The sequence below is a fragment of the Furipterus horrens genome, unplaced genomic scaffold (genome assembly GCF_987537825.1).
Source record: "Furipterus horrens unplaced genomic scaffold, mFurHor1.1.pri manual_scaffold_9, whole genome shotgun sequence".
NCBI lineage: Eukaryota > Metazoa > Chordata > Mammalia > Chiroptera > Furipteridae > Furipterus > Furipterus horrens.
The window spans coordinates 6,926,293-6,994,397 of record NW_028327179.1 but is presented as its reverse complement, the minus strand read 5'-3'; the positions used below and the strand labels follow the sequence as shown (position 1 = coordinate 6,994,397).

The following is a 68,105-nucleotide window of genomic DNA, read 5'->3' as shown; positions in this document are numbered from 1 at the left end:
GAAGCACGGCGAAAGGGAGCCCGGGAGGACTGGGAACATCCCGGCGGGTCCCAGGGACCCCCGCCTCCGTCAGCCTCCGCATTTTTTGCGCAAAGCCTTGCAGCCTCTTGGCTAACAACTGAAGAGTTCCAGCCGTTCCTCTGTCAGATGGGCTTGTTCCAACAAGTTGTCCCTGAGTCCCAGTTTTGTCATTCAAGCCACATCGTGCTGATTTGATTATCCTCATTGTACTTCCAGGGTCTCCATGGGCCCGTGGGTCCTCATTCTTAAGTTTCTGTGCCCACAGATGTCTTTCTTAAGGCAGCTAATGAGTGGCGTTCACTGTTAACGCCCTTTTACGGGCCAATGAATTATTTTGTAAAGGGAATTTATTTTGCCATGCTAACGAATAGCCCCTCACACTCTACATATTGTGAATTTGGATTTTCAGATGTCTTCACTGGAGCAGGGAACAACTATTTTTAGACACTTAAAAAAAAGATTGAAAGTGATATTGCAGAATGCTTGGATTCTAAAACAATGTGTCAGATGGATCCAGTGTTACCCTCTTGGGTTAATTTTTAATTTGTTACCCTTTAGAATGAAAGAAACATTTCAATGCCTGTTGAAGGTAATACAAATAATTTGTTGACTGATTTTCTTTACATGATTAGAAAAAACACTTGAAAAGAGATTTAATATTTGATGTATTGGATCACTTGTCTGTCTCGTATACATGGTAGCCATGGGTTCAGGAACTGCCTCCCTTCCACTGGTACTATTGTACCAGAGCAAATACTGGGTGGATGAATGAATGAATGAATGAAAACAGGTGATAACACAATCAAATGATGATTCATAAGGCTGTGTTTTGTAGAGCACTTAAAAGTCCTGAGTTTTTAGAAGACAAAGAAGCTTCTTGACTCCGTTTCATGTTGTCCCTCGGGGCCTAACCCAGAGCCTGGCTCTGGCGGCTTGTTGAATCAAATTGAAAGAGGAACACCTATGTGAAGACACGCCCAGCAGGTTTTTCTTAGTTCCACCTGGGCTGACGAGTCCCCTTCTTTGCTTGGCTTTCAAGTAGAGAATCCCTGAGAAGGGTGGTGTCACATATTGGTTAAAAAACATGGTAACTTGAGGCCCAGGTGCCAGTCTTGGTGCTGACATGTAACAGCCTTGTGACCTTGGCCAAGTTACTAGATTGTTTTGAGTCTCGGTTTCCTCATCCCTAAAATGAAAGTAACAAAAACATCCACACAGCAGGCCTGTAAAAATTAAATAAGACAATGAGGGTAAAGTATCTAGCAATTGAATTGCTTCCATGGAAGTAATTTTTCAATAAATGTTCAAAGCAGTGGATGATGAAGGAAGATGGCAGGTCCTTGGTCCTCCCAGAGCCTGAGGTTGACAGTCCAGGACAGTCCGGGGCTGTGGGAGGCAGGGGAATGGATCACAGATAGCTGTGTCGTCTTTGGACAGTGTCCCGCTGGGCTTCACACTTGTCCACTATCTGAGCTGCTGACCCTCCCCTGAAGGTCCTGCTTCCCACACGTGCTTGACGAATGATGCCCATTAAGGGTCATTAAGCCTGGATAAAATACCAGGCAACTCCTCTTGCCCTCCTTCCCTCACCCCAGCCCCTAAAAGGAGGATGTTTCACACTCAGGGAGGGGGGTGGGGCAGAAACTAGAGCACTCCTGGAAGGTTACATGTCAGGTTTCATTCTGTCTTAATAATTATGGGATCCAGAGCAGCAAAGCAATTTGTTCGTCTCCGTATCCTTAGGCCAGTGCCTGCCACATAGTGGTGGATGCTAGGAAAAAGAAAAGGGAAAAGAAACTGAAAGCTGATTTTAAACACTGTGCACAGATGATCCGATGAATTGACTCAAGGTTATAATGACTATAGATTAAGCATTGTAGTTACTGACTGCCTTCAATGTGGTTTTCTTCCCAGCAGTTCCAGGGACCGCAGGAAGGTATTTCCTTATGTGACACTGTAGCATTACTGGGCCAAGGCAGACAGATTTCAAGGACAGGAACCCACCAGAGCCACCACTCATGAAGAAGCCCTGGTTGGGTCCCCCGTGTGCAAACTCAATCCTTTTCTCACTAAAAGCTCCACTTGGGGCATTTGAATTTTTTTTAATTTTTAATTAAAAAATAATTTTTTAAAAAGTTGGGGGATAGAGAGAGATTAGAAGGAGGAAATGAGCATAAAATAAAGAGGAAGCGCGTAACGTAATAGACGTGAACAAATAAATACCCCCAATAGGCCTCACAGTATTAAGCTAAAGGGACCAAGGAGGCAGCGTTAAATGGGCAAACCAGGCCGAGAGAAGACTACGCTGGGAACTAACTTCCTTCTTCTGTACGTTGGCACTGTAGAGGCCCCATTTAAAACTCTCTTTTCTCTTGCTCTGCTACCCCCAGGGGGACAGCCAAGGCAGAGCTGAGGCTGGGGCATCACTTTTTCATTTCCTTGGACTCGGTCACTTGATCACTTTAATGGAGAAGTGTCTCAGGGTCAGGTTCTAGATTCTGGCAGCTGATTCCTTCAGCCCGTCTCTCATATTAAAAGAGGAACCTGCACAATCCCGGCATAGTGCACAGTCACCAGAAACGGGTGCAACATAGTATCTCTGTGTGACACCTCCGCAGAACGCAGCATTACCTTGTCACAGTGTTGCAATATATCTATCCCTTTGGTCTCTGGGGAGGACAGATGTAAATTGCTACTTTATGGCTTTTCAAATGTTATCTACTGTCTTCCTGCTAGCTGACCTTGTAATTTAAACTCTTCATGCTCCAGTGAGTGTTCCTGAGAAACTCAGAGTTTATTATCAGGCCTGGTTACAGTCCTTCCTCAAGAACCACTTGGTTGCTGAGGGATCTGTCTCTCTAAAAAGCAATTCCTGTTATTGAGGGCTTACTATATCCTTAGGACGTTAGTAGGTATTAAAAATTCATATGCTGAGTCCGCATCCCCAGAGGGCTGACAGTTTAGCTGGAGTGACGGGGTATGCTGGAACAAAATATAGTTACATAGGGAAATAACGTGATTCAGAGCACAATTACAGAAAGTGATCCAATGAGGAGAGACTGCAGCTCGGTCTTGGCCTTGTTAGAACAAAAGATTTTGTTTGAACAAAATAATAATAAACAAAAACAAAAACATGAAAAATGCACTCAGACAGAAACAGCGTATTTCAGAAACCCCGTGTGCCTGGCACGTTGTAGGGCTAGTTTGACTCTCTGAAACCCCTTTGGGAGTCAGGAAGGGAAGAAACAGTGAAGGTAAGTTTGAGTAATAAACAGATGGGTTAAATGTGAAGACATGAACGAAGCAATAATTGGATCAGGAAATATCCAGAGTGCCCCAGCATGGATCCTGGCTCATAAAGCCCCACATAGTTATCTAGATCCGAGCAGACTCTCCCCCGAAAGGATGCCGGGCTCCCCCTCCACCCAGGGGGCCTTGGGAATGAATACTGGGAGCCCGTGAACTCCACCTCCAGCCTCTGATCTCAGCCAGGACTTGCTTGCACCCAGCGGGCCTTTGCTGACACGTAGCCAGAAATGCAGCTTCTCTCTCACCTGCCCCCAGACACAGATAAGGAGGGGACTGATTCATGTAGACACCTCTGGTCCGGGTCCCATCCCCATTCTCCGGGGTAAACACATGAACGTCCCACTCAATATATCCTCCCATCCCCCATCTCATCACATGCTCCCACCAGATGTTAAAAAAAAAATCAGTTCGGCACTTGGCAACCTTACATGTTCTATGTTTCTTTTATGACCAGTTGGGCAAATGCATGTATTTCAGTGAGATGAAGACCGAGGGCCTTAACAGGTCAGCCCTTAGGATGGAGAGAGAACAGGAAGGGGACACGTTAGAGGGTGGCTCGTGCAGGGGAAGTGCAGGGGCAGGGAGCACACTGATGTTGGGCCCCTTGGGCCGCTGGGTATGGATTGTAGGAAAGCCTCTGGCCACCTGCTGGACCCAGACCTGCCTGATCACGGCTTCGTTTAACTGGAGGAGCCTCCTGGACAATTTTCTTTACTGGGATCCCATGGACAGTTTTATTTTAAAGATGCTGCTGCTGCTTTAAAAAATGAAAGTCGAGCAAAATACATGAAGCTTCTTAAAGTGCCGATGGTTGGCTGCTGCCCCCAGAGTGAGGAGTTTGGAGTTAGTTCAAAGGTTGCCTGGATTCCTAGCCAGGGGGCTCCCGAGCGCACCTTGCAAAGCTTGGCCTGAATGCGGTTCCAGCCTCCCTTCAAATGAAGCAGCTCTTAGTGGCTGGGGATCACACGCCACAGCACATTAAGATTCTTTCTTTTGCTTCCATTTTGCATTTCTGAAGACAAATATTTTCCAAATTCCTCCATTATGAATATTTAATACTCTATACATGTGTGAAGGAGACACAAGCACATTTTGTCCGTAGGACAAATGGGAAGAGCAATAGAGATACATTTTCACCAAGATTACGCTCCATCCTTCTTTTTGCAGTCATATTTTGGAGGAATAGCTGTTGAATGTCTGTAATAATTCTTTTTTAGTAGTTTCAGATGGATCTTGGAAACAGGTCTTGAAAATACTGCCAAGAAAATGAGGCAGGTGACAACCGGCCACGTACTATTCATAAAACTTTTGTTAAGAGGTTACACAGATATATATTCTATTGCATCTTTGGTGTCACCTGACCTTATTCTTTTTTTTAAGATTTTATTGATTTATTTTTAGAGAGAAGGGAAGGAAGGGAGCAAGAAAGAGAGGGAGAGAAACATCAATCAGCTGCCTCTCGAATGCACCCCAGCTGGGGACCAAACCCTCAGGCCAGGCATGTGCCCTGACCAACTTTCACTTTGCAGGCCGACACCCAGCCAGCTGAGCCACACCACTGAGGGCTGACCTTGTTCTTGGAACCTGCCCTTGGGGGGAAAAAGGGGTGGGGAACACCCACAGCTGCTCAGCACTGACCCACGGCCCTTCCAGGTCTCACCCTGGAGCTCTGGCAACATTAACATTACCTGGAAGCCTTTCAGAAACACAGAAGCCTAGAACTCACCCTGACCAATGACATCAGCCAGGAAGGGCAGCTGCACCTTTTAGAAACTCCCCAGGTGACTGCCAGATGGTCAGGCAGAGACCCACAACTTCAGGGAAAGGAAAAGAAGAAAACCCTCTCTATTCTTATTCTTATTCCTTGGTAGAATGATAGATTTTAAAGTGTACTAATTTCCTTTTCCACGGGATCTGCCCAGTAAAAAGAAACTCAGTGAGGAACGCGGGGTGTCAGGGTGATCAAAGGCAGGATTGGCTTTCACCCATCCCAGGCACCCCTCGGTCCTGGCACCCGCCTCTGTTTGAGTCCCTCCTTTGTAGTCTCGCCAACACTTAAATCAGGTCACAGATGCTAATTCTACCCCAGTGCACAGCAGGACACAGCGTTGGCTGGAAATAGTGGGGAACTTCAAGCTGGAATGCCAGCATTTGCTACCTACACTCCTGCTCCTCCCCTCGACCCACCCCAGCTTTGCTACAGCCTGGAAAGCCAGGGTGAATGTCATCCCCTGCCCCCCCCCCCTTCTCCATGGCCTGGCCAAGAGCTCCAAAGTGATGGATATAGGAAGAAAGAAAAATTGAATCAAGGTGGAGAAGCAAGTGTGAGGAGCCAGCAAAGACAGTCATGAAATACTTCGGAGAAAAGATCCTCACGCCAAATCCCATTTTTCTGGAGCTACCCAAGCCTGAGACGCATTTCTGGAGCCAGCCGGGGAAGAGGCCCATAGAATTATAAGTATCTTGAGAACAAAAGATATTCAGGCAGAGGCACCCTATGTGGTAATGTGCAGGCATGATTCAACACAGGAATGATAGATGCATGTATGTGTTCTTTATCCCCAAAGACAGAATGATGAAAGGTAAAACATCAGAGAAAAGAAAAGGCCTCCCGATAACAAACAGCTACCATAAGACCAGCCTTCCCCAGGTCCCAGGCACTGTGCTGACTTTCATCCATCCACATTATTTAACCCTCACAACCTACAAGGCGCAGGGTGGAAAACACACAGAGGCCGAGCGATTTGCTCAAGGTCAGACAGCGCATTAGAGGGGATGCTGGGATATGAGCCCCACTCTGCCTCACCCTTGACTCTGCGCTGTCTTGTGAGCTGGAACATTTAGAAAAGACAGACATCGCGACTTGTGGTTTCCCTTAAGTGCTAACAACTGCCTCATTGAAAGCAAAGCCTTATGAAAACCCATCCAACAATGACAGACTTTCACGAGAAAGTACGCCCAGAGCATGGGAATTAACTTGGGTTCTCGTTAATTTCTGTATTAAAAAGTAAGTCGTTTGCAGACATCGGAACTCTGTGGTTAGGAGCAAATGACTTGTACGACCACTGACAGCCTGTCGCCACCCCACGGGGTGGTGCGAAGGAATTTGTGAGAAGATATTTGTGCGCTGCTGTTGGAGGAGGGAGCTGGAAGGGGAATGGAATGGGACACTGGCCGGCCGTTTCTGTCAGGCCTCCCAGATGAGCGTCTTTCTGGAAAGTAGGTGGCAGAAGAGGGACCACGTCACAGCGTTGCGGTCGTGCCTGGCGGGATGAGCTTCAGGGCACCCTGGTGCCGGCCGAGACTCCTGGCCAGCAGTCACAGGGCCACCACACCTATTGCATAAGATCTGATCACTCCTGGCGGAGGACGCTCCCCGTTGAAACAGCAAGTGACAGGCGTGGTGGGGGAGGGGGGGACCTGCCACTTCCCTCAGGACATCTGGGTACTTTGTGGTTCCTTGACACTCCAGGTCAGCTAGGAGATTTCGGTCCAGTCACCAAATGATACTATGAGGAAGTGAAATATATAATTCCCCAAGTCCCTTCTAGTTAAATAATAACAATAATTTTGTTTTAAGCTGTGATGTTCTGATTAAAATGAGTCTGGTGCATAATTCTGGTCCCCTTTGAGAAGGGCCAGGTTGATCGCTCCATTTCACTGCATGTCTTCACCCTCTCTTCAATCTTCTTGCAATAATGCACCGCAATTCCTTTTCTTTTCATTTTGCATGAGCAGGTTGTGTAAAACCCTAGTGTGCCTCTGGCCCAGAGGCTCTAAAACAGACATCGATCCTTGTTAGCATTTATTTCGATTACTAGCCTAAAATATAGCTCTGGATCCAAATGCTAAGTCCTCAGACACCCCTTGATCATTACACACCTTTCTGCCACTCTTTACAAACAGTAAGCATCCCACCTAAAATGCATTTGTGACATTTCATGAAAGAAAAGAAGTCATGTTGGAAAAGTTGGTTTTCAACCATCAACACGTGCCTTTTGGTTATGCTTCAAATTATCAAGATGGACTTGCAAGTGACAGCCCCATTTGGTGGCTAGTGATCACGAGGTTCTCAACGTCCGTGCCCATGACCAGAGCTCTGGGTGGTTTTGTCCGTTAAGAAATGGGGTAGTAAAAACTTCCATTCATAAATCCAGCACGCATTGAGCACTTACTATGGCTGGGCAGTGTGCGTGATATTAACGGAACAAACAAAGAAAACACAGTTCTGCCTTTAAGTCTAGTAAAACAGGAAAAAGCATGAATAAATAATTGTGAGTAAGTTGTAGTAGTCACCCTCTGGAGCATCCCTGCCCTTCAAAAGGAATTCCTGAGGTCAAGGGCAAATTCAGGAAAAAGTAAAAATGCCTACAGGCGGTATTTCTGTTTCACTAAAAATGGCTTTATTATTGATCCCACGGGGAAACCGTGTTCTTACAGCTCAGGTGATCTATTTATTAAAGAGAAGAATGTCAATGAGAAACTATATTTGCTTTTCAGCCTCTGAAATAATATGCTGTGACCCCATTTGAGAAGCGGTCGCAGGAGACAGCTTTTCCTATTTGTCCATTTCTGATGTTTAGACAGCGCCTTCATTGCCACCACACGAGCTCACCTGGATTAGCCCGGTGTCTCCTCCCTCACCACCCCCTTAAGATCTAGCCAAAGAGACATTTTTATGCCCCTTTAACATATGCAGAAACGGAGGTTCCAGTTTCAAAACATCTCTGTGAACTCTCTGACACTCCGCCCATGAAGAAGAGGGGCCTCTGTTCCCCCCCCCGGAACACGGGCAGGCCTCTGTCCAAACAACGCGCGCGGTGCGAGCGATGCTCTGTGAGTGGGAGGCTGGGTCACAAAAGCAACTGACTTCCACTTGCCGCTCTCCTGGGACAGGTACCCTGGGAGCTGAGCCTTCTTGTTAGAAGTCCCGCTGCCCCAAAGCCACTGGGCTGGAAGGGGTACATGATGGGACCCTACTGTAATCGGGGAAGGGCCCACCACTCCTGGTTTCTAGAAGGAACTGGCTCCCGGGCACCCTGGCTAGTCCTCCGCTCCCTGCTGCGCCGCAGGTGGCTTCCAGCGCGGACAGGCAGCGTTGGCTCCCCCCAACCCCCACCCCAGTCCTCCTCTGATGAGTTCCTTGGCTGTGTTTGCCACTGAAGGCAGGTGTGTTGCAAAGGCAGGTGGGTGCCACGCCACACCCCTGCCGAGCGTTGCTGGGCTTTACGAATTACGTCTGCTCCCTGGGCTCACATTTGACTGGCTCGACAGCAAAAAATATGTGTCTTCTGAGCTCCAGCTGATTGCTTGATTTAGCTTCGGTTTTAAGGTAATAGTTCTCTGTTGACATTGTAAATTTTCGTCTTCTTCCAAATAGATTGGTAAAAAGGCGTAAATATATAAAAGTCATTTTTACTTATAATGAACTCCAGGCTGCAGGGAGGCCGGGACTCATTCAGCACCTGGGGTTGTCCCAAGGCCGAAGCGGATGGTGACAGAGAGCCACGGGAAAGGCGCCCTGGGGCCACCCTGCGTCGTACTGGGAGCTGTGCAAAAATACGTCTTCTTGCTCCTTCCTGGGAATTATGTAACATGTTTTTCTTTAACACCCACATGTCTCCTGAACTAAGTCAACAAATATTTACCAAGTATTGATTTTATTACATATGTGTTTTAGTCCTGGCTGGTTTGGCTCAGTGGATTGAGCGTCGGCCTGCGAGCTAAGTGTCGCTGGTTCGATCTTCCAGTCAGGGCACATCAGAGAAGGGAAACTCTGACTCCAAAAAACCTCCGCTGCCTTGCGGCATACCTCTTCAGGGGAAAGGCTAAGGGAGTAAACCCCAACAGAAAATCCGGAGCCGGAGTCCCTAAGGCGGTTTGACGTTGTAGCCAACACCGGCAACTCCTGCGGCGCACCTGAAGCCAAGCTGTATTGACTCCATCTTTCCCTTGGACCCTTCAGCTGCGAAGAGAGGGGGGGTCTGCTGCATGGGCAACAGCAGACCCTCCATATCACCCTGCCCAGGCTCTGTAGCTTCAGCTTCACTGGAGAGGACACTCCAGCGTCATCGCAAGATGTCGATTCAACACGGGAGGAGACAGATACCGTGTCACTCCCGAGTCGGACTGCACAGCCATTCTCGGCGGTGCAGATAGACTCTTAAGAAGCTACACCATCGTCTCTCGAGACGGACGGCTGCCGACGACGACCGACGACATATGTGTTTTTTAAAAAGAGAGTCAGCTTGTTCTTGCCTGCCATGAAATCAAAACCCAATTAAAAGATTCATTGCCAAATTTGTATTTCTGCTCTCTAGGTTTCTTTTAATCAAGGTATTCCTACTCAGCAAAGGAGGAGGAGGAAGGAGGAGAGGGAGGGTTCAGGATCGTGATAAGGAGTAAATCATCGTCATCGGCAGCCGTCCGTCTCGAGAGACGATGGCGTAGCTTCCCGAGAGTTTATCTGCACCGCCGAGAATGGCTGTGCAGTCCGACTCGGGAGTGACAATCCCTGCCGCACTTGGTACAGGTGAAGGCAGATGGCCGTTGTTGCTGCTGTTGACGCTGCTTCCGCCTCGATCTTTTCTGGGCCGCCTCCTCGTTGCGCGCAGCCTCTGCGCGTGATGTACCTTGCCTGACCGCGAGCCTCCAGGCTAGGCGGTCGTCTGCTTGAACTTCCCATGTGTTGAGATTGATGGAGCATTGTGTCATGTCCTTTTTGCAGATGTCTTTGAACCGCAGTTTTGGGCGCCCTGTCATCCTCTGGCCTTCTGCTAGCTCGCCGTAGAGGAGGTCTTTGGGAATACGGCCTGCATCCATTCTTTTGACATGGCCAAGCCACCTGAGGCGTCTCTCACTAAGAACTGCATGCAAACTGCTCATGTTGGCTCACTTCAGCACCTCGGTGTTGGGGACCTTATCCTGCCAGGTGACATGCAGGACGCGTCACAGGCACCTCATGTGGAAGCTGTTGAGCTTCCTTTCGTGCCTTTCGTAGGTGGTCCACGTCTCGCTGCCATAGAGGAGAGTGCTGAGCACGCAGGCTTGGTAGATGCGCAGTCTGGTTTTCTCAGTGAGGCTGGAATTGTTCCACACTTGCCGGTTCAGTTTGGCCATAACAGGCTGCCCTGGCGATTCTCCGGTTGACCTCCAAGTCGACTGACAGAGAGCTCGAGATGGTGGACCCGAGGTAAGTGAAGTCGTTGACAACCTCCAGGGTGTATCCGTCGATGGTGATGCATGGGGGAGTCCCCATGCCTTGAGCCATAACGTTCGTCTTCGTCAGGCTGATGGCTAGTCCGAACTCCTTGCATGCGTGTGAAAGGCAAGTGACTAGCTGCTGGAGTCCCTCTTCGGAGTGTGATGTCAAGGCTGCGTCGTCGGCGAAGAGCATCTCACAGATGAGCACCTCTTTGACTTTGGTCTTGGCTCGTAAACGGGCCAGGTTGTAGAGCTTGCCATCGGATCTGGTGTGAATGAAGACACCCTCGCTGCAGTCCTTAAAGGCGTAAAGGAGTAAATAATACGTCGAGAATATTAAGTATATTGCCCGACCTGTGGTAGGTGCTCAATACATGCTAATTACTGGCCATTACTATTCTTTTCTGATCTTTCCAGTGTTTCTCCACCAGGTGGACACAAACGAGGTCAGGCTGGCTTCTGTGTTCTCTGAGACAGGTGCCCGGAGCTTGCCAGGGGAGTGGTCTGTGTGTCCACCTGCAGCTCATTTGCATATCAGTAGCTTCACTGCCCAGGAATCATAATGACCCGGCGTCCCACTTTTACGTTCACATTCGGGAAACATACCTCACTTGCCACTGCCACCGTTACCTGTAGTACTGAGTGTAATTGCTGACTTGTATGTCTGCTTCCTCCTTGAAGGCGGAGAATGTATCTCTTCCCTCTCAGCCCCTTCTGCTCTCCGGCACATAGCGACAATGTAACCACTTTTTTAAAAAATTACCTGACTTTGCCTTAAAATTGACTTTCAGAGTCTTGGCACGAGCGACAGCGTTGTGTTATCTGTTGTTGTTTGCTTGCTTGTTTGTCCTGTTAAACACGTCTGATAATAACAACCCACCACGCACCTCTGGGAGCGGGCCTCCCTCACAGGTCTCGGGTCCCGAGACAGGGGCAGCCCCTTGCAAACGTCAGGGGTGGTCTCACCCAACCTTCTCCGCTTTCCAGACAAACTAAAGCCCTGGGAGGCCAGACGTCTTTCTATTCAACCTAAAGCTATTCACCACCACGAAGAAATGGAAACGGGGAGTCTGAGCCCCCAGACTCAGACGGGCAGTTCTGACCTCAGCCTCCCTCCGCTGCAGAGCAGACAGCCCAGTGCACACTGACAAGTCACCCGGCTTTACTCGCGCATAAAGACGTCATTTAAGAACAGGGTGTCTGGCCCTGGCTGCTGCGGCTCAGTGCGCTGAGCCCTGGTCTGCCCACCGAAAGGGTCCTGGTTGGGGCACTGCCTGGGCTGCAGGCCAGGTCCCCAGTGGGGGGCCTGCGGAAGGCAGCCCACCCATGTTTCTCTCCCTGTCCCTCCCTCCCTTCCCCTCTCTCTAAAAGTAAACAAATAAAAATCCTTTAAAAAAAAAGTAGGCTTTCTGATTTCCTGTGTCTCTGACTGAATTAACAACCACATGAGGCGCGTGCCACACTTCATGACGTCATTGGGCTCCCACAAGAGTCTTAAAATGTTTATTAGTTTAAAAAAAAAAAAAAGCACAGTCTACTAGTGTATGAGGGCAGTCAACACCATTTCACGGTATTTTCCAGGGTTTCACCTATTTCGGAACTTTGCCGCCCTGAGGTTTCAGCAAGACGTCACCTCTGTCTCTCACCTACCTGTCCCCAATCCACTGCCCCCCTGTCTGGCTGAAGGGGCAGCGCCGCGCCCTCGGGGCTCCACCGAATTACACACACACACACACACACACACACACACACACACACACACACACACAGCCTGTCCCAGAGTGGCCTGAGCTGGGAAGCTGGGCTTCTGCAGAGAATTTTTAATCCCAGCAAACAGGTGCTGGTAGACAGGTAAACGGGCAGTGTGCAAAGGCCTGCGCCCTCAACTTCTGCTTGGTGCACGTCCTGGGCGACAGCAGAGGCCGCAGGAAAGCTCGGGGCTGTGCCCGCAGAAACGCGACCTCACCCCACGAGGAAGGCACACCTTCTCGGGGTTGCCAGGGAGACTGGCGCTCGTGTCTGGAGCTACCACAAGGGAGCTTCTGATTGCGGGCACAGAGAGAACAAGGTGCCGCCCTGGGCGGGAGCTCCTGGGTGTCCGCGGAGCCCTGTTTGCCGGCTTCCCTGTCCCTCTGAACCGGGACACCGATGGGGACCGCTTCCCCGCCCCCCAGTTCAGCCCTGCCTTGCACCCCGGGCCTACGCCAAGCAGGGGAGCTCTGGGAGGAGGAGATGGGGGTAATCTGCTTGGCCAGTTATATTCGCGACAATTCTTGGGAGGACCTTTGGAAGCCAAGGTCGTTAGCGGCGGGGCATGCGTGTCCCTTTTCCCCCGCGCAGAAGTGCCGGGGTCTCCCCTCTCAGCCAGCCCTTCCTGGTTTTTCGTTTCCTTTATCACCTGGATCCAAATATAAAATCACCACTCCTGGGTCCCTTACTTTTTAGACCGCCAGTCCTAGCCCCTTGTATTAACAGCAGTTTGGCGTGATAAGGAGTTGTTTTATTCTTTTCCATTTGCTTTTTGTTCACTGGCGAGATGTTGGTCAGAAGCCGGACTCTGGAGGTCGGGGGTGGTTGAGTTTCTTATTTTACAGCTGGAGGGAAAGACCACCTGAAAAAATTCAAAGTTATTTTTACCACTTAACGCCACGGGATGCCACCACGCTATAGCACCCCGCCATTCTGCGGGGCGCGCTGCAGCCGGAGATTCGGGCTGCGCGCATTTTCTGTCTCCGGCATAATGGCTTCTTCAAATGAAGGGTGTAAGTTAGGCCACATCAGAGAAAGGGCACGACAGTAAAGCTTCCGACATTGGCAGAGCAAACTATCGGTCATAGACTCTAGAGGGGACAGTCCCTAAAGAAAAAACGAACTCCTGGGTGGAGACCAGAAACCCCGTCTCCTTAGCTCAGTGCTCATCTGACTTGAGCAAGAAAAATAGCAGAAAGGACAAAGAGCAGCCTCTGGGGCCCTTCTTCCCCGTTGTATGCATTACACGTACCACCTTCTTTTTCTCTCGAAGAGCCCATTTTCAGGTGTTAAAGGACAAAATCCAAACGAGTAAATGTAAAGGTCTCATTGGCTTTATTAAGCAATTCATGACGCAAGCCAGCATCGCATGCAGCACCTGGAAGGACGCTCGGCGGGGCTGTCCAAAATAAAGGGACTTTATAGGCAGAAGGGTGGGGCACGGGAGAGACCAGCTAAGGAAGAGGAAAGACTATTTTTAGACTACAGCATCTTCTTGTGGGTTTATCAGCTTACCTTATTGGTGTTGATCATGAAATTCCAGACTGGTTAAGATTATTTGGGGTGGGGGGGGCGCAAAACAGTTAGGTGAGGTATTAAATCTAGGTGTGGTATGATGCAGGTTAGCACACGTGCCATTTGGGACCTGTGTTTTTCTCTTTAACACAGGAATACAGAGCTGAGCAGAAGTAGGTTTACAGTAGTGGGTACACAAGTCCTTATTCTTGCATTAATAATTAATTATTGTTATTACTTGTATTACTACTGTAAGCCTACTTTTGCCTACCCTTGTATACTTTCCATGGCTCCATTTTGCATATGAGAAAAAATGTTTTTAATGTGAAATTGCCCCGCTGGTACGTGGTTGAGCAGGGATTCCAACCCAGATTGACCGTACACACTAATGTTTTGTATTTGAGCACCCCAGACAGTGTTGGAGACTAAAAGATATGTGGATCCATGCGGGGGATAAATTAGATGTGTAGTAGGAGCCGCAAACAGTAAAAATGAACCAACAGGATCACTAACCACCCTGTCTTTAATTTGTCCGTTTCAACCAGTTATTTTTTACGTTGTTCCTTCAGGCAACATTGGCTGCGTACTACTGTGTGCCAGGCGCTGTGCTGAGTGCAATAAGTAGCTCACGGCCCAATGAGAGACTCCCAAAGGCAAAGAGGCAATTTTTGAATGACCAAACCACTTGGCAAGTGGAGTGGCATTAGCAGAGCACAAAAGAGATGGTCAGGGTGGGCTTCCTAGAGGAGGGGGACATCTGAGCCCAGAGCAGGAAGAGGAAGTGGGAGGAGGACAGGTGAGAGTTTAGCAGACTGAAGGGACAGGGAAAAGAGAGAAGAGGAGATGCTGAAAACTTCAGGCAGTTTCTTGTCGCTGATGTGGAAGTTGGGAATGTCAATCATCCTACAGGGAGGCGGGAACCATAGTGGAAGAACCTCTCAGCACCAGAGGAGGGAGAGGAGGAAGAAACAGAGATGCGGTGTTAAGGGAAAGAAGACCCAGAAATTGCTGTTCCATCACTACTTGCAGAGATAGTCACAACTAAAAACAAGTGTAGCTCACGTCCGTGAGCTCTGTTCCTCCCTGGGTTTCTCCCACCTTCTCTTAAAACATGCAAACTAGCTCCTGAACTTTTCTGTAACGATTTCATGACAAACGTTATAGTATTTTATAGCCAGCAGATGGCGCTAAGTCTATGTATAATAAATATTCAGGCTAACGGTTTTTAGTGGGTATTTCCTCCTATTCATTATAAATTTTTTTTTTATAATACAGTACATCATTTGACTAAGTATGGAGGGATGAACAAAAACTATATTTCAGATTAAGAGAGTTTTTCTTTTTACAACATTGTAAAGAGAGTCTAATACAGCCTGTTCACTTAAAACAACTACACTTGGCTCGAGTAATTCTATGACATTTCGCATCTGTCATTTCACAGACGTGTGCAGTGTGTGCACGCTGTGCCCTCGGGACTCTATGTCCTCACAGGACTCTTCTGGGAACTCTGGAACTTGACAGGGCTATGGAATGGTGGGGAAAGGCCAGCCCCTCATAGTCAGACGGCTGCTCGCCTGACGCTGGCTGCTGTTGTGACCTTTTAAAAAATAAAAAGGAATTTAATTTGTATTTTTCCTGTATATTATGGGACATGGGTGTTTGATATACAAAAACGAGCAAATATAGAGATGTGCTGGGTTGCAAAAACAGACTTCTCATCGTCTGGGGGCTACGGACCAGTGTTCCCATTTATTGACACAAAATAAAGGCAGGACTACTTGGAATTCTGAGAGGAGATGACCTACCAGGGAACCTGACAGTACTGAGCTTGTCAGGGAGCGCGGGAGAGGGAGCAAACGGAGTTGCCATTTGTTGGGTCCTACACGGGCCAAGCACTTTCACACATTCTTACTAAGCCTCACAATGACCTTCCAAAGTGGGTCCTGTGACTTCTGATTTACAGGTAAAGAAACTGAATCTCAGAAGCCCTAGCCGCATAGCTCAGTGGGTTTGAACACCATCCCACTGTGCCAAGGTTATATAGGTTTGATCCCTAGTCAGGGCACATACATATGAATGGTTAAGTGGGATAAATCTGTGTGTCTCTCTCTCACTCATATTCTCTCTCTCTCTCTCTCTTTCTCTCTCCACTTTCCTCTCTAAAATCAATCAAGCAATAAAATTTTAAACAAAAGAAACTAAAGCTCAGAGAGTCAAGAAACATAACCAAGTTTCTCACCGTTCCTGGCATAAAGTAAGCGCTCAATAAATACCTTTGAATGGCTGGTAACACACCCAGTAAATGGAGTGCCAGGATGCAAACTCAGATCCATCTGGTTACAAAGCCCATACTATCTATCACAGTGCACTGTCTTCTGTGTGAGACTATGCAGAGTTGTTTTTAAATGGCTAGGAAATATCACCACCATCATAAACATGGTTAATAAATCCAGGACTCTGTGTTTCTACCTTCCTATCACAACAATTTCAATTTTAAAATGTACACTTGGTAAAGGGTGAGGAAAGACAGAAAAGGTGCACAGACTCCTCAAGGGCTCTTTTAATTTTAAAACATATATAGCACATGAAAACACAAATCCATATTAATACATTATATTTACATGGAACATTTTATTAGTTAATACAGCTTGTCCTATTTTTTGTTATTGTTGAATTCTGCCAACTTTAAAAAATGTTTCCTTTGAAAACACCATCCAATACATATTACATTAATTTTATTAATGTAAGGTGTTAAGTTTCTTTTCCTTCTTTGCCCCCCCACACCAAAATGAATTATTTGAAAATGCTAAAATGAGTAAAATGTGGCATGCTTTATTAGCCACTTTGTATCCTGTAGTAAAGTATTTTGCAACTATAAAAGTTGAAAAGGACTTAAAATATGTTATTACTAAGATGGTGACCAGAAAAAAGCTAAGTCCAATGAACTGCATGGCTGATACGAGGAAATGCATTTGCTTCATTCAAGACCTGGAATCTTAAAATCTTATTTGATAAATTTAACTGGACTTCCTTTTCTGATTACGTTTTACCACAAATTATGTCATGTACAACAGCAATCTTTATTTTACCTGGATATTAAAAAAAAAACAAGACACTGGATTCTAAAGACAGATTAATAACCTGCTGAATTTAGGCAGAGAACTAATCAATGGGAAAAAGTACTTATTCGGTTGGGTACATAACTCGAGAGGTTCAAAACATTACAAAATAAGCTGTTTTTAAAAATACTTAACTTGTAATGATAAAAAATTACTAAAATCTATTAAAGACCTTTCTTGATGACTAGAAAAAGCGGAAACCACCTTAATACGTAGCGGCATGGTTACAAACGAATTTCCTCACAGAGGTAAGAGGTTGTGGTCAGGATCAGGACCTGATGTATCAGAATCGGCACTAGTCTTATCCAAGTGGTTTAGAGAGTTTGAACCAGTATCCCCTGGACCTAGAGAAAATCTGAAGCAATTCACCTAGTTGGATTAAAAAGACTTACATATCCTTGATTTAATCAATTTCATTGTTCTTTTACATACGATTTTTTAAAACTTGAAGATGAACATTTGCTTATGTGGTACGAAACGATTTACTTAAATGACAAGCTTAATAAGGCTGACATTCAATGGAAAACAAAGAAATAATTGATCCTTTAGTAATCAGAAAAACTGACTAATGTTATGCTCTTCTTCTTAAGGGTCCCTTATTAAAGCTTGCGATTTTCATTAGTGAACTAAGCCAAAGAGAGTGTTTCCCGTGCACTTCCCGGCCCCGCAGCGCGAGGAGCAGCCGCGCGCTCAGAGGACCCTCAGCACCCTGTACACGCTGTTCTGAAACACCGTCCTGAAGTGCGGCCGCGGGTCCTTGAGCAAAACGCTGCATAAGGGCGGGTTGGCCGCATTGGAAGGGTCTTCCAGGTCCCAGATTTCGAGCATACTGCACCCAGGTCTGGAAAAGAAAAGGCGCAGCAAACCGCATTACCAATGCATTCACGCCCAGAGGAAACATATCAATTACAGAGCAGCTCCTGGATTTTAAGAGACTAATTTATTCAATAAATTAAAAAATTTAAGGCACCATTTCAAAAAGCATAAGTTCAATATTTAGAGATAAAAATGTTGCATTTGCATGTTCCATGTAATCAAATAACCTATGTATTTTGAATCTCACAAAGGACCAGTCTACCATAAGAACTATACATTTAAAAATTCTTTTAAAAATAAATATAGATCAATCTATTTCCTAATAGTATCAGTAGTGGAATGAGACAGATTTTTTTAAAAGTTCATGTAATTCCTGATGAAATTCATATTTTTGAGCTTAAATTGATGTGGACTGGCATGAAAACATAAGCCCGAGGCAGGAAAAGGAAACTCTTCTGCCAAGCTTCTTCTCCCCACCGCTCCCATCTGTCTGGCTCTCGGAGTGGACTAGATGAAGTAATACTCATCACTAAAGAATATTTCCCTTAATTATTTCAATGTGTTCATAAGCGCTCCTTTGCAGATTTTGACTGCTAAGTCCAACATCTCAGCCTACTTAAATCAGTTTCTACCAACATTTTTCCTTGGTATTGGTCAAACTGTCCGCTTTTTTTGCAGGTCTGGTAATTTCTGGTTGGAAACTGGACACTGGAGATTATCAATTGCTGTGATTCTGGAATCCGTTTTGTTCTTGGGATAATTGTCAATATGTAGTCAGTGAACTTGCATGGACCTCCTGTCTTGTGCGGCAGCCGCCTCTGCTCCGTGTTGTTCAGATCCCAGCTATTATTAATTTGTACAATTTCTTTATATAAACTACATGTAAGTCCTTCATCAGATATATGCTTTGCGATTGTTTTCTCCCAGTTTGTGGCTTGCCTTCTCATTTTCTTAAGACATTTTGAGAAAAAGATATCTATTTTGATGTATATCACTTATTTTTTATGGCTAGTGCTCTGTGTTCTAAGAAATATAATTTTGGCTTTTACATTTAGCTCTGTAACCCATGTCAGGTTAATTTTTGTGCGTGGCATAGTATGGGTCATGGTTCAGTTTTCCTTCTATACAGATCTCCGGTTAGATCAGTAACATTGCTGAAAAGACTCCTTTTCCATTCACATAAAAAAAATATCGTTTTTTATATTTCCTTTGTTTTTTATTTTGACCTGTAAGTTTACTGCCTAATTTCCAAATACGCATGGATTTACTAGGTATCTACTCACTATTGATTTCTAATGTAATTCTGTGCGATTTCAAACCATTTGAACATATTGGGGCTACTGTACAGCCCAGCATGTCTTCTCTTTGCAAGAACATTCCACGTGCCCTTTAAAAGGACATGAGCACTCCAGCGATTCTGGGCCGTGTTCTGTACCTGCCGATTAGATCAGGGTACTCGATACTGTTTGTTTTTTATATCTTTTATATCCTTACTGGCTTTCCACCTATTTTTCTCAGTAGAAAAAGCAATGTTAACATTTCCAACGATGACTGAAGGTTTGTTTATTTGTTCCTTTAGTTCTGCATATTTTTACTTTGAGTATTCTAAAGTGTTGTTTAGATGTATATACACTTACAATGTTATGTATATTTTGATGATGTGATCCTTTTGTCATATAAAATATCTATCTTTATCTGTGGTAATAAGATTTGTTTTGAAGTCTACTTTGTTTTATTAAATTTTAAGTTAAATTAATATGGTATGTACATACACTAACATTATGATGTTTCTGCTTCTTCTTTTGCAAAATGTCATTTCTTCCTAGATATATTTATTAGATATTAAAGTTATACATAAAAATAAGCTACTAAAAATTCCAAACTTAGCTTTTCAATGCTGTGTTAGAGCCTAATTCCTAATTATTCAGAGGAGAAATGAAAATGTCTGACATTAGGCTTAATACAAGTAAGCAACTCTTCGATGAAGGGGTCTAAAATAAGGGCCTCAAGATACCCATTAAACATTTTTGAATTTTATGATTTTTGGAGATTCAAAATTCAGAAATTAAAAAAAAAATTATGTCCTTTTGAGTTATGTGAAACTTTCTTCATAAATCTTACAAATCCAATGTAATTCAGCTGTAGCAGCAGAATGCCAGCCAATATCTCACCTGGCTAAAAATTCAAATCTGCATCTCACACATCTAATAAAAATTAGCATAAAAACTTGAAAAGATAGGAAAAAGCTACACTTACGATAATACATTAAAATTTAAAAGCCAGGAAACTAAAGTATATTATAATTCTTTGAAATTAAATTCTACTTAAACGATAGTAAAATTTTACTGTCCTACATGAAATAATTTTAAGTAAAATATTTTAATGAAATGTATTTAGAATAAAAATTCTTTAAGACTCGGGACTACTTTTAATGAAGTAAAACAGTTGTTCCTTAAAAGCCTATCACAGGGCCCGTACTCACTTGGTCCTCACAACACACCACGCCTCTTCTAAAACGTAATAATTCACATGTAACTCCAACAATTTATCTCTTACTTCTTTCGCAGGTTTTCGACTATATGTGGAATAAACGATTTTTGTCCGGGCCCTTTAAATGGAAAGACAGGTTAAAGGGATTTCAATATATGATAAGAGAATGGAGTAAAAACATTTTTCTAGCAAATTGAAATCTCAGTGCTCATTGGATGGAACGTTTATGTATATGACCCCAGATGGCACAAATCACTTTCGGGGGATAGCAGGTCCCACGCTCCTTATTTCCTGCACATACTAAAACGTACATCCATGCGATTTTGCATGGATTGCTTATTTCTAAACCAGTTTAGAACCTAGAGTTGGATAGCAGGATAATCAGGCAGCGTGTAAAATTTGCCTTGTATAGTTCACAAAATAATTAATCTGCTCATGGAACACAGTCAGGTAGAGGCTAAACAGTGAAAACATAGGTCTCAGTCGATAACTTCATTGACAGAAGCTCTGAAAGGCGTAGGAGTTGAAGCTGAATGCAGGAAATACCACCCCAGACGGCGGGCCCCTACCGCGCAGTCAGACGAAGCACCTTCAGAGACGCTCGCGAGTCGGGGATGGTCACCAAAACAGGGTACAATGCATGACTTAGCCCTAGATGGGAGTTTTTATGAAATCCTGAACAAATTACTATTTATGCATTAGACATTTCTTAGGAGTGCAAGCGTATGAGATGCCCAATCTCCACAGCCAGACATAAAACTTTAAATAATTAAAATTTTTACCTCTTAACAAAAAAAGCCGGAAAATGCATGCAAAGGGAAATAGTGCCCTGGCAACTACTAGAATGATTAAAATGCTTTTTTAAAGTCAGTCACTTAAAAAACAAAACAATTTTCAGACTTCAGTGGAATCTAGAGTTCTCATAACCACCTAGCAAAAAAAGAGCACCCTGCGTTTTCATTAAAGCACGTACTACAGCGAGTTCCAGGTGCGTTTTCTATCTGTTTAAAAAAGGGCTGGTCATTGGCCAGCAGCGAGCTGGAGAACGGTTCTGAAGTCGGGCGGCGGGGCTGGGAAAGCAGGGCCCGGGCACCCTCCCGCCGCAGCTCCTGCGTTTGCGGAGCGCGCGCGCGCAGGGAGACCAGGGATAACTCCGCGGCCCGTTTTCCACTTTGGAAAGACCGGCCTTTGCTTTTTCCAGCTGCCAAAGCTCCCTAAGCTCGCTAGGAGTCGGGAAGCCCATGTAATGTCTGGGTGGTGGTTGCGCATTTTTTAACTTCCGGCGTGGATGGGAGGGTGAGAACGTGCGTGCAAACGGTTCCCTGTTTCCAGGAGTCGGTGTGAGTTGTTAAGTGTGCCTGGTCGGGACGTCGCATCGGAGGCCGACCTCAAGGCTGCATCCTCGTAGTGCGGGTGATTCACGATGGGGCGCAGAGAGGACAGCTTCACACTGGCCATCGTCGGCATGGCGCCCGCGAACACAGCATCTGAAGGACATTATGCTCCTTAGTAACACGCTTTGAAGGAAACCAGAAGTTACTGATCTGCATCCTACGGGCGCCCGGAGGAAGGACGCCGGGGTACACTCAAACAAGGACCCCTGGCACCGTTACTTCCCCTCCCTCGGTACGGATGGGCTGTCCACCCCAACAACAGCCGGCGTTCGTTAGTGTCGTCCTGGTGCTACATGTCGTTACTGGGATTACACGGTTTCACGGGCACCACTTGACGGGGCGGTTCCATGCGGTGCGGTCCTCAGTCTGTAATGAGCAGGCTGAGACCCGCAGGGGAAAGTGGCTCGGCCAAGGCCACACAGCCAGGCTGCCTGCCGGAAACCCCCCACCCCTGTCCCCGTCAGGCACTGCGCTAAGACACAGAGACCTGTACAATGTCACATCCCAACGATGTAAAGCGCTAGGAATTGAGGGGCTGGGAGATCGGCTGAAGGGCAAGGGCCATGGTTCAATTTTCAAAGCGACTTTTGTGGGTTGTGAACTGTGGGCACCATGAGGACCTGCCAGAGCAAAGCCTTGCTTTCCTCCCTCAGATCGTCTTCAAATATTCATGATGAAGGCGCGTTAGTTTCTGTTTGACTTCATAATTGAAGCAAATATGCGCTCACTGGCTAGCAGTACTTTTTGCAGTAACGGCACGTATAAATGTGCTGCCTTTTGTGTAACTCGGATTCACCAAGATCTTCCACCTGGCTTCCCTTTTGGTTTTCTCTCTTGGAAGACGAAAAGACCAAATGCTAACTGCCTGGCACTTTTGTATAATAAATTATTACATCATTATTATCCTTTTTAATCAGCACGTAAAATCGCTAATAAGAACAGGCATGTTATTCAGATCTACTATAACTCGATGTTTACTTTCAACTATAACTAAGTATTCTAAACATAATTTTGAATTAAAATCTCTTTATCTGCCTTAAACTTGAAAATATCCAAGCCCGTTGAAGTAGAGATGTGTACTTATTACAGCAAGATTCACTAATTAACGATAGGAAGTTCGTGGGCTGGGGCGGAGGCTCTCACCCAGGGCACAGGGCCGGCCTCTGGAGCCCCTGCTCGCACGCTGTGTGGAGGGGCTCTGGCGTCTGAGGGTGGGAAGAGGGGCTGTTGCTGCTGAGCATTCTGCAGCGCACAGGGCACAGCCCCCGACGTCCATGGTGCCAACCAAGGCTGGGAAGCCCTGGGCTGGACGGACCCAAAGCCCAGGGCCAGGGTCATCAGGAAGACACTATGCAGGCCTGTCCAGCAAAGCTGGCACCATGGAGGAGAAGCCACCAGTGGCAGAGAGAGGGAGAGAAAACAAGACTGTGATGGGGAGAGAATAGGCTGTGCTCCTGTAGAGGTACTGACCTCTCTACGTGGCCGCTGTGCGTGTAGGGAAAGTAGCCCTCTGACTATGGAGCCTCACTGGTGCATGACGTGGCGAGTGGACCGCAGGCTGGATTCAGCTCCCATGTTCCTCCCCAGCGAGCACCCGGGTGCAGTACTCAAACGACACAGCCCATGTGGCAGACCTGAATGCCGGCACTCCCCGCACCCACACTGCTGAACCCATCAACATGGGCAGCCACAGGGACCTCCTACTATGGGGATGAAAGATAGCCAAAGAGCTCAAAGAAGAGGGGGCTAAAACTGGGGGAGGGGTCTGAGACCTCTCCTAGGAGGGTAAGTCGCCAAACACAGGCACTCTGACAGGACCCCGGGACAAACGGAGCACAAGGAAGGCTTAAAAGGCGGGTACCTTTTAAAGCTTGGCAGAAATGAGCTGCAACTGGGGAGGGACAGGGAGGGTACAGCTGTGCCCACCTTGCACCCCTACATGGAAAAGCTCAGTGGAGGGTTAGCTGTAGGATTCTGGCTCAGCTGGCCTGGATTCTGTAGGCGATGAGGCACAGTCACCTCTGAAAGCCACAGACCAAACATCTGAGTGAAGCTTATAAAATGTACCTGCATGATGACTACTTAGTAAAGTGGGGACCATCAAGTAAGACACAAGAGGAAACGGACTCGAGGAGTCACAGGGTACATTTAAATAAACCACAGTAAAGAGCTTGTGCCAGAGAAAATTACTAAATGTCAAAAACAATCCTGGACAAGATTAGAGACAACTTACAGAAAATACTATAGAACATACTTATTCTCCAGCAAGGTATTTTGAAGTGAAATAAATATCTGCTTGAGGTGGTTTTGGATAAAGGAAGGAGAAAAGGTAAGCTGAGAATAGTAGGGTGTACACTCAGCCGTCAAAGGCGACCTGATGAGCAAAATAGAATACCCAAGAATTCAACCTGTGACGGGCTGAGCAGAGCTGGAGCACACCGCAGTGACTCGAGTGTCATCAACCTCCCCACAGTCCTACGTGTCTGCTCCCATGGTCTGTCACGAGGTGTGAAACTCTGTGGCCAAAGGCTTGTTTGATTTATGATTTGTTAGGGTTAAGGTAAAATAACAATCTCAGAGTTGCATCACGTAACTGTGAACGCTCCTTCATTCCTGATGTTAGCGAACATTGTTTTTGACGGTTACCTAGGAGGGATCTAAAGTGGGCACAAAATCATTTTAGGAAAAGTTTTGATTTGATGGACATTGCTATTAGTATGCTCAAAATATGTGGAAGCGTGTATGACTATATCTGTGAGTGTTTAAGCATGTATGTCTAAAACTCGCTACACATGTAACGGAGCAGCTTCATACCTGGTCTGGTGTTGTACTTGATCCACTGTATCAGCTCTTCCTGCGGCAAATTATGAAATTCTCCTATTATGCTCCACTGACTATAGAGGTTCACACACCCTTGGAACGACATGACCGCTAGCAGGGCAAAGATAACATTCTCAAATCGGATTCTGGAAAAGAGCCAGCCAAAAAGCTGAAATGAAAGAAACCAGTTGTTTATCATTCTTATATGAAGGGTGCTATGGAGTCAGTAATAAATCCTCACCTTGCCCCCTGAACCAAGGTGGATTACCATCTGACATCATCCAGTACATTAATCACACACAAAACTACCATCACCTATTATTTAAAAAGAGCCTATTTTGGAATTACAGGGTCCAGTTATAAATGGAGCTGTCTTTCCTTCCAAGAGAACTGAGGGACCTCCGATCCTTCTAGTACTAATCTCTCACCAGGGATTAAAATGAGCAAATCACAGTTTTGAAACATCCTAGAACTAAATCTTGTGACATCTGGCTAATTTTTATGGACATCTGAGTAATGAGGGAAACCCACTGGGATGGACACATATACTCCTCTCAGGAAGATAAGCATCTGATATTCTAAGACAAGACTCTTATGATCCGAACTAAATAAGGTGTTTCTAGAAGCACCCTGGTCCCCAAATTAGCAGCTATAGTAATGGGACCACAGAATGGACAATGTTGCCCAGAGATTCTCTGCACCAGGCAGGACAGCAGGAGAGCAATTACACCGCGTCTATTCTAGAATCAGAAGAGCGGCAGAGGGTAGTTTTGATGAGCCGAGAGACCCTTGCACAGACCTGCGCTCCAAAAACCCATGTCTGTGCATAGGTGGCTTACAGAGGGGAGAGCGTGCCTCATCTCTCGTCTTAGAAATATCAGGCAGAAACTAGCACTAATTTTCGCAGCTGCCTGAAGTTGCTTTTCTTACTCTGGGGTGAGTCATGAACTGACATTTTAACTTATCTAAGACAACACCGGTGTTTCTATGTTTTGGGTTACTCGGCAGTCATAGTACCCACGCTGCAGTGACTACAGCTACGACCATGCAGCCATACAGGAACGAACACCTTACCCGTTGCGAGCATATCAGAGAAGCTATAACACACATGTGAGGGGTCAAAAACAGCTTCAGCCTCATGATCAAAATGGCAAGAGCAGAAAATGCGAACAGCTGCAGTGTGTGAAAGGTCAGCTATCAAAACAAAACAGGTGACAATTTAACTTCACATATTGGTAAGTTAAACATAAAATTTAGTATATCAAAACAATCACTCTTCATTAGGACGAGGATCTTTTTAACTTAGTAAGAAGTCTATTAATATGTATTCATTTATGTAACACAGATTCACTGAATGCCTACTGCAGGCCAGGCTCTGTTCTGGGCACCTCTGGTTCAAAGGTGAACAAAACAGCAGTGAGCGATCCTGCCCGTGAGGCTTCCGTTTTTGTATATTTAGTCACGAGAGACAGAAAATAAACAGGCAGAGCCAAGATAAAGCCATGGTGTGGCCCCTTAGGGAGTGGGGAGTGTGACGGAAGAGAACGCGGAGCAGGGGACAGAGATCGCAGCGCGGGGGTGCGAGTGAAGCAGGGTCCCCAGGACGGGCCCCAGTGGAGAGGTGGTGTCTGCGCAAGGGCCACCTGCTCAGGTGAGAGAGAGAGAGTCTGAGAGACAGAAAAGCACGCAGGGCTGCCCAAACCTGCGTGTCATTCAGGTGACAGCAAACATCACAGCAAAACGTAAAGCAGTGGAAGTATAGAAGCATTCGTACTGATTAGTAGGATCCCCCACTTTCATTAAGGCGGGGTTCCACTAAGGAAAGCTGTCGTGGGAACCAGACTGTGAACATACGGATATCAGGACGCAGTGAGCGCCGACTGTGACTTTGGGGCCCCGGAAATGGACTGCTTGGGTTTGAGAGCAAGCTTCCCAGCAGCGAGTGTGAGACCTCAGGAGGACCACTTTATTTCTTGAGGTCTCTGCTTCCCGAGCACCGAGCTAGGAGCTAGCATCTGTGTCCCAGCCTGCCCGCCGGCAGGGGTGGCCCTCTCTGCGCCTGCCTCGGCTGTGGGCAGGTGGGGATGCGCATGGCTTCCAGGCCCCGCCCCTACAAAACTTCCGGGGCACCCTCTCCCAGGTCCCCGCTCCTTGGCTGGCGGGCAGATGCAGATGTGCGCAGCTGCTGGGCAGCCACGTGTGCAAACGGCAGAGACGCAGACGGAGGGAGTCCGGTCCCTCAAGCCCTGCCAACCAGGAACTCCTGCTTTTAACCTTATGTGCACAAAGAATTAAACTATTTGGCTATGTTAGTACTGATCTCTGTATGGGGTAGTATCACCTAATTAACATAATTTCCTTATTTGCAAAATGGAAATAATAGTATTATAAGACAATCAGCACAGTACATGGTACGTAGTAACTATTCAAAAAGTAGTAGTTATCATGGTAAGCTATTTCTACAAAGTTCAAACTTAGTTGCCCTCTCTTGTAAATTTGACCCTTCCTTTAAGACTAAGTTTTATTCCTTAGGAAATCACATTTCCGGCCCATGCCGATATTTTCCTCTACATGCTGCAAAATAATTGAGTACCATATAAAATGCTGCCTTGATTCTTCATGTCTTCGCTAAGCACGTAAGGGCAGGAGCACTCCTCCACCGCCTTGTTAGCCCGTAACACTGCTAAAGCTTGTGAATGGACCCACCATCCCACTGCAGCGGGGCAGAGGTCCAGCCACAGGTACCCGCCCCGATGCTGACTAGCTCAGCAGGCAAGACTTTAATGTTTGTCATTGTTGAATAAATGAAAGAATTAGTGAATGAAGGCAACTTAATGTAATTATGCTCTAACGTCATACACCAGCTTTCTGGCTTTCCAATTCTTACTACTGTTCAAAACAGAGCAGACTGAAAGGTAGAAGGACCAGCGGAAACCGATCAGCGTGGCTGACGCATGCCCGCAGTGCTGAGGACAGCCAGCAGCAAAGCTGTATCTCGGCAGACTGGCCTTGAACTAGAACATAAAACACACATCTACCAGCGATTAAAACGCAGGCTTTACCTCACCATGTTCAAGGAGCTGTTTTCTGGAATAAAACAAAAATATTCTCCAGTTACTAAGTGTTCATTATACTACGATCACATCAAAATGAACTTTATTTCTTCTTAGATCTTAAAGTTTGACTCTCTCTAAACTACGCAGAGGCATAAAGAAAAATACAAATATTAAATAATACCGTTAAAAATTGCAGTAATTTAAAAGGTATGATTTATACGGATCCTACTGAAGGTATCTGAAAAGCCATCACTTCTTAAGATAAAACAGACTTTACTAATGGCTGGAGATGGTACCTGTGAAAGGATAGGTGAGTACAGAAAATATCTATGACATGGGCAACCATGTACAGTACATACAACACTTCAAATAAACACTGCGGGATTGTTTCCATTTTCACAATTATAAATACCATGAACATCTGTGCACAAAACCGTGAGCATCTCTGAGTAGTTTCTTAGGTTAAACCAGAAGAAAAGCTACGGAGTCAAGTCTACAAGTATTTTTCGTTCCAGAAAAGCTGTCCAAAAAATTCACTGAGTATTTAGGGCCAAGAGTGGACCCGACGTGTACAGCGCCCCCTGCTGTGCTCCAGGCGCTCTGCATGGGCGCAGGGCGACCAGCTTCGATGCTGGCTTATCCTCAGAGTTTCCGTTAGATTCGTGTAAGAGGATAAGACTGCCTGTTTTCATGTTCCAATAAAGAGACTCGACATTTTAGTCTTATAACAAAGCTTTACAGGATGCAGAGGACTTCTAATATGGATTTTGGAGTTATAGAGAGAAGTAAAAAGTAAGAAGATTCAGGGCACACACAGATGCAGAGATATTTTTTTTTAATGGGTCGTTGGGAGAAGGCCTCTCCAGATATTAGTGAAATCACCCCATTACTTTGCCTCCGTTTCCTCTCCTTCTTTACTTACGCAGTCAAGGCTGGGGGCGCGGGGTGGATGGGTTCACTCTTTTCTTGATCTACTATTTTATCCGAACATACTACTGTAACCATGCCCTGTTTTCACCACATGGCCATCACTTTCAGGTATTTAATCACGAAGGAAGATCTTGTTTTGAGCTCAGTATCTCCCACCCACTGGCCCCCGCTAGTGCGACCCCTTCCACGCTGCAGCCTCTCAAATATTTGAAGCCCCCTGAAGCTATTTTCTTTTTTTTAAAATAATTTATTTATTTGTTTGTTTGTTTGTTTATTTTTAGAGATGGGAGGAAAGGAGAAAGAGAGGGGCAGAAACATCACTGTGTGGTTGCCTCTCACTCACGCCCCCAACTGGGGACCTGACGTGCAACCTAGTCATGTGCCCTGACTTGGAATCAAACCAGCGACACTTGGTTCTCAGGCCGACGCTCAATCCACTGAGCCACAGCAGCCAAGTCTCTGAAGCTTCTATTTTCTAATTTAAAAAATGGGGTCCCTTCACACATCCCTCATGTAAATAGTTTTCAGGGCCCTATGTCTACACTCTTTCTAGAACAGTCAAGAGCTCTGTCTGAGGGTCTGGCAGCTCCCCTGTTTCAGAACTGATTGCAATAAGTAAGATTATACCATTTCAACAATTTCATCCATAAAGTTCTAATTAGTATTTCTGTAAACCCCACAAAACTTTACTGGAATATAAGCACAGGGTATGGGGTTCATGACCACTCTATGCTATCAACACACTTGTTCTGTAAGTCTGAAACTGTCCTCAAGGTGTGTACTTCCTTCGATACAGCAAATCTAATGACATGTCTACATAAATACAATGTGAAGCAAACTTTCTTCAGCGACTTACTTTCATGTCATGTTTTCATTGCATATCATATGTTTATGCCATAAATCTAGTGACATTATGAAGACCACAAAAAAGTGGGACGGAACAAATACTTTTAACAGTAAATGTAGAAACACTATTTCATGAATATTCAGAAAAACAATTATGCTTTTCTGAAAGTTAAAATAAAAATAATAATAATCGCCCAAATAAAACTTTAGCATACTTCTGTTTAATGACTTTAAATTCTAGTCATATATTAAAACTAAACCAAATCAATTTAAGTTTTGAGTTAATTCACAAATATAAATATCTCCAAAATAGATCCAAATATATAAAAGAGATCCCTAAAACCTACACATTGTCTTTTATTTTTAGAAAACTTATATGTTTGGTTCATATCTCCTTTCTTAATCATAATGCTGAAGTTTAATGCCCATTCATTTGAAAATCTGATAGGACAGTAAATTATTTAAAAACTGAATATAGTATAATTTAGAAACTACGAAATAATTACCTTAGATAAGTGTTTGTAGATAAGACACATAAAATATCACGGTAAGTCTGTGAACAGAATCAGATCAGTGAAACTTTTCTAAGAAATTATGTGCCATTTCAAATGCCCTGGTTCATTAACATAAACACGCCCAGGAAAAAGAAGTATTTTTATGGTGAAAGTGGGTCCTTAGGCAAATAATCTTGAAGTCTTAATTTCCACTAAGTAAAAAAAAAGGGGTAAATCTTTACGGCCCATTTCAGCTCCAAAACTCTAAACTCCTGTATGTGGGCAGCCCCTTCCTGGAGCTTCGGTTTGGACTTCCCGGGAGGCTGGCGGCCTGGCAGAGGCTGGTTTCCAATGACCGGGCCGCTTCCTCCACGTTCTTTCAGAAGCTGTTTCACCGTCGCCGTGGGAGCGCACCGGGAAAGGAACTCACACTCGCTCTCTCTGTCCCTCTCTGTCTGGCCTCGCGGTCTGTGCTCCCCCTTCCTCAAACCCTGATGTTACAGGGTTAGCCCTGGCGCACCTGCTCCCTGTCCTGTCTCAGCCTGAAGTCGCTGCCACAGAAGGCTTAAGAGCGCGTGCCTAGGATGTTAATGTGGTTCTTGCCACTTGGTGGGCAGTTGATATATTTCTTTTCAGGGAATAAATAAGGATACCTTTCCTAATATGCCTTTCTAAAGAGACATATAATACTAGGTAATAAAAGATTTCAATAAGAAATGTTTAGGGAGGGAAAGAGGTCATCCTAAAAATAAGACAGTTCTGAGCTATTATTATTAATCTGTTATAAATCCTTATCTTGAACCCAAATAACACTTTTTAAAAAATACCTTCTTAAAGATGAAATAAGTAATCACCATTACAAGTGGAAGCAAAAATGTCTTTGTGTATCTCAATGGAGTCTGAAATAAAACAAATTATTCAGAAGGTCATTTATTAAATTTTACATTAAATGAGTAAAAATCCATGTCAAATTGAGTGTCACAGTGAAATCTTTTTTTTTAATTAATCAATTTATTTATTTTTATTTAATTGTTTATTTATTTATAGAGAGAGGGGAAAGGAGAAAGAGATGGAGAGAAACATCACTGTGTGGTTGCCTCTCACTCGTGCCCCCAACTGGGGACCAGACGTGCAACCTAGTCATGTGCCCTGACTGGGAATCAAACCAGCGACACTTGGCTCGCAGGCCAACACTCAATCCACTGAGCCACAGCAGCCAGGGTCACAGTGAAATCTCTTAAAGGTAGAACTAACTTTGTCATTAACAGAATATATATTTATCAACCTTCATGTTCTAATATAAGAACCAACATTTAAAAAGTTACAGGAATTTATCAAACATTTTAATGATAAAAATATTTAACCAAAATTAGCTATGTCCATTATTTTTCTCTTGGAGGGGGATTTATCCTTTCTTTATTTACATAATATTAAGTTTTAAAATGTGTGTTTACCAACCCCTGGGTGCTACATTATTATTTCCTGGGCTGCAAAGATCCATTATTTTCATTCATGGAACTAGAACTAACAGGCAGCAAAACTAGCCTAAGTACTCACTGTAAGTAGGACTAAGTACTGAGGTAATAGCAGCAGCTAAATAATTTCCATGACCTGTAACTTGATGGGGAGTGATGTACCCTGTGACCACGGTATTGAGTTTCTGAAGGCGGGAACTGAGTCACTTTCCTCTCTGTATGTAATCCAACAACAAACTGCCTCACAGGTGATCAGTGGCCATAACAGTTTTTGAATGAACGTATGACTGGTTGGATAAACAAGAGAATAATGTATAGTTGGAAGTGTACCTTTCCTGGAAACATCTTGTTTAAATTTTTTGTAATATTTGGGGTATTAAATGAAATATAACTGAAGTTTTTAAAAACCTAAATAAGAATTTAGATTTACTTTTCCTGAGTGGTTCCATACCTCCAACTGACCTAGATTAATAGAAGTACTGATCATTGAACTGTCGTAAGAGTAATTCACCATGGATCATATAATACGCTAAGCATCGTCCCTAGCTTATCTCATTCAACCGTCATCAATAACTCTCCAAGACAGGAGCCATCCTTTACTGCTTTTACATGGAAGAAAGCAGGTGAGAAAGGCCATCTGATTAGCAAATGTTACAGTGAAAAAAATATATAGGGTAAGTTGGATGTTTCTAAATGAAAATTTTGAGTTTCAAATTCAAAAGAAAACTTAAGAGCGAAAAACCATCATACCTGTAGAAAAGGAAAACAAAAAGAACATACCGATTTTTCCATAAAGTCGAACTCGGGAGCACAGGTGTAGATTAGGGTATCGAAATCCGTGTACCGTAAGATTCTCGCAGCTATGAGGTCACTCAGGCGGATCTGGGGAGGCACAGGGTAAAACAAATTAAAATCACACCAACAGTTACAGTCAGTAACAACTGGTGATGTAACAGTAAACAACCTAGAGCGTACATTAATCCAAGGTACATGGATCCACCTCAAAGGAAAAAATACAGTGAATAATACTTGGTTTATGCTGAAGTGTGAAAAGAAAGAGAAAAATCAAGAGAAATGAGAATACAAAAGAGGTCAGAAAAAGTAAGCAGAGATGATAATGTAAAGAGTGAGCTAAAAATCAATATTTGTTGGGCAGAGACCACCATGCAGTTAATTATGAGATTTATAATCACATCACTTAACCAAGAAAAAAAAAATTCACGTTAAGCCCTTTCATCACACGCTGTAAGTCATGAACACGTTATCATTTACACAGAGCCTCAAACACTGATGACAATTTCTGGTGTTTCTTGAACTTTTTGGACACACATTCAAGCCATGAATGTGACAGCTACTGTTCATGAGAATTACAACAATTGCACATACTACTTAGATTTAGTTACTTTGATCCCCAAGGCTTTTAAAGTAAACACCACCAAACAAACCCAGTGCAGAACTCCTATTTCCTACTGATTTTTCATTACCTGCTTTTGAAGAGACAGCTATTTTCCACTGCATTCTCAGAAGGCCAGAAAAAAAGGAAAATATCTGGTACAGTAAACCTTAACTCATAATATTTTACAGGGAGAGAAATCATTTTATATCAAGTTTACATGGTTAACTGGCTTCCTTTTATTCATGGTTCCCATTATCTATCTACCAGTACCAAGGATAATTTAGAGTTTACTTTATTTTTCTAATTTAGAGTACGTTTGGTGACTAATAATAATTTAACCAAAACACTTTAGTTTCAAGTCTTTCTCATTGCTGTTACATAGAGGAAGTCACTCAAGAGTACCGTGTGTGTGTGTGTGTGTGTGTGTATGTAATAACCCAACATAAATAACTTAGTAGATCTAAATAAAGTTCATCATAGAATATATACTCCCTACAGAATAAAAAGTTAAGAACAATAAGAGGGGAAAGAAAATGTGTCAGACATACCAGAGAACAACAGCAACAAATAAACCTAATAAACCACCATGCAAAGGTATCAATATATAGCAAATAAATTCTTACATTTTGAAACTTTATTTAATATGAACATGTATGGAACTTCAATTCTAACTAATAGTGATAGCACTTGACCTTTTAGAGAGTAAATAGTATACTCCCTTGTTAAAGCTTAAGTAATTTCAACAACAGACAGGGTCCTAACTGGATAGTACTAGATAAGGTAAATCACAGAGAAGATTATTGTATGACACACACATGAATGCTCACATCCAAACAGGAAGTGCTAAAAATAAAAAGTAAATTCATGCATTGTTTTTTATTCCTTAAAGTAATTTGTTAAGTAGGGACATATGCTTTAAAAATGGCCATTATTTAAGGCATTAGTTTTAAAACAGACAGAAATTCTACACATGAGGGATAAGTGGCCTATATATTTTCTCAAAGATAAAAAGATAGAAATTCTTTAACATTTTCTTTTTACATTATAAGAAAAATCTATAACAATATCAAACAATATCTTAAATTTAATCCATAATTACAAATAAATAAAACTATATTGAGATTTTAGGAGTTGTATTTTTCAAAGCTGAGTACAGACTGCTCATATGTTAATATCTGCAATAAATTAATAATTATTTAAACAAATAGTTATTTGTACTTTAACTGAAATACAAACAAATAACTACTTAACATACTATTGAGTTTTTCCTAGAAGGCTACATCAGCAGTCACTGATATACTTTTTTCTTAGTTGATTAAAATGATCATTGAACTGCAGGGTTGTAGTATTGACTCTGCCAATAACTATCTTGGGAACCTGGAAGAAGGAAGTTAACTTCTATAAGACAAAAAGGTTAAAATAGATGGTTTCAGAGTTTTTACCCAGGTATACATATTGATAAAACTTTCTGCATTTTCACTAGAAAATACTTACATGGTCTGAAACGCCTAAGATTTTAGATGTCAGAAACTTCAAAACGATTGTTCCACATAACCAACCAAAACCTTGAATTAGCTAAAGAATAAATAAAATAGAGAGAAATCAGGTACTAAAAAGTATCCAGTTAAAACATTCAATTATTTCAATAAATGGCATAGAAAACTTTTAATCGTGTGACGCACATGAGTGACAAGGTCTAAAACTGGATGCACTTGACAAAAAGTTGTGCCACTGCCTTCTGGCCCCTATAGTTTCATATGAGAAGTCTGCTGTAATTCAAATCAGTTTTGCCCATAGGTAATGCATCCTTTCTCTCTGCCTGCTTTCAAAATTCTCTTTTTCTTTAGTTTTCAAAAATTTAATTACCATGTGTCTAGCCATGAATTTCATTGGGTTACACTACTTGGGATTCACTCAGTTTCTTGACTCTGTAGATTTATATCTTTTACCAAATTTAAGAAATTTTTAGCCACTATTTCAAATACTTTTTCAGTCCCACTCTCTTTCTCCTCTCCTTGTTGATACAATTATTGGACCTTTTGTTACGGTCCCACAGGACCTTAAACCTCTATGATATTTTCCAGTCTATTTTCCCTTTGTTATTGAGATTGGATCATTTATTTCTATTGTCCTCTCTTCCTACAGCACTGAACTGGAATTGGGGAAATAGTTATAAAATTACTTCATACATATAAATACATACACACATGTGAGTGCACATACAGATACATACAATGAAAGGGTCTAGAAGGAAGGACATGTTGGTAGAAATGAGAACACTCAGCACTCAGATCTTGGTTTCCAAATATCATTCTATACTAAAAGAAACTGAAGATCCCAGGAAAAATGGCTGACTCCGGAGTTTGGAGAAGGAAAATATAAGAGGAGCCTGGAGCATCTTGTTGAACCATAATGTAAGGAAGTACATAAAGGATTATGAAGATATATCAAGTGGGGGAAACATGCAGCTTGAAAAGATTCACAATGGCCAAGTCTGAAACTGATATTTGTATATGATATTTTTCCCTTATATATAACAAATTATTCCAGCATCTCATTGAAAAGTGAACTGAAAGGTAATCTTCTTATAATTGCTTTGAGTCTCCTCATCAACTGGAGAGAACTGACATTATAGAGTCTTCCTATGGATAAACATGAAATTTTTCCATGTATTTTTATATTATTTATGTGTTAACAATTTAAAAATAACTTTCCCAAGAAAATACTGAATGTATTTTATTAAAGTTATTCAGATACTATATGTACTTTCTTCCTAATATATATGACAAATTTACAAAATATGTTTTCTCTTTGCTGCCAGAAAATAGAAATATAATTGACTTTTGTATATTAGTCTTATATTTAGCCATGCTATTGAGTTCTTATAATTTATAATAATTTGCATGAAAATTTTTTAAATGATTTCTATGTTAATAATGACATAATGACTTTTGAGTTTTCTTTTCCATTTCCTTCCTACTACTGTTTATTTTCTTGCTTTAATGTGCTGGCTCAGACCTTTAATGAAAAGTGAAAAAAAATATTTATCTTGATATTGTTTTTAAGTAGAACACTCCAAATACTTCAACATTAAGACCAGTGAATGCTGAAGAATTTTATTAAGTTAAGAAAACTCCCTGCTATTTCTACTGTGCTAAATAAATGGGTGTTCAATTTTACAAAATACATTTTCTGCATCTAATAGGATGATCATAAGTTATTTTCCTTCTTTAATTCGTTAGTGTGATAATTTACATGCCTGGAATGAACCCAATTTGTTCAGAATAAATAAATATATAAATATATAAATTAAATATATATATCTGTTATATATATATATATATATATATATATATATATATATATACACACATATCTGTTCTTGAGTTGCTAATATCTTTCCAAGTTGCCAAATTATGGTAAAGAATATTAAAAATAGGATTTGGCCCTGACCCGTGTATCTCAGTCAGCTGGGCATCATCTCACAGAACGAAAGGTTGCTGGTTCAATTCCCGGTCAGGGCACATGCCTGGGCTGCAGGCCAGGTCCCTAGTTGGGGGCGTGTGAGGGGCAAACAATTGACGTTTCTCTCTTACATCAATGTTTCTCTTCCTCTCTTTCTCCCTACCTTCCCCTCTCTCTAAAAGTAAAGAAAGAAAATCTTTAAAAAATAGATATTGATCAATCATGAGTGACAATTTTTCTGTATTTTCCTGTCATTCAATATAAAAATAACTTCCTTATTTTCAAAAGTTTAAATTATAACAGAGTAAAATATGCAATATAACCTTTAGTCCACTACCATGAGAGAATTACTTGAGAGATAAAATGTTTTTTGTAAGAAAAAGTCTTAGTTCAAAAACTATCTTTGCTTTTTCTTTTGACTGCCTTCGTTATAAAATAACCACCAAAAAATGTTATAAAAAGCCAAAATATTGCATTGTTTGTTTAAATAACTACCACTATGTTTCTCCCTTTTGCAAGAGAATTATACAAATTTCAAAGTATAAATATGAGCTGAACATTCTTATAGCTCAACTTTCCTCACCTTAGAATTCTGTTTCTTTGAAATGATTGAAATGAAATTTAAGGCTAACTTTTATTCTTTCTAGTCTAAGACTGAAAACAATAAATTTGCTTTGACGGAATTCTCTGAACGTCCATGGACACTGTTCCATTTGTTATTTTACAACAGTTTGTAACTGAAATTTTCCATTTCTTTTGAGTATAGTTATTCAATAAAAATCTTTGAATTTTCTGTTGACTTCCTGGCTTAATCTTTAAAATACAACCATTACTATTTTTTATGAAGTAAAAGGATCATGTATTAGAAGAGTCATGTCATCCGATAATGTACATGTGCAAATATTTCTTCGTGTTCACCATAAAGGATGAGAGAAGGCCCCAAGCAATGAGAAACGGGCGGTACATCCCCTCCACTGTTCTGTGTCCTGAGCGTAAATGCACCTTCTTATCTCCCCCTGACCTTCCCAGTTTTACCTTATCAATATATAACAGGAAATCACAGAGTTCTTCAATATGGCAGGCCTTATTTTTAATACAAGAACATCAGAGAGAAAGAATGAATGTCATCTGCTGATATTATGATAATTAGGAATTGCAGTACCTACCTGATCATATACCTGTTTTACTTGGAAACCAACACACAAACCTAGAGGCGACATGCGCCATCCCTTTGTATATTTGGGAGGAAGTCCAACAAAGATTAGGCGATGCCTTTGTTGAAATAAGAAGAGGCTGGGAGATTGTAAAGAAATACTATAAGGACAAAAACACTAGTCTAAAGTTGGAAGCAGGAGGGAAGAGCGAGAGTGGACAGATGTGAAATAGAAGGGGAAAGTAGGAAGAGAACTAGAAACTTATTTTGAAGAGAAGGTTCGTTAATCTATAGACAGAAACTCAAGGCAAATAGAAAAAATGTTGAAGTAACGCCGTAGGTATATAGTAGAATGAAAAGTAAAGGGAAAAAGACTGAGGGTAATACTAAAATAAATCAGCAAGTTCCTTTTTTAAAAAAAATATTTCATTTATTTATTTTTAGAAAGAAGGAGAGGAAAAAGAGAGAGAAACATCAGAGACAAACATTGATCGATGGCCTCTCGCACGCCCCCAGCTGGGGCCCTGGCCCACAACCTGGGCGTCTGCCCCAACTGGGAATCGAATCGGAGACCTTTCAGTTTGTGGGACAGTGCCCAACCCACCTGAGCCACACCAGTTAGGGCAATCAACAAATTTCTTAAAAATGATTTGTAGATGTTGCTAAGGACTATTTCTCACCTTAAGCAAGTAGCTATTTATAAGATTTATTAACTCTAAAGAATTCCATTTTTAAGTACATTATCATATTCAGTTTATAGGAAAAAAAAAGTATATGAAGAAATTGTTTAAAATGTTGACTCTTACCCAAAAGTTGAGTTCAGACACTCTCAATCTTTGAATATTATTTCTCTTCATAATTATCACCTAAAATGCATGATACAAAATGAACCAAATACAATTAACATTTATATTTTAGATGAACGATATGATTCAAATATTACAGAGTCGTCCCCCCTTCCATCTTGCCTATCACAGACATCTTGCTTTTAAATTGGTGATTTTTCAGAATTAGAACATGACAACCTTCTCTTGGGGTGAGAGCTAAATGCTTTGTGCACTAAAAAGTTGCTTCTAGAATCACGCTAAGGCCTCCTTGCATTACTCGGGGGCTTTACGCCGGACAAGTCCTCTGGCAAGGTAGGTGGCGTGTGGGTGGCGGGTCCCTGCGAATATATATGTAAGTTACCGAGCAAGATTAGTGCTTTATGTTAACATGAAAATCCTTCATTCCAAACGCCCAACATGTTGCTTAACAGTCATAGTACTTGTATTTTTTTCTTATGAAAAAATCTCCTGATATTGTTACCCTTTGTTCTTCTATATTTAATATCTTATTTCTTTGACAGTTATTAATATTGTATCTTTATCACTGATTTTGAGCAACTTGATTATAATATGCCTTACTACAGCTTTCTTGTATTTGGGATTTACTGAAATTCTTTATCTCATCAAATTAGAAAAATTTTGGCCATTATTTCTTCCAATATTTTTTCTACCTCTTCTCAACTCCCCTAATTTAGACAGATACTTTATTTTTCCTATGTTAACTGTCAATGAGGGACTGGAACATCACCATTTTTTAATCCCTGTTGAATTAATGAGTCTGGTACTAACTAAGCACTGATGGCTGCTATCACAAAAAGAGAGGTAGGGGGTATAATGAAACAACAATACTATGTTGAAGGGATCAAACCTCATCCTGCCCAAGTTTTAGATTCAATTAATAATATATTATAAATGCAGAAGACAAATGGGATGTAAAGCTACACCATGAAGATTCAAAGAGTAAAATTAAGACCATATCATCCTTTACATGTTCAATGACCAAGGCACTTCAACAAATACATTTCCTGGGAAAGAAAACAGGCAGATGCATAGGAACCCTAAAGAGGAAAACAGAAATTTAAGTGACGAAACTACAAAGCAAAGCTAGGAGGGATTACCAGAGCCGAGTAACTACTGTTTTAGAGCTGTACGTGGGAATTATAATTGGGGCAGGATGGCTGGAGAAGTTCTGATTCTGATTTGATGGTAGTTTAAGTGTATTTTCCAACTAACAGTCCATTAATCAGTACTTATCAGTTTTAGTTAGTATTGTCCATTCATAAAACATTTGTTTTATGCAGTTTTCTGTATCTGTCTATATTTCAGAATAAAATAGCTTTCCTAAAAAGAGATAGATAAGCATGCTATTGCAAGTCCTCTACTTCGTCATGCTGAAAAAGTCTGACAAAAACATTGACAATGAAAAGCCAATGTTTTAGGGGAGGGAGAAAGAGAAGGGATTGCTTATTGTGAGGGAAAAAGAAAATACGTGGGGAACAAAGATGTGGAAACACAAGAACAATCCCAGAAGGTCCGATCAATGCACCAGACATGGCAAAGTGCTCTGTTCTGGTATCGCTGTGGTTGGTATCATTTCTGATCATTGTGGAGAGAGAACACCCAAGGAGCATTCCTGTGGAGGAGAACACTATAGGTCCTGGTTTACAAGTTCCAGAAGTGTGACTATAAAGTAACAAAACCAATTTACTGAACCACCATTCCAAACACATACCCAAATGAGTGTCATTCAGTGAAAGTAAGTCATGGGAGGAAATTATACACTTATTCTAGTTACGTTACCATTGCTCAAAAACAGTTTGGAACTCCGATTTCTAAACTACTTTCGAAGATAATTCAGTTATGGGTGCAAGAAAATAGGTCTTATTACTTTAATGTCACACCATATTTTAATTAATATCTATATATTACCCAGTTCAATCACCCACCTTATTCACAAGACTTTGGTCATTTCCAAAAATCAAATCCACCCTTGAAAGACGAAGTTTTGTCACCAATGAGGATATTCAAAAGAACGTGCCACAGTCTGTGAAGGCAATTCAGAGGAGTTCCAAAACTGCTTCTGAGCAATGGCACTGCCCCTGCAGTGAGTATTTAACCTACTGATGTGACTTAGAAGGAAATCACTAATTTTTATCAAAAATTATGGCATATTTTAAAAGTAAGTCTTATTATCATCTAATTGTTTTTTATTTTTAATATTTACTTGGGCATTGCCTTAAAATGGTCAACTTTGTACCATGTTATTTTGCAAGGTCAGATAGAGAATAGGCTTTATTTGGGAAAAACTTTTCCATGTGAGTAATAATCAGTAAAGGGCCCGATTTATTCTCCTAAACTTGTATCAGGTGGATTAAACCTGCTATTTCACAGGTTAAAAAAATACTTAATGAGCTTAACAAATACTTACCCATGTCATTAACAAAGATGAAGAATAATAAGAAGATAAATACATTGGATTTCCAAACATCAATATAAAACAAAGGAGAACTGAAATCTAAAAGTTGAAGAAAAGAAACACATGTTTTATCATTATTAGATATATAGCATAATGCATACTTTGCTTACAGGCATATAGCCATTTTAATACAAACTTGATATGCATAAATAAGATTAGTAAATAACTGTTGGCCAAATGTTAATAGAATTTCAACACATTGATAGGTTCTAAGTATTTTCAACACCATATATACTATATGGAAATTTTTTTTCTCTATCTGCTACTTGGTACAAATAAAATGGAAATAACTATCACTTCCATTGATTCAATAATAGAGTTATATAATAAAAAAGACTTAGTTGTAAGTATTAATTTTTTAATCTTATTTTTCGTTGAACTACTTGAGGATTTCTACCACTAAGGAAGCTTTATTTTATATTCTTAGCTAGAAGATATTTATTTTTATGTTCTTAAAGAATATGTGTTTGGAAACTAAGATAAAAGCAAAAATGTGAAAACAAACTTTACGGTGTCATATTTTATGCACAGTGTTAGAAATTTCAGGTCTCAGTTTCAAAAGTAGTGGCTAATAATAAATAAAACATACAAATAAAAGTTTCAGAGAGTAAAAACATCTACACTGTAGTTGAAAATGCATTATAATATGGTATCTATAAGGTACATTTCCTCTTTTCCTTTTAGATATTATCAAAATCATATGCATTAAAACAACTTGAAAGAAGGCAAACCCAATGTCTTGTTGTAATGTTTGACTTATAAATATGAAAGCTGTTACCATGTTCATATAAATGATCTTCTTAAATTTATTTGGCTCAATGTATCCCACAACGTACATGAGAAATAATGAGGCTATCTGAAATAAAAAGATAAAATAGTAAAAGTGAAACAAACGAAGAAAACAAATACTTCACTATTCATAAACAAAGTAAATGCAAGAGGAGTTATATTTCTAATAATGACACCTAAGTAATTTCAACCAGCCTTCTCATTAGGAACTACAATAGTGAGGGACAATACCTGCCTGAAAGTCACAGATTAATAACAGGGCAGGAAAGGAACTGGAAGCTAAGACCAGAGAAGAGATGGTGAGCAGGACATTTGAAGTCACTTTTCTTCCAGTTCCGACAGTAACAGATGCCTGCCAGCGGAGAGGCAGCTGAGAGATGTCCGCAGGCCCAGCAGGGAGGGCACACCAAGAATGAGATCCCTGCTAAGTCCCCAGGCTTTAGCTTGGGACTTCGAAGGGCTTTATGTCAAGAGAGAACCAGAAATCAAACAGTCCTCAGAAAGATGAAAGCCCACCTTTGAATGATCTCATTCTCTGATTGCATGAGGGTGGTTCAAGATTATTAGTGTGTTTATTTACCTGCTGACAACAAATTCAATCTACTCTGAAAGATGTTAACATCAACCTTGTCTCAAATTAACTATATCACTGTTTGCGTACAACGTCTACCACCACATCAGAACTAACTACATACTGAAAGAGATAAGACATTATTACACACACAATAGAAACAGATCCATAAAAAAATGTAGTTCAGGGGTCAGACAGTATATATGTTACACTTCGTGGGCCACATGTAGTCTCTATTGTAGACAGTAAGTTTTCACTTAACATAGATTCTGGGACTTTTGGCAAAAAGACATATATGAAAAATTTTTTACCAAAGGCTAATTGATATAAACAAGAGTTAAGTTCTTATGGAATCTCCTCAGTGTTCTAACAAAATAATATTGAACAAAATGATGGTATCTGAGGACCTGCTGTATTTTTTCTATTTTTTTAACATAACTTTAAAAATGTAAAAACCACTCTTAACTTGCAAATCACTCAAAAACATGTCTGGCATCATCAGACATAGATATTATGTGTGATATGTGCAAGGAAATAACAGAGAGGATTAAAAATTCCAGGAGAGTACTGAAAGCCACTTAAAAAAGCAACTGAAAATGTACAACTAAATATTACAACCATCAATATTAAGAAGTCAAAGATGCATTTAAAAGCAGGTCGAACATAGCCAAGCAAAGAAGTGACAAATTGAAAGACAGGTCAGAAGAAAACACCTAGAAGAAAGCATAAAATGATAAAGGGTTGAAAACGTGAAAGAACATGAGAGATGCAGAGTGTATGGTATAAAGATCTAACATATCTCACTTTACATCTCAGACGTGATAGAGGAACTCAGCAGAAGCTATATTATTCAGCCATGAGAAAAAAGGAAATCAACAACGTAGTGGCCCTCAAGGGTGCGATGCTGGGGAGACCAGTCAGAGACACAGACACCGGAGGATCTCACTTACGTGTGGACTCTAAAACAGCCTAACGGGCAGAAACAGAGGCAAAAGGTGGTTACCAGGGGCTGGGCGGGGAGCAGATATGACATATGTTGATTAAAGGTACAAATTTGCAACCAGATGAATAAGTTCCGGAGATCTAATGCCCGGCATGGTAATTATAGTCAATACTGTATCATATACTTTAAAGTTGCTAAGAGTCTAGATCTTAAATGTTCTCACCACACACACACACACAGTAATAATAATAATAATAATAATAATAATAATAATAATTCTGTGACTTGATAGAGGTGTTAACTAACAGGTGATAATAAGGTGGTAATCATACTGCAAAGTAGCAAGTCAACACACTGTACAACTTAAATTTACATAATATGATGTCGGTTATATCACAACTAAAGACAAAAGAACACTAAAGGTGTAGCACATCTTTTGAATGGTGAAGCAATCGTTAAGGCAATATAAAAATTACTGAAATAGCTACTTAAACGGTTTCATCAGCGCCACGGGATTAATGAATTGGCTTGCAAGGAACTGATGCCCGTGGGAAATCTAGTCCACTACGTTGGCAGGGGCAAATAATGAAAGCCACAGGCTTTCTGTGTCAGGACCTGAAAAGGCCAGCTCCCGGGAAGAAGAGCAGAGAGAACATTTGCAACACTAACTATGTAGCACCAACTGAGGTTTTAATGTCATTCTTTGTAGACAACCGGCAGCATCTCTCACTGCCAGTAAAAAACATTATTATTATTACTGTTTATTCATTAGGCGGAAAGGACTTCTCCTGCAGAATGTCAGCATCATGAAATTTCATCATCATCGACCTTTTACTCTCTGCTTCCCTGGCTCAGTTTCTTGCCATGAGTTACTGAGTTCTTTGGGGAAACAGGATACGGCCTCAGCTCACTCAAGAACTAGCATGATTACCAGGTTGAGAACCGGAGTCCGCTGAGACTCGGCTCCTCAGACAAAACCACTGATAGTTAAGCTACATTGGAAGCAGAAACCCTCTCCCATGAAGTCCAGGATTGGCCCTTACTACGCTGTATAGCTTGGCACCCAAAATAATTCCTATGGCAAAAGGGAAATCTACAGACAGATTTATAGAGCTCATTTCAAATACGAACAAGGAAAAATGTGAATTAAAATAACAGAAAAAAGTCTTTTGCATGTTGATCATTAATATCTGCCTAACTGAGCAATACCTCGGTAGACTATAGAATACATGGTTTTTAGTTTTTAAAAAATCACACATGTATGTAAACTTCACAATTATTCCATATTTTGAAAATCTATTAGGACATAAATATAATCATATTTTAAAACTTCTGTAGAAACGAGGTCCATCTTGCATTCGTCTTAAATCAGTTTAGAATCGTCTCACCTGCGTAAAAAGTATAAACTGAGCAAACTGCCAGGGCAGCATGAAAGCGACGTTGGAAAGGCACAGCCCCATAAAATGCCTTCTGCTGCTGTTCGAGGTCCTGAGGGGAGGGAATTGACACCGGTCAGCGGTACCATAAACGGAGCCGATCACTGGGCAGAAAGAGCAATTGCCACGTGATCAAATCTAATGACTCCCTTGCCTTTGATATAAGACAACAAAGTATGGTTCTCTTTTAAAAGGTCACGAAGAAGAACTTACCATGCTCGTTGGGTTATAAAAATGCTTAGCATAAAACAATGAAAACTAGAGCTTTAAAGGAAATATCGCACCTAGCTGATCAGTAAATAAAGGATCTCAAACATAAAAGTGTCTGTTCCTCAGGCCTCTTAAAGTCTGTAAGGCTTATTAAGTTAATTCCAGGAATAAAAGTGTCCAAGGAAAGCAACTGAGGTGAACTTCTGATTGACCTGCTAGAAACATCAGCAGTTAAGAAATTTTCATGAATACAGTGATCCCTCACTTACCGCGGGTATGAACGTTCTAGACCCCCCGCGACAGGCGAAAACCCGCGAAGCAGGAACCTTACATTTATTTTAGTGTTTACTGTACAGGACCACAAAACCCCGCGATACAGCGAAAAATCTGCGATAAGTAATTAAATATAGTATTTTTAAAACCCCGCTACACAGTGAGGCTGTGATAAGTGAACTGCGATATAGAGAGGGACTCCTGTATATGGACATATATGTTTCTTTGCTCTCTAAGCTGGCATTTCCCAAAGTAACCTGTGCATAGGCCATTGTTTCCTGGAATACATGGGAATGTTCCCTCGAACCACAGGGGGAAAAACAAGGGGTCAGATTACATGAGCTTTGAGGGGAAAAAAGGAAGAGTTTCTTAAACACCTTTGAATGTTTACTAAATATACATGAAAACTTAAATTCTGATTTATTAAAACATAATGCAGGTCCCTAAAACCTCTAGCCTCGTGGAAAACATTTTTACATAGTATTTTAGATTATTTTCTCAACTGGATATTGAACTTATTTCAGAAGTAACTAAAAATAGCACCTAAATTTGAACTCTGACTTAATAGGTGGAAGTATATTTTAAGACGCTTAACTTATAACTTATGTAGATGTGTTTTATTAATGAAAATTACCTGAGTATCACAGTCAAAACCAACATCTGAAGTACAAGGAATGGATATGAGAAACTCTCCCGGAGAGGCGGGGTCCACATCACGCGGGTAGCCTGAAATCCATAAAATGTTCCCTTCTTACGTCCCATTGCAATGAACATCATTAACCGCCAAATCATGAATGCGCCGGTCTTAATCATTTTAATACGAGGCTCATTCCCTTCGGAATGCCTGGTTAGCTTCTCCGTTTGGGAGCTGTCTCAACAGACACGCACCCGGTAGGTAGACAGAGAGCCATTAAGTCCAGAAACCAGGCAGGCTCTATCAGGCCCCCCAAACGAAACACAAAGGTCAGGCAAGACGGTAGGTATAGGAGCCGGAGCCGTAAAGAACCTAGGACTGAAAAGCAGACCCACATTCCAGCGCGGCAGTGTGACCCTGGTGTCCCAAGGCTTGGAGATGTGCACACGCCCGGGAAAATACCTACACAAACGTCACCTGGAGAACTCACAAACGTCAAGAGAGTTCATACATAAACAGTTGGATGAGTATAGATACACATTACAAGTAATTAAGATCATCTCTGAATTTGTGAAATACACCTTTAAAAAAAGTTAACTATAAGTTTCTAAAAACAACTGGAGGTATTTGGAAAGCACTCATGTGATGCACATGATAAAAGTATTAACTAAGTTTAAATAGACTTTAAAACTTTCAAGACATATGGGTGACAACATTGTAAGTTTTACATCAAGAATTCTAAAATTCTAGAAAGTATCTAACTTCTCATAACCTTGCAAGAGCCTTAAAATTATTGCTTCTCTTCCAAGAAACCAAAATTATAAACCTGGGAAGATTTTTGGTTTTGTGGCATGCTTAAGAAAGTCATAATGCCAGCCGTCTGGCACACTCAAAGAAAACATCTCACCTTTACATTAACACACCGGTGAATGACAGTGCATTTGTTTGCTCTAAGTTAATATATTTAAGACATTTATGTGTAATTTGTATGACTCCTTTGTCTCACAGATTTTTTAAATTAACCAAATATCTACATTCCCCAATAGTAACAAATAAAAGAGCATTCTGTACGTAAGCTGTGCCATAACATATTACAGATTTTGCTTCTGAAAACTAGCGGTCAGATTCTCTCACTTCTTACTGCCCTATCCTTAGCATCTAGCAGAGTCTGGTCCGTGTTGTATACTCCCTTGCTGGATGAATTTATGCTATTCTAAATCAGTTTCTATGAACTCCTTTTAGGTGGCCCATGTCCTGTTGGGCAGAATTAGTTGGTTTCTATTTTGATTCAGCATTTTGTAGTACTGAAAAGGCAGCATAATGTAATAGAGGAAATGAGGCTTTACTTTAGAGTCAGACAGATGTGAGTGGGACATCTTGGATAAGTAACGTGACCACTCTAAATTTCAATTTCATATCTCCTGTGAAGATAACAACCATTTCCCCAAAATGTTTGGTAGGAGCAAATGAGATAATGCATTTGAAGTACCTGACAAGTACAGTATTTCCTTTTTCTATGAAATATATGTGTGTGAATATATACACTCAAAACCATGCAAGATATTTCATGTCATAAATTCTTATTATGCAAAAATGTGGATTAACATGACTAAATATCAACTTACAAAACAAATTTCTTTAAAATATTGTGACATCCTAAGTAATATGCAATTATACATTTTTTGATGAATATATTCCCTTGTTCCTATATAGTTCTTTCTATTTCTTAACAATTATTTTCTAGAAAACAAACCTCTCCATGGTTGAAAAAGTAGCATGATACTGTAATTAGACCTCCAAGAGGAGTCCCACTGTAAAAAAAAGTATACAATCATAATTCATGCAAAGTACAGTTTTGCACAAAATTATCTTAGAATTAAAAATCATAGTGTCATGACACTAAACCATATAAAAAATAGTAAAAATTTCAAAAAGTACCTACGTTGTTGTTATAATTTTGAATGTACAAGCATATAAAGTGGACATATAAAATAATCTGGATTTTATATTATAAGTATTTTCTAAATAAAACACATAAGATGTGAACATAAGATAATATTTAACACACAAGCCAGCACTTCAGAGTCAATATTACATTCTTTGAATATTTGAATATTCAGAATGGAAGCAAATTTTTGCCTTTCGATTAAGGGATGAAAACAAGAGTCTAACGGTTTCATTTAGTAGCAACTTTAAACTGTCTAAACTATGGCAAATATTCTTTCCTTGAGCCCCAAAGAGACAATTAGAATACAAAAATGAGATCAAGGACAGCCATCGAAGGCTAAGGACTCTTTCTTAAAGTTGACTTTTCTCTGTAATTGGTCATCACTTGTATGCGTAGCTCCACACTTGGAAAACAATAAATATTGGTTGAGTGATTTTAAAAGGAAGGAATAGTTTTTTTTTAAAAAAAAAACCATGAACAGAGGAAAGCAAATGGGAAATGATTACCATTAATAAATGTTCACTAAAGGAAATTCAAAGGATACACTGTGAAAGGTAAGAAACGGCGAGAAGGAACGTCTGAGAAGCGAGAACAATACTGCACGCAGACACTAGGAGCGTGCGGGTAAGTCTAGGCAAAGACTTGGCATGTAAATAATGAAACAAAACAAAGAATGAGGACTGCTGTGGACGAGCAATGAGAGTACTAAACTACAGTAATAATGATGAGATGCTGCAGACTGCAGGGGGCTGGTTTGAAGCAACGTGTTCTAACATTCCCTGTATTGATCAAGAGAACAGGAAAAATATCAATTGCCACCCAAAAGACACAAACAGGGCACCTACTTTTCAAGTCAGTGTTAGTGCGGCCGGGTTGCCACTGTAAGAAATGCAAACTATCCCCACAAATCCCTGTTTCTTTTGTTTCTCACGTGCCCTTCAACATCCTCCCAGTTTTAGTCAACTTCTAGAGCCCATGTTTGTTATATCTACATATCCTTCTTAAAGACTGAGGCTTCATTTGATATCCCAGAACTATGTAACCAATTTAGGGAAGATGGCAACTCTTGGCGTGCACTAGCAATGAAAGATGCTAATCTAAAAAAATGGTAATCTTGTGTAACATTTTCCATATTTAAAAATGCATAAGCTCTACACACCATTTTCTAAAATAAAACACTTCAAGCCTAACACCATATAGTACTCCTCTTCTTTCAAAATACTGTGATGAGCTGAAATGTATCTTTCCAATACGGCACACATATTAGAAAGCACATACAACTTCTAGACGATTTATGGAATAATTATAAAGTGAATATCCTTGTAACCACCATGTCGCTGGGACAGAAAACTGGCCTCACCTGAGTCCCCACTCGCCGCCTCTCGAGACAGCCACCACCTTGATCTTTGCGATGACCAAGACAGCCACGTCTATGTACATACCATACCATCATTTACTTGAATCTGTTTTTAAACCTCATACAAAAGAAAGTATGCAGGATTTGTTTTTACTTTGTGCCTTCCTTCATCCACGCAACATTACAAGATTTGTCCATGCTGATGTGTGTGACCACAGCCCATTCAGTGTGTACACTTCTCTGCTGAGGGACATCGGAGTTGTTCGCAGTTGGCGTTATGACAAACCATGCTGCTATATTCGTGCACGTACTATTTCCTGGTGCACATGTCCGAGGGTTTCTTAGACATACGTGCTTTAAAATAGGAAGTGCTGCGTTATAAGGTATCTACCTTTTCAACTTTGCTAGAAACTCTGTGCTGTTTTCCCAAAATAGTTGTACTAATGTATGTGTCCACCTGCTGTGCGTGAAGTTCCTTCTGCTAATCAAATGGATGTGAAATAGTAGCTCATTGCAGTTTAAATTTGAAACTTCCTGATGTCAGTAACGAAAGATAGCGGGCAACTTTACACACATCTTTTTGGGAATTTGGGACTTCTTCTTCTGGGAAATGTCTCTTCGTAGATATGTTGTCCATTTTTCTATTGGGTTGTTTGTTGCCTTGGTCTTTGTCTGCCCCCTCGGATATAAACCCCACAAGGACAGAGGTTGCTGTTTCTAACTCCAGCACCTAGAATAATGCTCTTGGTCTCAGCACGCACTCAATAAAAAATTTGTCAAATGAATGAATGTAATGTCTGGATACTATGTTGGGTATATGCGTGGCAATATCTTTTCCCAGTTTGTGGCTTATCTCTTCATTCTAATATATCTTAAGAAAGTTAAATTCTTTTCATCAAATTCATCAGTTTTTTTTTTTCTTCTTGGCTAAGTTTTCATGTCTTATTTAAGAAATTCTCTCTTATCCCAAGTTACTGCTGATATTCTCCTATATAACATTCTAAACATTTGGTAATTTTGTCTTCTTTATTTGGGATTTTAATCCAACTAGGTTTTCTATTTCATACAGCTCAGACTTCTCTCTTTCCTATATGACCTCTCAACTATCCCAACACCTCTCATTAAGACACCTGTCCATACCCACTGGTCTGCAACATCAGCTCTGTCATTCACAGGGCGTCTTTAATTTTACATTTCTGCTCCTGTGCTCTATTTTACTCCAATGACATGTCCCTATGCCGATATCACACTGTCTTATTCCATTACCTTTCTAATATAGAAACAACAAAACAAGTTCTCCTGCCCTCTTCAACTATTTTAGGCCCTTTACATTTCTGAAAAAAATTTAAGATTAGCTTACTAAGGTTAACAAAACTGGTAGTGCATTGAATCTCTAAATCAATTGGAATAACTCTCACCTTTTTGAGATTCCCAATCCATGAACAGGGCATGTCTCTCCATTTATTTAGATATTCCTAATTGTCTTGCAAAGTTTTCTAATTTTCCAAAAGAGGGCATATATAGTTCTTGCTACATTTATTCTTAAGAACTTCATTTTTTTCAATGCTATTCTAAATGGCATCCTGTTAAATTTTCATTTTTTGTTTGATGCTAAAGTATAGATTTATAATACATGTGTGTTAATTTTTGCTTCCAGTAACATTATAAGCTTTCTTATTTAAATACTTAATCCATGGATTTTTTCCTGGATTTTCTACATAGAGTCATGTGATCTGCTTGTAAGGATACCTGTTTCTTTTGTTCAAGTTTTCCAATCCTTGCACTTACTACTTTTTCTTAACTTACTATGCTGAATAGGATACATGGTACAATGTTATATACATTTTTCATTGATTCTGTTAGTATTTTTACGCTGAAAACTTCCCCAAACAAGGGGTGTATAGATACTAACCTCTACATAGACAAAAACCCCAAGAAAACAATAAGTAGGAAGTAAAGATTAAATCTAGATATTTAACTTTCAATGTTGTGCAGCTCATCATAGAGGAAGCTACTGATTCAGTTAGGAGTGTACTCTGCTGTAAGAAACAGAAAATCTGACAAAAGTGGCTTAAAATATAGATGTTTATTAACGAAGTCAACGAGAAAATGACAGGGAAGCGTCCGCAGCCACCAGCCCGGCAGCACAGAGATGCGAGGGCAGACGTGTGTGCTGCATCTACAGCCGTTCCCCTCGCGCTGCGATGTGACCCCAGGCGTCACATCCAAGTAAAAGCAGGAAGAAATGGAGAAGAGGCGGCCGAATCTACCTTTTTGTGAGTGAGGCGAATAAATGTTCTCCTGGGTGTAACCAAGGTGGATTGCACCTTATTTTTCACGGAAAAAGGCAGCTCAAACGGCTCACCCAGGCTCGCTGGAGAGTGAGAGGCAGGATACAGCCAACCCTTGAGTGACAGAGGGCTGAGTCCTGCGGGTCCACCTTTACGTGGAGTTTTTCAATCAATACTGTAAGTGTACTTAACTCTTCCTCGTGATTTTCTCAGTAACACTCTTCTCCTTGCTTACTTTATTGTAAGAATGCAGCTAATATATGTAACATACAAGACAGGTATTAAGCAACTATTTACGTCACTAGGAAGGCTCTGGTCAACAGCAGGCTGTTAGTAGTTAAGTTTGCGGGGAGTCAAAGTTATGCATGGATTTTCAGCTAAGTATGCATGACGGTGAGGGGGTGGCACCTGTAACCCCTGCGTTGTTCAACGGTCAACTGCACATGACTGTCATAGTTGACTCCAGCCTACCAGTGGGCACTGAGCACACAGCCATCCCCCACTAAGCAGCGGTGCTGGACCCAGGAAAGAAGGGCTATTGAGGGGGTGTCTGCTATAGGTACAAATGTCACCTTCTACTGCTTCCTGAATTTCCCATGGACGGAAATTAAAATGAGCAGTCTTCTGCTACTAACGCCAACCAAAGATCCCCTCTATCATAATAACGTTACACGTGACCCGAAGGTAATTTCATTCAAACTTTGTCTAGAAATCTTACCCAAAAGAAGTCCACACCAGAATAAAAGGAAGGCCTTTATGATATTATTTGAGTGACAGCCCTAGTTTCAGGTTGCATGATACCAGATAACTTCTGGGAAAAAAAATAGATCTAAAAACGTCCCTACTATTAATCAATTCATTCCATTAATAGTCCTTTTCATATAATCAACAACGGTCAGCTGGTCCTTATAAGGCCACTAAAAGATCTCTCAGTACATAGGCTTACCTCAGATACGCACCATATACGAAGAACAATGCCATCATTATTCCATTTAAAATAAAAATCATACCAACATAAAAGTAAGCAGGGTCTCCCATTCCTTTAAAAAGACACAGATTATTCAGTATTTAATGAATGACTATAAAGTAATAGGACATAATTATTGCAGTGCTTTGTGATTGATCACTCACGAAGTTACTGAGAGCATTTGCTCTGCAGACTGCTACTCTCTTTAACAGCTACATTCGTGCTCTCCCCTTACATGAGATACTATTAGTTACATTCAGGCTTTATGCGCCATTGAGGTTACATTTATACTTTCCCCTAATTAAGTATTATTATACTGTAATGGTGCCTCTCATTATTCAGGAGATGCTGCTATTGTTCAGAATCTAGAACTGTGTGTAGTCACTTGATGAATTATAAGAATAAATCCACTGCATGATTATCTTTTGCTTGGTTCTAGGATGAGTAAGATATGGGCCCTGAGCCCAAGCAACAGCTTTAGCTGGTCGGAGATAATCTAGTTACTTGATCCATTATGATATATAACTTGGACCTTAAACCTTAACATATAATAAATGCCATGTGTAAGACCAGAGAGACAGATAGGCAGACAGACATGTATGAAATATATTAACACACACATGATCTACTAGGTGCTACATGGTTTACTAGGTGCTTTACAATCTTCATGTCACATAATCCTCAGAACAAATCTACGAGATTAGCTAGTATGAAAATAATTTTTAGTGGTTGAGAAAACAGAACACAGAAAATGTAAAGTTATTTAGTTTTCAAAGTTTTTGATGGTGCAAGGACCTGAAGGCCGGCATTCCTCATTCCTCTGCTTCTCTGGCCGTTCCTTCAGTCTGTCCTAGCTCCTCTTACTTGGCACACCCCCTTCGTGTTGGACCACCTGAGGCTGTCACATGCCCCCTTCTTTTCTCAGTCTCTCTCTAAGGAGATTCTCCCACTTCCATGGCCCCAACTGTCATCTGCAAACAGATGACTCCAAGTCTACATTGGGCCCATAACTGTCTTCTTATTGCTCGGGGTCCACATGCAGGTAGTTACTTGACCTCTCCACCCCGAGGCCTCTTGGGTATCTGAACCTAATGTAGCTGTTCAGATCTGCTATTTTAATAATCTTTTTTTACATTCAAAGCGACTTAGTTAAGACAGGAACTTAATACTTACATGACTTCACTCTCCTTCCCTTGCCCATCAACCAGTTACTAAATCTTGTCAATTCAGCTTCCAAAACCTCCCTCAGACCCATGGATGCCCTGTCCCCACCCTGCAGTCACTTGCTGAGAGCATTCCAGGGTCCTGCCTGGCCTCACTGAACCCACTTCTGTTCTCTGTTAATACCTTTTCCAAACCACTGCCAAAATACTGGTTTTGAAATGCCAATCTGTTAAAAGTCTTCAATGGGACCCTTGCTCACAGACAGGCCCACCATCAGTTCACACCTCTTTTCTTCCCTGTCTCTCTGCTCTGGGTGTCCCCGACTTTCAGTTCTCCGTGGCCTCAAGCGTTTTGAGTATGCTGGCCGCTACTCGTGAAACACCCCCTTCTCTTACTCCCAACCTGGGTGAGCTTGTTTTCTTACTGGTAACATCTGTCACAGTTACTACAGCTGGGAGGGCAAGGCGCCAAGGTGACTGGTGCACCTTGGGGTCCTAAGGCCTGACATTAACCTGTCACTTAATGGCAACTTAATAAATATCATAAATGTACATATATAAGGTGATTTTTCCCACCTCTTAGAAAAGGCTCTGCTTCCTAAGCTGATTGAGTCACTACAGAGTCTCTCGTTTTATGAAGCATTTTCTCCATTCCTTTGTTTTGCATTAAAAAAGCCTAATTATGTCTCGAACATCCTCTATCAGTGCTATTTTAGATGTTATAAAGATCATCTTAGGGACTCAATAAAAATATAGGGAAACATGAAAATGCAGGTTTAGTACACAAGGTCTGTGCAGAAAAAAATCCATCCATTATTAACATAACAAGAACAGTTTGCATGACATCGATGGAACCTGGCAGCCAAGGAGAGTGGACTGGAATGCGCAGGCGTGAACAGTGACGCCTTCACTGTACTGGTCAGTGGGGGCGGTAGATGCTGTAGGGTGAGCACGTGTTCTGTGCGGCCATCGCATTCACAATGACTGAGTGAGTACAGCAATGAGTCTGCATCAGATTCTGCATTAAGCTTGAACATTCCTCTGCGGGAACTACTCGGATGGTTCAGAAGGCCGCAGCTGTGGGCAGCTGGTGATCAGCAGCTTCATCACGAAAATGTGCTCACTCATGCATCACGTCTCGTGCAGAGGTTTTCAGCAAAATATCAAATGACCCAGGTGACTCAGCCCCACTAGAGCCCAGATTTGGTGCCCTGTGACTTCTGGCTTTTCCCAAAACTTAAATCACCTTTGAGAGGGAAGAGATTTCAGCTCATCGATGAGATTCAAGAAAATACGATGGGGCAGCTGATGGCAATTGGTAGAACTGTGTGAGGTCCCAAGGTGTCTACTTTGAAGGGACTGAGGCATCATTGTCCTGTGTACAACGTTTCTTGTATCTCGTATCTTCTTTCAATTTTTTTAAGTATATTTTACTGATTATGCTGTTACAGTTGTCCTAATTTTTCCCCCTTTGCCTCTCTCCTCCTGGTACCCCCCTTCCCTCCAGCAATACCTTCTCCAACTTAGTTCATGTCCATAGATTGTGCATATAAGCTCTTTGGTGTCTCCATTTCCTATACTATTCTTAACATTTCCTTGTCTATTTTGTACCTACCGATTATGCTTATTTTTTTAAGTATATTTATTGTGTTCTTACTGTTGTCTCAATTTTTTTCCCTTTGCTCACCTCTGCCCAGTAACCCCCTTCCCTCCAGCAATCCCACACCCTCAGTTCATATCCATGGGTCATGCATATAAGTTCTTTGGCTTCATCCTTTCCTATATTATTCTTAACTTCTCCTATTTTGTACCAACTAATTATGCTTCTTAGTCCCTGCACCATTTCCCCATTTCTCCCTCTCCCCTCTCCCAGCTGATAACCCTCCAAATGATCCCCATACCTATGATTCTGTTCTTATTCTGGTTTGCTTAGTTGGATTTTGTTTTTATTTTTTAGATTCAGTTGTTGATAGTTATGAGTTTATTGTCATTTTAATGTTCATAATTTTGATCTTATTTTTCTTAAGTAAGTCCCTTCCACATTTCATATAATAATAGCTTGGTGATGATGAACTCCTTTAGCTTTATCTGGTCTGGAAAGCACCTTATCTGCCCTTCCATTCTAAATGACAGCTTTGTTGGATAGGTAATCTTGGCTGTAAGTCCTTGCTTTTCATCACCTTGAATACTTCTTGCCAGTCACTTCTTACCTGCAAAGTTCCTTTTGAGAAATCAGCTGACAGTCTTATAGGCACCCCTTTGTAGGTAACTCTCTGCTTTTCTCTTGAAGCTTTTAAGATTCTCTCTTTATCTTGAAACTTTGACATTTTAATTATGATGTGTCTTGGTGTGGTCCTCTTTGGGTCTAGCTTGTTTGGAACTCTCTGTGCTTCCTGGACTTGTATGTCTATTTCCTTTGCCAAATTTTGGGGAGTTTTCCTTCATTATCTTCTTACATAAGTTTTCAATTTCTTGCTCTTCCTCTTCTCCTTCTGGAACCCCTATGGTTTAGATGTTGGCACATTTAAAGTTGTCCCAGAGGTTCCTAAACCTCTCCTCATTTTTCTCAATTCTTGCTTCCTCATTCTGCATTGGTTAACTGTTTGTCTCTTCCTTTTGTCCCAAATCATTGATTTGAACCTCAATTTCCTTCCCTTCACCATTGATTTTGTGTGGATTTTCCTTTGTTTCATTTAGCACAGCCTTTACTTCTTCCCTCATGCATTTGCTGTACTTAAGCATATCTGTCAAGCCTGTGAACATCTTTACCACCAGTGTTTTGAACTCTACATCTATTAGGTTGTCTATCTCCTCATCTGTTAGGTTGGCTATCTCCCACCGGAACCTTGATCCATTCCCCCTTTTGGGCCATACTTCTCTGTCTCCTCATTCTGACAGGTTCCTGTGTTTGATTGCCTCCGCATCCCAGGGAGAGCTGTCACTCCTGTTACATTGTGAGGGGCGGAGCCTTAGGGATTCGTCAGTACAGGGTGACCTGTTCCACCACGTTGTGGCGCTGCATGTAGGGGAGGGGTCTGAGAGGGAACAATGCTGCCTGCCCAGCACTCGCCCCTTTTCCAGGCACCTCTCCCACTTCTGTATGGAACTGGCGCCTCTCTAACTGATGCCCTGGCTGTCATTCCCAGAGTGGGTGGGTCTGCAGACATTTTAAGGCCATGGGGGCCCTTTAAACAAGCAGACTCTGCTAAGAGACTGGCAGTTTCTTCCTCCGCCCCAACCCCCACTGGTTTGCACAGTCAGAAGCAATGAGGCTTGATTTTCCCTGGTGCTGGGACCATGATCTGCGAGGTCTGGTGAGGAGCTGAGAACGCTCCCCAGGTGTCTCTTCTAACTTTTTAGAATGTGTTACTGAGCTTTCTGCTGGCCTGCTGCTGCCACCACCACACCGCGTACTCTCCGCCCCGGCTCCACCCCTCCTACCTGTCTGGGTATTTCTTCTTTATATCTTTGTTTGCCGGACTTCCATGCAGCTTGATTTTCTGGAACTTCTGATTGTCTCTAGTTTTGAGGTAGTTGTATCCCGTCTTAGTTGTGGAGGGAGATGCAGCATGTCTGTCTAGGCCTCCATCTTGGCCAGAAGTTATCTTGTATCTTCTTCAATAACTGTTTTTCATATTACATGGCTGGATACCTTCTGGACAGACCTCGTATATTCTGAGATTTGGTTGTAATTGCAAATAAGTCTATAAAAGTATATTTATAAAATATACTGTGTTCATGTTGTGAATATGAAGAAATAAAGAAAAAAACTCTAAATGTTATGCAAATTGATATATGTGACTTGGAATAGCAGTTTCAAGGGAGAGCATCATAATTAGATTGTAAAAATGCTAAACTGCCATCATCTTAAGTAGCAGTAACAAATACAAATCCTGGAAAACTGTTAGCTAATTCCACAAGTGACTGTTTGATTAAGATAGCAATGTAGACGGTATATATGAAGAATATGAAGTTTTTCTAAATCAATCTATTATTGCACATCTGATTTTATATGTCTCCATAACTAAATTTTTACATTAACTGTTACAGGTAGATATCTGACTGTGTAATTTAATCCCCACATTTATTATTTAAGCTACCCCAGAACTTATAGTCAGGACTGCCGTCCACTGGGGTATATTATGCCCAAATTCTAAATTAATACTCATAGTAGTAAGTACCTAGCCTTCTCAGAAAATTGTTGTAAAGTTAAATACTTTTATGTGAATCAGTTATAGTGTTTTTTAAAAAAAAACAACCATGAGTTTACAATAATTCTTGAAATAAGTCCTAACAGTATAAGCTGTTCATGTAAACATTAATGACAACCCAGCAGCAGTGTAGGAAAAAAACATGCCTTCGCAGCTTTGGACTTCACTTAGAGGTTCTACTCTGGTGACATTCCAGCAGGTCTTAGCTTCTAGCCCAAATAAATTCATTACTCCCATGAAGGTGCGATACAGGAAGGCTAGGATCACCTACAAATGATAAAAACAGAAAGAGACAGTGCAGAAAAAGTACATTATCTTCATAATAATTTTTTCAAAATACCATTTCTTGATGGTTGCCTTTGACATTACAAACTTCGACAAATTTATTTAAATCATTTCACTTGGGAATCAGTCATTTTAAAATTATATATGTATACATTATAAACTAAAGCTCTGTATTATAGAATAATGAACATCTATAAAGCTTTTTGTTGAGAATAGTTTACTTTATCAAGATGCAGGTGCTAGGTCAATAGTCAAGTCAACTGTAATTTGTATACAGAAGCAGCAAAAAAATGGGAAACTAAAATTAAAAAGTAATACCATTTACAATAATAAAAATAGTGCTTATAGAAGATGGTGTGTTGAAAAATAGAAAATATTGCTGAGAAAATAATGATTAACAAAATGGGGATCTAGTCCATTATCATGGATTGGAAGACTTAATATTAAGATGTCAATTCTTCCCAAATAGATGTATAAATCCAATGCAACCCCAATCAAAATCTCAATAATATTTTTGGAGAAACTGATAAACTAACTCTAACATTTACATAAAAAATAATTTTGAAAAGGAAAACCAAAGTTGGAGGACTACCTTATTTTAAATTTTATTTTAAAGCTATAGTCATCAAAGCAGTGTGGTACTGGCATAACTATAGATACAGAACAACAAAATAGTAGAGAATCCAGAAACAGATTCATACATAATATAGTCAGTTTTCAACATTATGTACCAAGACAATTCAATGAAGAAAGGATAGTTACCATAAAGAAGCAGCACAGGGGAACTTTCTGGCATTATTTTCAATGTTTTATATCTCAGCTAGGGTTTGGTTATACAGTTCTGTACATCTGTCAAATGTAAAACTCGAAGAACCAGTGTATTTGACAGTATGTAATTATACCTCACAGAGCTGACTAAGGGAAAGCAGCCAGAGTGAGAGAAGATATGTCAGCATGTGTCACTAGGGATTATGCTATAAAATACATAAGTTATGCCAACAAATGAGTAAGAAAACAACCCTCAACCAGGTAACAAAAATATTTATAGGTTATTGATAGAAGAATAAATACAAGTGTCTGTTAAACACAAAAATAGTCTTAACTCCACTAATAATAAGGGAAGTACAAATTAAAACAAACTCAGCAGAGGAACTTTGATACTCTGCTCAACTATAAGGACACATACAATCCATAAATCTTAAAGGTCCCCTCCTTCTAATAACACCATTGTGTTTACTTACTATTTTATCAAATGAAAAAGAATCGCTCCGCATGTATTTATCCCAGATTTCCCTCACCTCTGGATAAAGATGGAAGCGTTTCACCGCGTTAATGACAAGGGGATACTCGGTGAGCCTGTCCTTCATAATCATCCACAGCCCTTCCAAGAACGAAGGTGCTTCGATAATGGTCTTGAAATAGGAATAATAAAGTCCCTTCAAAAGGCACAAATTGTCAATGTAAGTAAAAACTGAAAAAAAAATTTTTATAACTTTCAGAACAACTCTTTTGTAGGGAAAGGTTGGTAATAAAGCTTCCTGTATTCCCCTGGCTACTGCTGCTACGCTCTGGGCCTCGGAAGGCGTACACGTTAGACGATCACAGCGCTATTCTTTCATGAGGCCTGGAGGTTGGAAAAGCACTGCAGGGCGGGTCAATGTTTTAAGAAGCTTTGCTAACCACACCTTAAAATATGTACACAATATATTTTAATTCTACTACACCTAATTTTACCTGTACTCTTTTTCTCCAGCTCTTTATGAAATAACATATAATGACCCTGAACCTCATGAGATGGAATCTCAGGCTTTCACCTTACGTCCCAGCTCCCTCTCACAGCTCAGCACAAAGGCCATGCTAACAAAAGGTCAACTACTGCTCACATCACAAATGCTGTGTCCTGAAAAAGGGGATTAGCTGAGCGTATGATTCCAGCACATGAAATAATGACGTCATAGGCTCGTTAAACATCAAAGATGAACAAAAGCATGTTGTTTTGTATCCCTTCCCTCATCGATTTCCTGCTTTCCTTCCCAACATCTAAAAGCAGGGGGAGGTGAAGGAGGGCATCAGGGGGACAAATGGTGATGGACAGAGAACCAACATGCGGTGGTGAACACACAGTACGGTGTACAGGTGGGGTGTGGTAGGGTGACGCACCTGCAACCTGTATACTTTCGTTAGCGTCGCCCCAATCAACTCAACAAAAAGAAAAAATAAAAGCAAATAAAGGGCCACATTGTTTGCAATACACTCTCTTCCCCCAAAACATTAAAACTAGCCCTCAGCTCCCCACGCCTGTGGCCTCACACAGCCCCATTCCCTGTGAGGGGGTGAGCGAAGCGGTGGCCCCTAAACTGAAAGGGGGTTCAGTTCCGTCTGAAAGAGCCTGTCCTCACAGTCGGGACGGGCAACACATGAATCCATGGGAGGGTTTTTATTTCTGCTTATGGGGCAGCGGGGACTGGTACAACGACAGGTGTCTAACATGCATAAGGCCATGCTTAGAGAAGAGAACATGCGTACGTATGTTTGTATTAACAGCAGTTATGGTTCTGTGCCAGGCACAGGGCTGTGTGCTCTGCTCGTCACCTCCCTTCCTCTTCACTAAGGCCCTGCGAGGCTGGCCGTGTCTCTAGTTCACAGATGAGGCGACTGAGGAGGAGGGAGCTTAACTGACTGGCCATCACCAGGGGAGCACGGAACGGACACCTGAATCCAGTGACCTGCCATCAACGCCCACGCTGCCATAGCCACGCCCCTTAATATTTTTATCTTTCTTTGAAAATGATAAGCTATACAACACTAAGTGCTAATGTAGCCAATTCTTCGAAGCTTTAAAAGGGCTGGAAGGGTGGGATTGAAAAAGCAGAGGTGCAGGGACCTAGAATAGGCGGACTTATAGACGGAAAGTGGAAGGGAGGTTCCCAGGGCCTGGGCGAAGGGACGGGCGAGGCGGTATCTAACGGGCACAGTTTCTCTCAGGGATGATAACGAAGCTCTGGGCATGGCTGATGGTGATGGCTGCACACTACAAATGTATGTAACGCTGCAGAACTGCACACGTAAAAATAGTTGAAATGGTAAATTTTGCTATTTAACAAATTGTAATATAAATTTAGGTTTTGATTTTAATTGAGCCACAAAAAAAAGAGCCATGGCTACAGAATCAATCAGGAGGGCCCGCCTGATTGAGTCCTTCGCGCGGCCCCTGCGTGGCTGATGTGGGGGGTTATCCTGGTCTCTCAGCTGTAAAATTCTGCAGGTCTGGCTTCAGTTAGCCCATTGAGTCCTTGCCATCACTGTGTCCAATATGTACAGCAGATGGCACTGTCTCCGTTTTACGGGTTAAGTATCAAAATAACAGAAAAACTATTAAAGAGAGTATAAAGTTGCCTCTTAAAAGAGGGGACGCTGATGTCAAGAGAACTAAAATAAATAAGTAAATAAATAAAGCCTATCCGCAAAGGAGGAAAGTGAATAGGGAGAAAAAGAACCTAAAACGCTTCTGACTTAACTTAGCAAAGCTAAGTTATAGCTCAAGAAACAGGGCAGCTCCCCAAAAATGCATTTCGGTTCCTAATAACTGTCCACCTTATAATCTTAATATCACTCTACTACAAATCGAGTCATTAGAAAACAGAACCTAACCATTTCGGTGCGAAAAGTCATCTCCCGTTCCAAGGATGAGAGGTGGGAAAAGTGACGGTCATTTTCAAAAAGTGTTACTAAATGTACCCTAGGGAAAAAAAAATAATAAAGCACCATTTTATAAGAGTAAGAACATGTTTCAAACAAGTCTTAAAATAACTAAGTTACAGATAGACAAAGCACGAAAACTATGAACAAGAAAAAATAAATTTTAATAACCAACACTGAGATAGCTTTGTCATTTGCTTACTAACGTGTCCATTTTTAGGCACTTACAGCCCAGGGCTCCGCGGAGCTGACCTTCTTTAATGCCAGGCCCCTAAATCAGAACCAACGTAACTTTGGCTTGTTTGTTACACTTCCCAATAGTTTCTAATACCAAGTTTGGCAAATGCCTCCGTAACTGCTGAAAAGCATTCAGTATATAACTTTAAACAAAATTACTTTACATTAAAGCAATGATAAATAAGGATAATTCCATATAAGGAATCAGCTTTCAGGTGACAAAGAACACAGGACCTTACTGCCAGATGTTTTACTAGCACACCTGTAGAAAACAGCTGCAGGCAGTGACGGGAGGAGCTGCTGTGAGGAGCAAAATTAGTGTCGGGGAGCAATTATGCTGCCCCTCATTCACATACAGGTGCTCCCCAATGAAGTCAAAGATAAAACCGGTTCCTATGTGCACCCGGTCTCCCACTCACCTTCATTTATGTGTGGGACACAGGCCAGGGTGCCCACAGCTGTAGGAAATATCTGTTACCAGTACAGCCTTAGTTCTAACACCAAAGTCTCCCTGCAGCCCAAATGGCCAGAACAGCGCTGTCCCCAAGGACATGGGGGCAGAGCCCATTCTGCCCCAGGAGAGAAATCCCTGGGCTCAGGCAGAAATGAAAATGGGTAAGGGGGAAAATATTATATTTTACACATAATTTTTATCCCCTCCCCCAAGTCACTTGTGTAAAATAAGGTACATGTGCGCTGAAGCCTCATTTAACTCTGAATTACCATTGCGGTCTGTATCTTCATTTCTACCTGATTTCCAACTGACGGGCGTTATGTCAACTAACACACCATTACTGTCAAATCAGGTAGTTTGTTAGATGAAATAAACACGCAGAGTACACTAGAAAATCCAGATACTAAAGAAATATAGTAGTGAATCCTTTGGTAAAGCAAAATTATCTTAAGGCATAAGTTATGAGTCCCCTAATGCACCCATTTTGTAAAGGCTGCTTCCCGCATGAGGTTTTTCAAAAAGTAATTTGTATGCGTTGGCTAATACAGATGCTCATACAAGAGGTTATGGTTTGATTGTACGCAAACAGTGATGACCATTTTTAATTCAAGTGCTTTTATTTATTTCAGTCTGAAACTAATCTTACCAGTGCAAAACTGCTACAAAGGCAGCTGGAAAAAAAAAAGAAAGAAGTCGTTAAAGGCTGCTCTGTGAGGGTAATTTTAAAACACCCTTTAAACAACTATTTCAAATGCATTCCCTTAGATGACTAGAGAGCACACACAAGCAAGGTGGGCAGCTAATTCTGTCTAGGTGACACAGGAAACATGCCAGAAGCTCATAAAACAACTGTGAACAGTGCTTACCTCTGCAGGGGGATTGGAGGAGCAAAGGGAGGGACGCGGAAGACCACGTCTCATATTTGTGATTTGCAAAAGAGTGAAGACATTACTGATGATTTTGAGCTTTCTGTGATTTTTCAGTATCATTCACTCTTATTTTCTCTGTTATTCTGTTTCTGTACATAAAGTTTTAAAAAGAATCACATATACACACTCTGACCAGCTCAGTCCTTTCAGCAGTGACTCCAGCCACTAGAAGTCACGGAGCCCACTGCCCCTTGGGCTCATCAGAATGTGGCACATTCAGGGAAAAGCCTCCTCAGCAGCTCCTCTGTCCCCCTGCTGGGAAGCCCCTAAGGACAATTCAGACCTTCACTGAGCCTTCGCAGCTCCTGAACTCTGAGCCTGGGAGGCTCATGTGGAGTCCCCATGCCTGTCCTAGGAAGGAGGCTTCATCAGGGAGCTGCCAGACTGGTCAGAAAAGATGCATTTGTGGGGATGGGCTTTTTGAGGAGCTCCAAACACTGTCACTTCTGGTGGTTGGGACTTGGTCTATTGCCAAGGATATCATGAAGATGGGAGAAGGGATAGGAGGAGGCCAACTGAAAACACCACCAACCACACTGTTCTTAAAGAGCTTCAGTAGTTTTTCTTGAATAAGTGTACTTTTGATTAATGTAAACCTTTGGTTAATTTCCAAAGATCTGAAAAAGTTGATCTCATGATATTTCAAGTATTTTTGTTACTGTCCCAGTGGAGTGAATTTACTTAGCTACTCCTGATGTCCTGCCTCCCCTCCAAGATTTTATAATAGCATTGGGTTGGCCAAAATGTTTCATTTTTTTCCCACATGATGGCTCCAGTGGTACTGAGTTGTCTTCAATTTCATTCAAAACAATTTTGTTAGGTAGTCTTGTGACAGCTGTCATATCAATGTGCATTTAAAGAAACATCAAAATCGGTGAGTTTTTGTGCAGCCATTTTAACGTTGGAGATGGAAGGAAATACCCAACATTTTTGGCATGTTATGCTTTATTATTTCAAGAAAGGTAAAAACACAAATGGAATGCAAAAAAAAAGATTTGTGCAGAGTATGGAGAAGGTGCTGTGGCTGGTCAAATGTGTCAAGAGTGGTTTGCAAAGTTTCTTGGTACTAGTGACATTCTGGCCAAATAATTCTTTGCAGCGGGGCTGTCTTATGCATTGGAAGATGTTTAGCAGCCCCCAGGCCTCTACCCACTAGAAGCCAATAGCGGGAGTCAGCTGACATACTAAGTATCCAAATCAAAAGTTACTGGTGAACATGAAAAATGTGTCTCTTATTTCACAGAAGGAAACTAAATGGACTTTCTGGCCAACCCAATATTTCTTACGGTTGTCCCAAAATATACTGGGCAAGTTATTTTTCACACCACCAACATTAACCTCTTAAAACTTCAAAATTAACTCAACTTGGCTAACAAAATAAACACAAGTTAATTATTAATTCAATTAACAATAAGAAGAAGAAGAAGAAAACACTGCAATGTTGAAGACTCCCCATCATGCTCCTCCAAGTCTTTTTCCATATTCCTAACCATCCTGGGCTCATTCCTACAACTTCTCAATACTTGTCAGAAGATTTAGTTGTTTTATATCATGAACAGCAAACGACAGCCCACTCTCTGTTCTCTTCCACTAGCTAAAAATGTTTGTCACACTTTTTTAAGGTTGTAAAAATAAGGAAGAAGAATAGGCAATGCAGACTGAATGCTGTCGGTGAAGCTCAAAATCTTTTCTACCCACTCTTTACAGAAAAAAAAGGTATATTCACTAGATTTGTTAATTCTTTCTACTAATATATAATATACTCTGAGCCACTTTGAAATTAAACCTGTATCTTCTTTCTCAACCTGAAACAGGTAAGGCTTCATTTACTTTAAAATACACAGAGACTGCCCTGTTCCACTACATCTGTATCCTGTTTCTTAGTCTCCGGACAATTATATATACTGGTGAAAACTCTTAAAAGTTCTGTTTAAGGAAAGGGGAAAAATAAAAAAAAAAAAATACCCTACTAAATCCATCGGGCTTTCCAAAAATCCTCAAAATATCCCGTGTCTCTCACGCTCTCCCCTTGCCCGGCATGCCACACCTGATAAAACGATAAAGTGTAATAATGGCAACATCTCAGTGCAGAAGGTAGGAGAAAAAGCCCGTCTCCGAGGGGCCTCACCTCTGAATGCGACCCGGCCTTACACTTGACGGAAACAAAGGCCATTTGCCACAAGCATCCCAGACTTCTCCTATGCCCATCTCAGTGTTTCTCTGTGCAGTCACCCCTGCTTTCCTGTTCCCGACCATCTCCGAGGACGCTCTCCCCTCTCCAACGGGTGCCTTTATTTCCACCCTTACAACGTCTGCCTCTCGAGCGCTAACCTCTCCTGTTCACAGCCTGTGATACAAACGGAGGCGCCCTGATTAAGGTACTTTGTTGGCGCCGGCCCCCCAGATGATCGCCAAGCCCGAAACCCCCGGGAAATGTTTTAGAACAGCACTGCAGGGGGCTGGGGGGCTGCTGCCCGCGCCTTTGCAGAGCTCCGACCTTGACGTTGTGGCCACCAGGCGTCCCCGCCACTCCTGCAGCCCCGGCGAAGCCAGGGGCGCGCCCGGCGCGCTACGCTCACCTACGCCCGCGGCGGCCCGGAACGAGAACTGGCGCCTCCGCAGGAGCTGCACCTGGTCCCGCAGCCGCTCCAGGGCGGAGTGGAAGAGCTGGAAGCGGCGGCGGAGAAGGTCCTGTGCGGCCGCCTCCACCTGCGTGGAGCTCTGCGCCTTCAGTCTGCGGGGCCTCCGCGGAGAGCAGGGCCGGGAGCGCCCGGGCGGGTGCCCGCAGCCTACGGGCCGGGCCGGCGCCGCCTCCTGCGGCTCCCCGTCCGCCGGCGGCTCCCGGGCCCCCGTGGCCCCGCGCCGCCGCCGCCGCCGCGCCTGCGGGGAGCGCCGAGAGTGCGGAGGCTCCGAGGCCGCGCCCCTGGGCTTCAGCCTCCTCGGCCGGACCATTTGCTGGTCGTCCCTGGCCGCACGGACCCGGCTCTCCCTCCGGCGCGGGCCCGGCCCGGTACCCCCAGTCCGCCGGGGCTCGAAGCCTCAACGACTCGGCCCCGCCGCCGTTGCGGGCGGCCCGGTCGTCCAGGCGACCGAGGAACGCGGGGGCGGGGCGTGAGGTTCGCGCGGCTGGTGCGGGCGCCCCGGCCACGTGCGCCGCTGCAGGTGCCCGGCCGCCCACGTGCGCCGCTGCAGGTTCCTGCGTCTCCGCTGATTCGATTTGTTTCCTGGAGGTACCGAGCGCCTTAGGGTCGCTGCGCGTCTTGGCAGAACGAAGCGTCCTTTTGCCCTTGGTCTAGCCCTTGAAAGTACACGTATGGTCATTTGTATCCTTTAAAAATACTGTTATAGAAATGCTCGTTGTACTCTTATTTACATCAGTGACGACTAGAAATAACTTCAACGTCAGACAGTAACGCAGAACGCTCATACAGTGCAGCGTTCAGTACTAAATTGTCATTTTGAATGAATATTTAATGGTATCGGAAAATACTCATGATATAGTGTGAAAGGTAAAAGAAGCAGGACAATATGCATATGATACAGATATATACTAAATACATGGAATTAAGTCTCTGTTAGGGTCCAGTCTAAATCTTTTACCAGTGTGTGACTTAAGCTAATAACTGCTCTACTATTTATTTCCTTGTCTGAAAAATGCTGAAGCACCTGAAACACAATCCATACTTAATACTTTAAAAAAGTTCCTGTATCTTGCTCTAGATTGCTCACATTCAGAATATAATAATGAATATAACTTAATTTTTTGCTCATTAAGTTATATGTTAGTTCTATTATTAAACAGTTATATAGGTTCTAGTTTTATTAACTCCGAAAACTGGCCGTTGCCTAAATAATGATGCATTCTCTAACAGAGGGGAGCGAGATTGGCAGTTACGTGAGGGAAAACATGGCGCTGGTTTTGTTCAGTTGAAGAGAATCCTGGCAGGTTTTCATCTTATAACTTCTCCAATGGCAGTCACTTATTTTGACCTAGTAATTGTGAATGGACAATTGTTTGACTCATATTTTAGCTATATGCTTATTAATGATAATAACTTAAAATGGTATGCCTGATACTTATTCTGTGATGAACTGAATTAAAATAATACATTATAATTTAATATAATACAAATTATTCTCACAGTCTCCTATCCTCTTTGAACGACTGACTATGCCTTGTGATTTAGCAAATTGTGTATTTCTTCTACTTAGAGATTTTGAATGCAGTCGTCTGTACCCAAAACTCACCTCCGTTTTCCCTTTTGTCTTTTAGCAAAGCCACCAATTGGTAATTTGCAAAAAAAATGCAATGAAACTATATAACCAGCAGATGGCAACAATGACTTACATATCAGAATTTAATATTTTATGTAGTTTTCAAGTTCATTTCAAAAAAGAAAAATCACTGTTCTTGTAATAAATCAGTTTACTAAATAGGAAATTTAGGGAAATTCCAAATGTAACCTTGCATAAAAATAATTACAGTTGGATATTTCATATATCAAAATAATTAAGATATTCATCATTGCCAATGTTTGGTTTTCATTTAATACAGTAATGACATTGCTTTGATTCAGATAATTTTCATCAAATTAAATGTTTTAACTTTACACAAATACATAGAGATAAATTTAAGCTGAATAGCTCAGTCATATCTCTGTCTATCTAGTAGTTCAATGAAGATCATTTTGATAATTTAAAATACTAATTTTACTTTGATTGATATTCTGCTGCATAAAAGGTGGGTTTTTATTTGTGCTGTTTCAGTTTCTTTTACATTAATGTGTTTTTCCCCTTTTTATGGTGCAAGGAGTTGGACTTGGCATCCAGGTGTTTCTCTCTAGTCTGTCACCATTGGTCCCAAAGAGGGTAACAGCATTCTTAGGACCTGCTCGTTATGTTAGCTGTAACTGAACCATGTATCCAAGGTTTCTTTTAGAGCAGTCTGACTTGGTGATTTTATTCATTTCGATTAAGTTTTATAAAGGCAAACCAAATGAGATTGAGATCTTACATGTTTGCAAGATTTCCTAGAAATTCAAAAAGATGAAAAACTTTTTTGCTTAAATATGTATCTCTATTTTTGTCTCCAAAACATGGGATAGCCATAGGTATGCGCTTCTCGGTGGCTATGTGTTTTCTAATTGGTCTGTT

The 68,105-nt window shown here is 41.6% G+C and overlaps 1 protein-coding gene across 1 annotated transcript; it reads right to left on the bottom strand.

Moving 5' to 3' along the window:
• Positions 1 to 16,358: 16,358 nt before the first annotated feature.
• DPY19L2 (dpy-19 like 2) lies at positions 16,359 to 65,903 on the bottom strand. Its single transcript, XM_090287029.1, has 22 exons — positions 65,531 to 65,903; positions 62,669 to 62,693; positions 61,284 to 61,371; positions 58,931 to 59,068; positions 57,494 to 57,614; positions 51,953 to 52,046; positions 47,164 to 47,221; positions 45,411 to 45,502; positions 44,246 to 44,345; positions 41,333 to 41,410; positions 40,507 to 40,593; positions 38,058 to 38,117; positions 34,128 to 34,208; positions 32,018 to 32,119; positions 30,590 to 30,661; positions 29,775 to 29,821; positions 27,499 to 27,523; positions 25,511 to 25,630; positions 24,431 to 24,605; positions 21,610 to 21,709; positions 20,215 to 20,340; positions 16,359 to 17,757 (listed from the first exon to the last, which is right to left on the bottom strand). Exons 1-22 carry the CDS (start codon positions 65,901 to 65,903, stop codon positions 17,607 to 17,609), a joined length of 2,313 nt encoding a protein of 770 aa, XP_090143155.1. The 3' UTR covers positions 16,359 to 17,606.
• Positions 65,904 to 68,105: the final 2,202 nt, after the last annotated feature.

Excerpts from the sequence above, each read along its gene's own strand:
- DPY19L2 (XM_090287029.1), bottom strand. The coding sequence starts at position 65,903 with ATGGTCCGGCCGAGGAGGCTGAAGCCCAGGGGCGCGGCCTCGGAGCCT. Across the intron at positions 57,615-58,930 it reads GCTTCCATCTTTATCCAGAG|GTGATCCTAGCCTTCCTGTA; the intron begins GTGAGGGAAATC and ends TATCATTTGTAG. Across the intron at positions 29,822-30,589 it reads CTTATTTCATCTTTAAGAAG|ACTTACCGTGATATTTTATG; the intron begins GTATTTTTTAAA and ends TTCTGTTCACAG.